Source organism: Zootoca vivipara, chromosome 6 (assembly GCF_965207765.1).
Source record: "Zootoca vivipara chromosome 6, rZooViv2.hap1.1, whole genome shotgun sequence".
Taxonomy (NCBI): domain Eukaryota; kingdom Metazoa; phylum Chordata; class Lepidosauria; order Squamata; family Lacertidae; genus Zootoca; species Zootoca vivipara.
The window spans coordinates 52,637,179-52,698,624 of record NC_142589.1 but is presented as its reverse complement, the minus strand read 5'-3'; the positions used below and the strand labels follow the sequence as shown (position 1 = coordinate 52,698,624).

Below are 61,446 nucleotides of genomic sequence, written 5' to 3'. Positions count from 1 at the left end.
ACGACACAATGCTCTGTGTTCCTTTGCTTGGCTTCAACCCTCTTAGAACCTCAAGGAAGCGCTGCAAATTCAGGGGCGTCCTCAAGAACCAAAGCATGCGAGTTCTAATCCAGAAAAATGTATAGTCCACAGACCATCCTTCCAGCTAAGGAGCTGGAGCTTGGTAGGGTTTTGGGAATGTCTATTCTTTCAGAGGGCCTCCACGCCACCTGGTCGCTGCTCGTTCAGGATCCTATCATACGTTAAGGATGCAGGTTGAGGAGCCAACTCTGCTTCGTCCAGGAATGGATTGTCTCACTCAGAAGCCCAACTCGATACATTTAGAGGACCAGTCCCCTCTGTAGCAGGCAGGTGTCTCATACACACACACTCTCAAGCATACACCCCCCCTCCCGCCTTCCTTAGCTAGTCCCCCAAAGGAACCCACCAGCTGCGCTCACTTACCTCGCCCTAGAAGCCTGTCTGAGTAATGTCTTCCTTCTGTGCTGGCAGAAGAGGTGCCCCTTGGGGAGCCCTCCTCCCCGCCCAGGTGGAGATGGCACCAACCAGCAGGTAGAGTGGAGTGGTGGGAAAAAGGAGGGGTTTGCTTCCATGATGCTCTGGGCAACCGAGGGCTGCTCTCCCCACATGGGGCCCAGAACACATGGAGGGATGAGGCACAGTCACAAAGGCTGGCTTCAGGGAGTCTTTGAGTAAAGGCATCAGAGCACTTAAGTTAATCCTCATAAAAGATGGGGAAAGGAGATCCATCCTCCCCCCACCCAACAAAGACTGTATGCTGTTTACAATAAGGATCTGACAATTCAAGCTTTCCAGGCAGACCTCTGGTAACAGAAAGACCTGCCTGTGCCGCTCAACAGATGGAAGTTCCTCTCCACTACGAAATATCTTGGAATGGGACAAAAGGGTAGGCTGCTGTGGAGAGGGGCACTACTTGGGGGGCAGGCCCAGCATACTGATTGGCATAGACTGGTGTAGGTGTACAGAGATAAATTAAGGTGGTGGGTGATTGGGGTGGGGGGTCTCACCAGCAATGCAACAAAATGAAAAGGATGGGGCAGAGTGAAGGGGCAGGAGACCTGGGGTACTTGGGACCACCCCCCTCAAACTACACCTGGGGAGAGGGGGCTACGCTTTCTTTTAATTTAGAGTTGTCTAAGCTTGGAAGTCAATAGGATTCTATATTGTTCTGAGAGAAATGGCCAGGGAAGGCGTCTTTGGGATGGGAGAGGGGAGAAACTGCCAGCTTTCAGGATGGAGCAGCTGCCTTGCTGAAAGCCACAGCTAGGAGGAGGCAAAACCTACATCCCAGCCTTTCCTAGAGACCTCCTCACCTGGGCGATGCATTGCAGAAACAAAGTCCTTGCCAGCCAAAGTGCAGTGGCCACTTTGGGGATGATCGAGAGGGAGTTTCTCAAGGAAGAGAGTCTGGGTGTGTGTCTAAATGCTGCCAATACAGTTTATCAAGAAATGGAGTCTGTGTGACTGTATATAAATGCTGCTGTTCCATTACAAGTCGGTAACACAAGGCCTAGGGATGTTCCTCAAGTGAGATGGAATAGGTTCTGAATTTAGCCCCCCTCCCCTCCCCATGGCAGAACACCCCAAATTTCCCCCAACCAGGGTACCCAAGAACACAGCTCAGCTAAACTGCCCTTCTACCACTTCCATACTGCAGCCACCCCCAGGTGCTCATCAGGGCCTCGCCTTCCTGAGGCAATTACAGCGACAAATCCATCCCAATTAGGGTAATTAGCCACGCTCTCTGTTCCCGGCGGGTCTCTGGGGTCCTTGGGTAGCAGCAGAGAAATAACAAGAAAAAGAGGAACTAAACCCAGGGAGAAGAGAAACACGGAAAGCTGCCTTATACTGAATCAAGACCATTAATCCATCTAGCTCAGTACTGTCTGCACTGGCTGGCAGCAGCTCTTCAGGATTTCAGGTGGGAGTCTCTCCCAACACATCCGGTAGATGCTGCAGGAGACTGAACCTGGGATCATCTGCTTGCAAGGGAGATTCTCTAGCACTGAGGTATGGTCCTTCCCCAAACAGAGACTTCACAAGACACAGATGTTACATGTGGTGGGCCATGTTATGGTCTTCCCTCGTGGCTTGCCAGAGCAGCTGCCGCCACCACCACCACTGCAGCCACCTTGGATGGTTTTACTTCCTTTTCCAACTAGATTTCAACCCCCTTGTCCTATACACATGTGGGACCTGCAAGGGCATGCCTGTCCTTTCCACCCAGCAGCTCCCTGCCTCAAAGCCACAATAGCTGTTTTCCAAAGCAAATGGCCCTTAAGACAAGCGTTCTGCTCAGAGGGAAATGTGCCTGTAGGCATTAGGACCCAGGAGCTGGAAGCAGTAGCAGGATATTTACCAGCAGCTGCTGCAGTAGCAGGTGGGTTTGAGGAAACCCAGTGAACACAATTGCCTGTCACAACCAGGCCTTGAGTAGCTGCAAACAAAGGCACTTTCTTCTTTTCTTCCCCCCTCAACTGAAACAGAAGTGGGCCTAATGAACTACAAGGAGGGATAAAGGAACAACCCTAAAATCATAGACCAGTGGAGTTGGAAGGGACCCCAAAGGCTTGAGTTCAACCCCCACAATGCAGAAATTGCAGCTAAATAACCCCTGGCAGATAGCCATCCAATCTCTGCTTAAATATATCCAATGAAAGAGTCCACCAGCTTCTGAGGGAGTATTTTCTGCATCTTTAGGAAGGGAAAGTTCAACTCTGGCTCAAATCTGTGAGGGACTGAATCTCTGCCTTGTGTTCTACTTCTAGTGAACAAGGATGCATTATGTGTGAAAGAAGCTGGGAGGAAGCCTGAATGTGTCTTTCAAATAAAGCTGCAGACCACACCAGGTGCCCATTCTTTTTGCCTTTAAAACTAAGATTTATTTTTTTATGAAAAAATTGTTACAGGAATCATCACCCTGTGAGCTGTAAGTGTCCTTGAAGCACCTGCTCCCATGGAGGGGGGAAGAACAGGCACACAAGCAACATGGGAGGTCTGGGGTGGGGTGAGTCGGGCCAACATCTCCTCTGATCACAGCAGGCCTTGGCGCTTCAGATCTTCGTAGGTCTTCTTGTTGACCACGTTCCCACTGGAATCCTCGTATTCCTCCTAGGTTGACAGAGAAGCCTAAGTGTGGGGAAAACCAGGAAAGCAGTACCTGGGCCCCAATGCAAAGGTCTCCCCCACCATGGAGACAGCAAAGCGCTGAAAGCCAGAAGCTGCTGCCACAGGTGACAGAAGCCTCTGCAGGCACCCTGCCAGCCCTGCCACTGGGGGAGAAGTGGAGCGGCATATGCCTCAAGCGTCAAAATGGGATGCACTGCCTCTGCTGAGACTCTCTGAGGAGCCAATCTAGTCCAGCCTCCTTTGGCCAATCAGGTGCTTCTGGGAAGCCCTGAAGCAAGGCAGGAGAACAACAGAGAGCATTCCAGCACCCCTCTATGGTGTATCTGAATATAGAGGCTCCACTGAGCTATCATGGCCTGTTTCTGACATTCAGCCCTGAGTGCTGTTGCTTATGTGGCTGAAACAGCTTCACCCAAGCACAAAAGGGAGGAATCAGTAGCCCAGGGAGAAGCCAATGCACAGAAACATGTTTAGACCAATGAACCCCCCCCCCCAGGCAGTTAACTACATGCTGGGAGTGGAGCAGGGACACACAAGAGACGCCTGTGTAGGTGGGGAAATAGGGTGGACAGTTATGGAGGAAACAGCCAATCTGGACATGGGAGGAGCTCCTCTCCACCCTGGGACATTTCAGGGCAGGCTCCCCTGGTCACATGACCAGTAACAACCGATAGTTCTTATCCCCCATGACTTCAGTGGGCTTTGCTATCCAGTGCCAGCCTTTGCATTCCCTTTGCTAAACATTGGGGATCTCGGTAGAATTTGGCACGGGGACCGGAGCTGAAGGCACACACACCACTAACCCCTGGCCTGGTCCTCCCAGTCCCATTCCCAACTGACAACTGCAAGGGATGTCCCAACCCAGCTTACTTCTGTGTCCGGCTGCCACCTCTCCGAAGCCTTCTGTTGCTTCAGCTTTGCCCACACTGTAAACACACAGGCGCAAACTGTCAGAGGTGACTGTCAACTGCTAGCTCCCAGTCACAACCCAAGATGCCCAGGTGGAGGGATAGCTGCTACTCTGCTTGGGGAAGCAACAGAAGCTCTGCACCCCTGCCCAACCAGGGGTAAAGGATCAGGCTCCTGCCACACCACGAGTTGCCCCCCTGAGAAGCTCCACCCACCCAGTTACTCTGCTGATCCTGGCACATCGGCAAAGAGGTAAATAAATCACACAACAAGCCAGCAGCTGACAGAGCAGGTCCACCACTCTGACAGGATGCCCCCCCCACCCCCACAATGTGAAACTGGCAGCCACAGGCAAGCCCAGGGCCAGGAAGGCAACTTGTGGCCACTTACACGAAACAGCATCTTCAATCTGTGTGACGTTGGCAAAGTGAGCTGTGTTGGGGATGCCCAGGCATCGCATTCCATGGGCGTGGCGCCATTCCTATGGAACATAGAGGAACATCAAGGCATGGCCATGACAGAGAAGAGGCTGGCCTGTGCCACTGCCCTCCATACAGAACTGCCACACAATATGGGTCTCGGATAGAAGGCTAAGCTAAAAAGCAGCCAGTTGGGGTGTCCCCACACTGCACAGGGGGGCGTTCTGCAAGTGTTAAGATTCGAGGGCTGCTGCCTAGCAAGAGCCCTGAACCTCATGCAAGCTGATAATATGTTCCGAGGCCCAATCAAACACACACACTCCCCAAATAAATATTTTGGCACTTTCCAGTGTCCTACCGCAAAGTGTCGTTGGAAAGCTTTGGGCCCACGGTAGGTGTAGTTCCCACAGATCTCACAATTGTAGTTGATGTTCAGGCCGTGGAGCTTATATAGCCAATAAGGGATGGGCTGGAAGGCAAGGGGGGGGAGGAAGAGAGAGAGAATGAGCACACAAAGCAGTCGCTTTCTCCCATCCCCTGGGGTGTGCTGCGAGCCCCACAATGAGCCGGGCTTACTTTGCCATCCCACCCAAGGGGCAAGTTCTTGGGGTTGTAGATGATTTCATTGTCTTCATCCTCACTCTCGCTCTCACTGATCTGTTCCTCTTCCTCCTCCTCACGTTCCTCACCGGTCCGTGCCTGCTTGCGCTGCACATTTTCATGAGTCAGCTGCCGCTGCTCCTACAAGAAGTGGGGAAAAGAGCCAGTGAGTACAGTAGGAGGCCTACTGAACCACAACAGAACCCCAAAGGCTAGGGAGGAGGATAGGAGACAGAGCTTACCCCAAGAATCTCCACATGCTCATAGATCTGAGCCTCCAGGAAAGCCAAGTCCTTGTTCCTCTCAGTGTCCCTGTCAAGGAAACAGCTCGATGAAGGGATAAGGATACACACACCCCACAACACTTGCAGCGCCAGGAAGACCCACATGGGCCCCACAGCTCAGGTTGCTAGTCAACGCTAAGGCCAAGGACAGCATCTCTCCCACCCAGCCACTGGCAGAGAAGGAAGGAAGGAAGGAGCTGCCCCTCTGCCGGAAGGTGATTTGAGCAGGACATGATCAACTTCACCCCAGCCATACCCCCATGTGCCTCACCGCTTGCTCCCCTTTGTCTTTGGGTTCTTGGCAAAGAGAGAAGGGTCAAGGGCCTCCAGAGACTTGCCCTTGGTGCTGAACAGCCTCTGAGCACGTTCCTCTAGAGTCCTGGAGAGGAGGAAGAGAAGAAACGCATTACATGCTTACATCTCCAGATCTGGATAAACCCAGAGCTCATCCAAACAACCAGACCTCTCATGTAAGAACGTAAGAGCCTGCTGGATCAGGCCTGTGGCCCATCAAGTTCAACATCCTGTTCTCACAGTGGTCAACCAGATGCCCCAGTATGATGATCACAGGCAGGAATCAAGTACAAGAGCACTCTCCTTTCCTGTGGTTTCCAGCAAAGGGTACTCAGAAGCATCACTGCCTCCAACTGTGGAAATAGCCATCAACAGTCCTCTCCTCCGTGAATTTGTCTAACCCAATTTTAAAGCCACCTATGTTGGTGGCCATGACTGCCTCCTATGGGAGCAAGTTCCTTAGTTTAACTCTGTGCTGCATGAAGTAGTATTTTCTTTTATCTGCATTCAGCTTCTTTGGGTGTCATACACAGGGTCCAGCAGCAGCAGCAGCAACAACAACAACCCACCCCCCACAGCCAGCTCCAAACAAATGCTTTACTTACCCACCACATTTCAGTCCCAAAGCTAACAGTGCAGATTTCAGCCTGTCCAGTCCAAGGGAGGCCAATTCCTGTGGGAGAAGCACAAATGCACAGAGTTGACATGACTTGGCTATAAGTCAACCATCTCCTTTCCCTTGTATGGCCGGGCAATCGGTAGCAGGAAGCTGGCCAAAGTCCCTGCACAGCACAGAGAGCAAAGGCGGTGGCGGCAGCAGCAGCAGCAGCAGCAGCAGCAGCAGCAGCAGCAGCAGCAGCAACTGTTCTGGAAAGTTCGGAAGCTGCCCCAGGGTTTCAGGCATAGAGTCTTTCCCAGCCCTAAACAGAGATGTCACTGGGGATCCAACCTGGCACCTTCTGCATGCAAAGTAGGTGTTCTGCCTCTGAGCCGCAGCCCTTCCCCTCTTGCTCCCTTCCCAGCATCAACAAGACAGGCTCAAAAAGGCAAACAAACCTCCCAGGAAGAAAAGGCTGACAGGTCCAGGTGGGCCCCAGCATGGGTGAGGGCGCTGCTGGTCTCTTTCTGCCAAGAGACAATGAGGGTTAGTGGCTCAAGAAGAGAAGAGGAGTTTGGATTTGATATCCTGCTTTATCACTACCCGAAGGAGTCTCAAAGCGGCTAACAATCTCCTTTCCCCTCCTCCCCCACAACAGATACCCTGTGAGGTGGGTGGGGCTGAGAGACTTCAAAGAAGTGTGACTAGCCCAAGGTCACCCAGCAGCTGCATGTGGAGGAGCGGAGACACAAACCCGGTTCCCCAGATTACGAGCCTACCGCTCTTAACCACTACACCACACTGGCTCAAGATCCCCCCAAAACACAGTCCAGAGCTTCGGTGGCCAAATACTTGGAGCTCCTAAGGTGGTTCAAGGAGCCTGTCAGCAGAGACCTGCTCCAAGGGACTATGATCTTGCCAAACCTCCAGCTCCCACTCCATCCTGGGCACTGCTCACCGGCCAACCAGGGAAAGTGCCGTTCTCCCATTTCTTCTCAAATTCTGCCTGGATTTTGCCAAACAGCTCGTTCTGGTCCAGCAATGGCTTCACTCGGTCTGTATAATCCTGCAGGTATTCCAGGAGCATCTCCAGGTACCTATAACAATCATCAAGGGAAGAGAGGGAGGAGGTGACGGCCAACAGAGATCCTACACAGAAAGATGCCAAACAAGGTTTATGGTTCTTTCGGCTTGTTACTAAGCCCATGTGGGTGACAGAGAAAATCTGGTCACAATGGATTTTGGGGGGCATAAAACAACTTCACTTGAATGGCTTTAATAACTTTAGGAGCAGAACACAAAAAATAGGCCATACTGATAAAGATACACTAGAGGCTTTGGAAGAGTTTAATGACTGTTCTCTTCCACCCCAAAAAAAGTTCTGAGCTCCCACCTCCTGTATTCAGCATTTTTCCTCTCCTTAGGAATGTCAAAAAGCTGGTCAAAAGTGGACAGGTATGTGATATAATCCAATTTCTGCAGAGGAGAGGGAAAAAAGAGATAATTAACTGTGACTTCATGCAAGATCCCAATGCAGGCACTGAATAGTTTCCTGGATAATCCCTACTCCCTGCCGCTAACCCCCTTAGCTGCATTCCATTAGGCGGAAGAGGGAGACAGAAAGGCCAACTCTATTGGTTCAGCTGGGACCACCTGCCTCCATTTTGCTCTTCCCAGAACTGTCTCCCTGGTTATTAAATATTTGTGAAGCTATTAAGAATTAGTGCTTGAATGCCTGTTGCTTGTTCCTTCTCCATTCCTTTTTCCTTCTGTTTGCAATGTTATGGATGCTATACTTGTGGGTGGGCAGGACCATTTGGGTATAGAACAGAGGACAAGAAATACTTCCAAATCCTAAACAGCCTGGTTGGTAATCTCACCTCTGAGGACTTGAGGTTAATGTACTTGAGATAACAGTCATGCAGGTCCAAGTAGCGGCCATATCCTTCTTCATCAGTGAACTCCACAAGGTCTGAAGAAAACAGAGACAGACAACTTAGAACTAGCATAATGAAGAAGAGAGCTGAATCCCCAAGCCAAGAACCAATATAATTTCCTCTAGATTGGCTACACTGTAAATGAAGACAAGCAAGAAGCAACCTTGCAGCAATAGGTGCTCTGCCCATTTGTTCCAACTATCTGGAAAGTGTAATGGGCATCAGAATAGGAGGCCAAGCAAGGGGTTATGCCAAACAGGTTAGATTTAAAACTTACTCTGAGCCTCTTCACTGGGATTCTCCCGGGCCTTCAAGAGCTCCTCAAACTCCACCGACATCGGCACACAAATCTACAAGGGACAGATTACTACAGGTGCTTAGGATTAACAGGCCACATAAAGAACAGATAATAAATGCAGTGGGACCGGATCCAAAATACATTAGACTTTACACTAGTTGTTAGACAAGACATGAAGGAAGGAAATAAGAAGTTTGCAGGAGACAACAGAAGACTAAGGGAATCAAAAGTGGGTGGTATCGCCTCCTGGGGTGGGGTGGGGTTACTTAGGGGCTGCTGCAGATGTGCTTCCATAAGCATGTTTTTCGCTTATTTATGATTGACCAGGATAGAACCTAGAATGAAACACTTTCTTTGCTTCCCACTGCTTATCTCTTTTACTCTTATCACTTTTGAAGCAATTTCCTGCACTATTAACAATGGTTAAAAAGCTCCTTGTTGCATTTCCAACATCATATTTGATGGAATGTGATTTTGGTGTAGTCATCCAACTTCTCTCCAAGCAAAGAAATCAACTCCAGATTACGAAACATGGAGATTTAAGGCTCCTGCAAAGTGACTTTAAACCAGACATTGGGAAACAGATTTCATTTTACCAAGTCTGTCCATCACATTAAGAATTTACTGAATAGTAAAGTAGTTACTAAATGTGGTAATTAATAACCTTGCTAAATAACTATCAGACTTTGAAAAGCAAGTATTACTGGATCAAGTTAATAAATTCTGTTGAATTAAGATAAATAGTTTTAATTGGATTCTGAATAAGCATACAATTAATTGTTACTGTTTTGTATTTTATTGTGTTATTATCTTCTATACTGTAGTGAGTTGTGCAAACCACTATTCTGAATAATGTTTTTTTTGTAGGGTAAGGAGGCACTGGAGATGAATTTATGGAAACAAGGCGGAATTAGCTTGAAAAAGTTTGGGAACCACTGCACTACCAAATTTGGGAGGCAGACAAGGAAAGAAGTCGAACAACTGCCAAAAGGTTTTGGGAAGAAAAGCAGTGTGTATTTGGTGCATAAAGGGACAGCATGAAAAGAGGTAGTGGAGATTGCTTTCTGTATGCATCTTTCCATACTAGAAGCAAAGTTCAAACTAGAAAATATAGCATATAAGCTACAGCACAGAGTCAAGTCACTTTCACAATACCAGAAGCAACCATGAAATCCCAGGGTCTTCAGGCCTAGCAGGGCAACCAGTCAGTGGTGCTACTCCTTGAGGATTCATTACACACACACACACACACACACACACACACACACACACACACACACACAACCTCACCTCATTTGGGTGTTTCCTATGGAACTCTTTAATCTGCTTCAAACGATTGTAGAACTCAGCAAATTCATTGGGCCCTGAAATGGCACTGAGTTCTTCCTTCCGCAACCTGTAGAAAACAGGAGGAGGAAGCCTTTTCAGATTGGCTAGCAGGACTGCTTGCAGGAGAAAGAAATGAGGGCTCTGGCAACCCCAGGAAGCACAATCTGTTTCCACCTGATTGGTACTCCACATGGAACAAGGACAACAGCAGTCCGTGCTTTCTGGATTTTAAGTGCTCCCCTTCCCTTCCAGCACCCATTCAACCGGAGGCCTGTACCAGGTCCTGCCAGCTCAAAGTCTGCTGCCCCCTCCCCAAAGAAACTGCCAGGGAGGAAGACCCTTCTTACCCGTCTTTGTCGTCATACAAGTCTCTCAAGTTGCCGCTCACCTCCATGTACCTCTGGAAGGAAAAGAAGGGCAGCCATAACAACTCTGGTGGCGGTAGCAGCCTCCCCAAGCAAGAAGGGGCTGGGCTCCATGGTAAAACGGCAGCAGAGCTCCCCACCCGCTTTACCACATCAGCTGTCCCTTCTGCCTCTCTGGTTGTCTTGAGGCACTTGCTGCTTCTGCATCTTGTGTCACTGAATTATGCCTCCTACTTGCTTTCCAAGCTTTCTTAGTGCCACCTATGCCAATGTAACATCATTTGCTACAGGGGAGAGTCTGCTGGGACCATCAAGAAGCACCAGCTTTCCCACCTGCCTTGTCCCCTCCCAGCCCCACCTGGAACCCTTATAAGGCAAAGATGATGACTTAAGCATTCTTATCTCCTCTTAACATTTGTTTTAGGGAATACTCTTTTCCTTTTTGGCAGGAGCGTGGATATGTTCAGTTTTCAACCTTGCTGGAATCCTTTAGATTTGTTATCATTTGCATTCGCGTTGTTTTGGACTTGCTTTCTTGCATTTGTATGTACCTGTTTGTTCTTGGCAGCTGCCTTGGGAGCCTTCTTAGTTGAAAGGCGGCATATGAATAAACAGTAAGGTAACGCCCCCCTCCCCACAAGACAAGGCCCGGCCTACTCACATCCTGCATGGCCCGCGTGCGGTGGTCCGAGTTGATCTGGTCCCGAAGCTGCTCAGAGGGGGAGAGAGAGAGACAAAGAGGGATGAGGGGATGCGGGTCAATCGCGGGTGTGGGGCGATGCAGAACCGGCGCCCCCAGCCTCCCCTTTCCCTTCCCCCTCCTCACCGTGGTCTTCCGCGTGAGCATCTCCTTGACCATGACGTCCATCAGCCGCTCGCGCTCCTCGTGGTAGCGGCGCTGCTGCTCCAGGATGGTCTCCATGGCGGCAGCGGCGGCGGCGGCAGCAGAAGAGAAGGTCGGTCCTACGACTTCTGCTCGGCGGGACCGGAAGTGGCTAATCCTCAAAACCGGAAGCCGCCCTTCCAGCCGTCCCTCGCGGTTCTTTCCCCGGCGCAGTAGAGTTCCGGCGGAAACACTATGGCTATGGTTATGGGGCCGGCGCAGGATGCGCAGAGGCGGATGGAGCTGCTCGGGGTTGGCGGCGGCGGGGGACGAACCGTCGCACCGCCCCTTCATCCGCGAGTGACATTAACCCTTGCAGAGCCGGGGGTGAGGGGACGGGGATCGTGCCCAGTTTTGTGACCATTCCGACACGCGAATGTCCCGTGAGAATGGAGCAAACTGTATCCCCGTGGGCGTGGAGGCTGAGAGAGTCGCCCATTGTTTTTATTTTTAAAGAGCTGGCTGTTTCGGCTTCTTCTGGTCCCGGAAGAAGCCCTCGTCGGGCCAGACGAGATAGAGGAGAGTGTGTTTTGGGGGCGCCTGACTAAGTGATGAGACAGGAAGCTCGTTGTGGGGGTACCCCACTCCCCTACCTGCTGCGTGGCGATTGCTGGCGCCCAACGGGCCATGAGCCCTTCAGGGCCACCCTGCCGGAGGACCTTCCCTTGCAGGCAGCAGGTGGGATGAGGTGGGGATGGGGTGCCTCAAATCAAGCTGTGCCCCGTGCTGGGCTTGGTGGAACACGGAGGGAAGTAGCGTCTTGGATTCGGCTATTGCCTTCAGTGGGAGGTCCATGACTTTCCCCGTCCCCAGCAGTGGGGCGCGAAGCTGCCCTGTCCCACCGGTTTAGCAACCCCCGGCCGCGGCGGAGGACGGGGGCGCGCGCGACCAATACAGAACCCATGATCGCCCAAAGTTGTCCTCCAACTTTGTGCCACAGTAGCGGTGCCTTTCCCCCCCTAATAACTTGTAAATGTCAGATATTTGCCTTATAGCAAGGAACATTTTTATTTATTTTTTAGTCTGAGAGCTGCATATAAGTGCCCCATTCCTGGGCACTTGTTGCTCACCCATATTTCTTCAATGAGTGTGAAAGTAGCAGGGGGCATTTTGACTGTGAAGCTGAACTGGCTCATTCTCTGCCGCCACCCCCGTACCCCACAAAATGGCAAATCGGTCCCTTCCCCCACCTGGTAATGTTCTGAATAGGTTGCTTTTCTGACAAAAAGGGGCTGCAGGGGTGTTTATAGAGAGGGGGCTCAAGGGGACCAAGGCACATTCCCACACTTGTTTGTCCTGGAAGTAATAAATAGGGTCGACACATAAATCATGTCCCATAAATAGGGACACAAAAGCTTTTTTTGGGGGGGGGAGACAAAGTTGTTGAGTGAGGGCAGGATGTAAATTCGTACAATATTAATGATTAAATTCAAAAGGGATCCAAACCCTACAAAAAACACACCACCTGAACATTTCATTAATATGGTGGGGGAATAACTGGAAGGTCACTTTTGAGGGCTTAGAAGCTCCTGGACTTTCCACTGGAACTCTCTTTGCATAAGCTCTCTTCTCTCAGCAGTGGAGGCCAAACCACCCATCACTATGATGATAAAAAAGCACAGTCACTCCCAGTCAGAACTCTCACCAACTTCCTGCTGAATGAAACAAGGTGCTGTCTGCAGCAAACCAACAACCTAGGCTCTTGTCCCCTCCCTTTGCTACATATGAGTAACAATGTTAGAAACTGAGATAAGAAAACTAGGAGCTAAACGGAACCTTAAACCTACCAGTAGGTTATGGGCGCAACAACAGAATGTCTAGGCACACGTTTTTTATAAAGAATAATACAAAGCTGAAAATGAATGAACTGCAGTTAAAATATTTTTTTTCATTTTTCACATGGTGTAGTCCTTCCCCTGCCCACCCCCCTAATATTCTTAAGAGGGTCTCTTCTCTAGTCTTCAGGATGCTGCCGCCCAGCCATGAGAGTGACTGGCCAAACACACCTTTCAAGGATCACTCCCCCACCCCTGTAAGTTGCAAGAGGGCAGGGTGTGTGGGTACACACACAGTCACTGTCATCTCCGCTCCCCTCCTAACTTGGGGTGGGAGTGGCTAAGTCATGAGCACAGCATTGTACCCAGGTGGCAAAATCTCCCTTCCCTCCCACTTCACACACATTTAACAGTATGCTGGCTCGGGAACTGTGTGCTCCAGTTGCAATTCCTCCCTTCTGCGCTGTCCAGCAGAGAGGTTCACCCCATTACCCGCAGAAGTGGCTGAGATGCGCCTGCATGGGGTTTACCTCTTTGCTTTGTCTTTGGCAAGCGACATGACAGTTAAGGCAACATGTTAATGCATTCCTAGTATTGTTTGTAGTGGGAACACATTAATCCACTGCCCCAGGCTCAGATGCTCTCCTGGGATTCCTGACTGGGGCTCAGCAACTTCATTCCTGTGTCTTTGCTGCTCAGAAACGCCTCCATCCTGGATGCTACTCAGTAAAGGCTGTGAACTTCCATACTGTATTTGTTGATAGGGCATGATAGAGAGGGATTGGAGTCTGAAGGGCTCAGGCACTGTTAGGGGGCAGACCAATGCCCCACCCCCATGGCCCCATCTCTCGACCTATTCCCCTCCCTTTTAAAAACTTCATTTAAAAAACCCAAGTTTTCTTCCAGGGTGGCTGGGTGAATTGCAAAACACAATGCAGGTGAAACCACAACCATCCTCCTTAATTTGCCCAGAGGCTGTGGCTGTAGAGACTGGTGTAGGATAGACATGTTTTGTTGCAGCTGGGGTAGATGAAGGCGTCCAGTTGTGCTGCTGCAGATGCACCATGGTGATATTAAAATGTGTGGGTGTAATGGGTCTGTACCCCAGTCTTTTAAATACTTAGGGTTACTTCCTGCTCTCCCCTCTCAGGTTCCCTGCAGGCTTCTCAAATCACTTGTGGAAAGCAATGAAGAGTCATGCTGAGATACTGCCCAGCAGGGCTGGCCAATAGGGCAGAAGAGGAATTGGTCATGGGGTGGGGGGAGAGTGGTGGGCCAAATACAGGAGCCAGAAGATTGGTCTATGCCAGGCATCCCCAAACTTCAGCCCTCCAGATGTTTTGGACTACAATTCCCATCTTTCCCGACCCAGGAGGGCTGTGGAATCCCTGTCCCCTGTTCCCCCTCTCTGTGTGGAGACAAACAGTAGCAAAGTATCAGCTGCCAGGCAGGTCTCTCTGGCATGGGTGTGTGTTCCCTATTGTGGCAAGTTCATGTTTGTGTGTTGGCGTCATCATCAGGACCATCCCAAGTTGCCATGTTTTATTTCTAGGGATGCTGGGAACATTCTTGTCTTTTTGTATTGAAAAGAGGAGGACCCCTTTTTGGAAAAATGGAAGCGGAGTTGCAGCGATTCTAGTTCTATCTTGAATCGGAGCAAAGAGGATTGGGGGTCGCTAAATCTTTCGCGGTTTTTGTTTGTTTGTTTGTTTGTTTTGTAAAGCAGGAAAGCCTGGCTCGAGGGAATTCAACCCAGAGCAACAAAGAGGAGGGAGGCAGCAGAGGTCTGATGCGACCTATCAGGCTGAGCACGGGAAGAGCCCGCATTCAGGGTTGACCCAGCAGCATCAGAGCGGGGAGGGCTTCTATTTATGTTGGAGTCCACTGGAGTCGTCCCAGTGGATCGCGCTGCCTTAAACAGGACACAGCTGGAACTTTGGAACTTTACTTTTAGTATAATTTAAGCACGAGCAGTATAAGTTCAAAGCCGCAATCCTGTGCACACTTATTTGGACGTGAGCTCCATTTAAATTCGGGGTATAGGGAGGCTCATTTCCAAGGAAACCCGCAGCGGAAGCCTCTTGCGTCTTGATCTGAATTAGCGCACCGTGGCAATGGAACTGCGGGTTCCGGGACCAGCGATGCCGCGCCACCCGCCACCGCCTTGGGGCTGCTGTAAGCTTTGGTGCGTTTGCAGCTGTTCCAGGACAGGGCTGGCACCGTCGGGCCAGCGGAGCAGCCTTGATCCAGGATCAAGGGGGCGCCCGGCGAAGACTGCTGTTGCCCCTCCGGCCGGCCGGGGCCAGCCTGCCCCGCTCCAAGGAAGAAGCCGGCCAAGCCACGGCGAGGAGGCCTCTAGGTCGGCGGCAGGGGGCTTCTGCTGGGCGGGCCCTTTGGCGGCGGCCCCCTCCCCTCCCTAGTGGGCAGCGGCGGCGGCTCCGGCTCCGCCCCGCGAGGGCAGGCCAGGGAGGCAGGCGCGGCCGCCGCCACTTCGACTCGGGCAGGCGGAGAGAGGGACAAGCCCGAACGCCTCTGGCGGAGCCGCGGCTGGACAGGGCGCAGCAGGTGGGCGCGGCGGCGGCTGGAGGGAGCGAGGCGGGGGGCGAGGGGGTGGTGGCACTGCCCCGGCTTTGTTTCCCGGCGCTCGCACCCTGGCCGGCTCCGCGTGGCGCGCGCCTGCCAGCGGGAACAGCAGTAGTAGGACGCGGCGAACCGGCGCGACTCCTCGGCTGCCTGCGCGACGGAAGGAGGCGTCCTTTTTTTTTCGGGGGTGCGCGCGCAAAAAGTGCTCAGACCCGTTTCTACCTCCCCCACGCCGGGCGCGGGCTGAGACCCTTTTTGACCCTCGGGCAAGCGGGTCCCCTCACCGGTCCCGGGAGGCAGCGAAAGTTTCCCCGTAGGGGAGCGCGCCCTGGAACTTCACCCCCGACGGCAAAGGCGGAGCTGCCGCTGCGTCCGGACGCGGTTGCCGGGGGGCTTGAAAACCGAGCTTGGCCGGCTTCGCGGTTAGAAGCGCGCTGTGCAGCCTCGCCCAGGTAGGGCAGAGGGGGTGGGGAGGACCTCCCCGTCCTGTGCAGCTTCCGACGCGCGGAGACAAAGCGCGCCGGCCCAGCAACGCCGGGGAGGGGGGGCAACAAAACAGGCCCAGGGGTCTCCACGTCTCCGGAAGGCCTTTTCCCACCTGCACTTTTCACGTCGGAAGCAAATGTGTGAATGAGCGCCGGTGTGGGTCAGAGGATGCGGGAGAAATCTCGTGGCAGGAGAATTTGCGGAAAGTTGGAATAATACCTGGGGATTCCATGGCGCTTTGGTAGGGGGTGCCCCCCCCCGTTTAGTACCTGAGGCAGGAAGCCCAAATGGCGCTGACTGTCCCTGCCGATGGTTACCACAGGAAACTCCGACGACCACTAAGAGTTTTGTGCTAAACAGCTGGTCTGGGGGGTACCCTGCAAAGGTTCCCCAAAATCTGCCGCTTGGGGCAGCTTGACCCTGTTTAACGGTAGGGTATGCCTGCCCTCAACATTCTCCAAGGTTTTGAGAGTAACACCAAGTTATAAAGACATGAAATCCCTTGCTTTCCCCCAAGACCCCTTCCATTCTGACCTCCTGTTTTCCACTCCGTGTCTTGTGAGTGGCAAAGACCAGTTGAGAGCTGAGCTTGGGGGTCCGGGTTACACCCCCCCCTGCCAGCTGCTGCATGTGGCTGTGTCCATCTTCAACACCAGCCCCATGTCGTTTGGATGTGTTACAGGATTTGCAGGGTGGGGGGAGCTCATACCCGCAGGTTCAGGTTGCTGCTTCTCCTGTTATGAGTGTTATGAATCTCCTCCCCCAAGAAAGGATTCTCTTTATGTGACTGCTGAACCCTTAACTGAGAGTTCTGGACACTCAAATAAATTTTTGGAGAGGGGGTTATATGTGGGAAATGAGCACAGCCAGATGTCCCTTCAGTTTTGGACAGAATGACGGTTTTGGTCAATGAGACAGAATGATTCAGTCCGGTTCTCTTCCATCCCAATGCAGACCCTGTCCCAAATGGGTGTGCCCTAAATATGACCATGCTCTAATTGACAATCTTGGGAATGTAGGTGCTCCAATTACAGGGTTCGGAGGAGACAGCATGGCGAATATGACAAATAAGTTTTGTGCAGGCAGGGGAGCCAGCGGTGGCCACAAGGATCCCACGGTTGACTTGGCATAAGATATTGAGTTGAAGCATCAGGCTTCTTGATTGTTAATGTCTAAATAGCATTCCCACCCACCCACAACATTTGTAAACGGATTCATTCCAGCTCCTTTGTTTTTATGGCTACTGGCTTAAATGAACTCCCTGTGAACAGATGCTTTGTGCGTTGTTGTTTTTTTTTTGAAAAAGTGTGCTGGGTTTCAAGTTTCCAGGATTTCCAGATTCATTCCACTGCCACCATGCAGTGTGGTGTAGTGGTTAAGAGCGGAGGACTCGTAATCTGGTGAACTGGGTTTGGGTCCCCACTCCTCCACATGCAGCCTCACTCACCTCACAGAGTGTTTGTTGTGGGGGAGGAAGGGAAAGGAGATTGTTAGCCACTTTGAGACTCTTTAGGGTAGTGATAAAGCGGGATATCAAATCCATACTCCTCCTCCTCCTTCTCTTCTTTTTCTTTTCTTTTACCCTGCCTTCCATGTTTGCTTTTCCTGCGGAAAGGGGAAGCCTGCCCTCTCTTCCTGCTGCTGCTGTGGGTGTCTCTGGGCTGTCCAGCTGTGGACAGTTCAGGGCTGGAGGAAAGGAAGGATGTGTTGTTGTCTGTCGTTGACAAGGAAATCCACTTTTCTGAGTTTGGGTTATGCCCCAAGGTGACTGGGCTCATCTCTGCAGCACATGGGGACACCTTTTCATCTTGAGTCAGCAGGGTGGCTGAGTAATATATTTCCTACATAGTTTTCTAAAATTAAAATATTTCATCCAAATGGCTTCCAATGTAGTTTAGTGTGTGTGTGTGTTCATACCAAATGCAATGCAGCAAAAACGACTGCCTTTGTACAAACAAGAAACTGATAGGAAATATGAAGCCTTGAGCCCCCGGGCTGCCTCCTATTTGGAGATTCAGACAAAAGGAAGTCCTTCCTTGCTCAGTGCATAGTTATATTATGGCATTCACTACCACAAGCTCTAGTGATGGTCACCAACTTGGATGGCTTTATAAGGTAATTAGATTAGTTCAGGGAGGATAAAGCTATGTTCTCCCTTCGCTGTCGGAATCTGTATGCCTCTGAAGTTGTTGGGAATCGTAGGTGGGGCGAGTAGATGTTACGCTCCAGTCCTGCTTGTGGGCTTCCTACAGGCATTTGGTTAGTTTGCAGTGTTTCTCAAACTTGGGTTTCCAGCTGTTGTTGGACTACAACTCCCATCATCCCAAGCTAGCAGGACCAGTGATCAGGGATGATGGGAGTTGTAGTCCTACAACAGCTGGAGACCCAAGTTTGAGGAACACTTTGAACCCCACCGTTCCTCCAATGAGCTCAAGGTGTTGTAGTTCATGCTACTCCTCCACATTTTGTCCTCACAACAATCTTGCAAGGTAGGTTAGGCTGTGAGACCGTGACTGGCTGGCCCAAGGTCAACTTGTGAGCTTCATGACCCAGTAGGGATTTGAACCCCAGTCTCCCATGTCCTAGTCCAACATTTTGCACCACACTGGCTGCTATGAGAACAAGATGCTGGACTAGTTGGGCCTTCAGCCTGATCCAGATTCAGGGCCTTTCTCATGAGAAGCCACTGCTTTTAGCTTCACACTTGCAAATGCTCCTTGGCGGATTATGGCCTCCTTCCATCAAGGGATGCTTTCCATGCCTTCCAAAATCCACTTGAGGATCTCATTCTTGCTCTGCAGCAAAACATGGCAGGAAGTTCTCATTTGGGCAGCTTGGCCAAACTCCTCTTGTAGGACTTCTGGTAAGCTTCCAAGGAGCCCAATGTGATTTCACTCTGGTTCAATGCTTGGGTGGAAGGGGATCTTCCTATGATGTGTGAATCCTCTTGTCTCTTGTTTGCTTAAAAGCAGCTGAAGCAAACTGTTAAAATGGGTGTACATGCCACCTAAGTTGCCCTCCTCTTGGTCTAGAACTGGAGACCTTGCTCTGGACTCATCTTTTGTTATGGCAGCACTGAGCAAAAGGGACAGGTCTGTTTAGCTAAATGGGTGGCGTTTTAAGGAGCTGACAAACATGGGTGTTGCTGGCTCAAACCTGGCCAGCCCCCACAGGCTTGTGCAACCTGCTGGGTGCTGGGCCTTGCAGCTGGAAGTCAACGTGGTCTCTTTGCATAGATGCCTCATCATAGCTAGATTTTGATTCTCTTTCAGTTAGGGGAGGCCGGCTGGGGCTGAACACTTGGTTATACCCAGCCAGCCTGCGCTTTCTGTGCTGGAGGGCTCCTTGTCATTTTGGGCTAGGCTGGAGGCCGGGCTCCAAGGCTGCTGTTGCATCAGTGTTCTGGGGCAGCCTTGCCTTATCACGCCAAGAGATCCTCAGACAAAGGAATCCACTGCAGACGATAAACTGACTAATCTATTTGAGACGGTGCCAGCATCATATTGGAGATGCCAATCTGGCACCTCATCTGGTGACTCTTCCTCTGCTGCCAAGGCTGTGGGTGCCTTTCCTGGAAGAAGCATCTTTGAGCTTTGGGGCACTCAGAGCCTGCCTTGACCACAGGAGACCCAGCTTGTGGTGGTGGCAGTGGCATTTCATGCTCTCTCTCTCTCTTTAGTAGTATCACTTATCCAAAGACATATAACTGTGAGATAGATATTTGCACTCTGAAAGGAGAGGCATTGGAAAAAGATGAAGCTGCAGATACTGCTATCACCCTGATGCTTAGGGAAATGAGAGATAGGAAAATATGAAGCTACCTTTTACCAAGTCAGATCATTGGTCCAGCTAGTTCAGTATTGTCTACACTGACTGGCAGCAGTGGCTCTCCAAGCTTTCAGGCAGGAGTCTCTCCCAACCCTCCCTGGAGATGCCATTGGGGATTGAACCAGAGACCTTCTGCATGCAAAGCAGCTGATCAACCCTAAGCTCTTGAAACTGCTGGCTCTCCAAGGCTGGGAGGCAAGAACTGCTGAGTTTAGGCACCTGGCTCCCAAAGGAGAACCTGATACACAGTTTCTGTGCTGAGATGCCTCTTCCCCAGCAGGGTTTGGATTTTGGCAAGGATGGGCTCCTTCAGTGCTCAACCCTTCTTCATAGGGGGTTGAGTACCAGAACTCATGGGGGCTTCACGGTTGTGCTTATGCCTCATAGGGACCTCGGGGGCAGGATCCTGGGCCTTTCACACATGCTTGTGGGGCAGTCTGGTTGCTGGACAACTACTGAAAGCACAGAAAGAGTACAGTGGAACCTCTACTTACAACCATAATCTGTTCCTGAGGTCTGGTCATAACTAGAAATGTGCATAAGTAGAGGCTTACTTTTCTGTAGTAAGAAATGGAAAAGTGAATCGATCCGTTCTAGACTATGAAAAACACCCCCTAAAAGAGCAATTTAACACGGATTTTACTGTCTAACGAGACCATAGAGCCATAAAACGAAGGCAATAATCAATGTACTGTACTATAAAATAAATAAGACAGTATTGTAGATTTTAAAAAACATTTTTTTCCCTTACGTGCACTGAGGGTGGGTGGGCTTACCTGGCTACAAGCTGGGGGTGGGGCATGGGTCAGTAAAGAGCTGATTCACTTTGGCCAGGGTCACCTTTTTTTCTTGCCAGGCCAGGTTCTTCTCTGGACTTCCTCAGGTTTGTTCTTTGGCGGGGTTTGGAGCTGCAGTGCGCCCTGTTGTGCCTCTTGCAGGCGGCACCTCTTCCACAGCTTCAGGGGTGGGATGGGGGCCCTCTCCCCGGCAGCAGAGGCCTCTGCGCTGCCTCGCAGCCGGCTGGGTGAGCTCTGCGCTGCTGGCAAGGCCTCTGTTCGTATCTGGAGAAAGTTCATAAGTCGAAGCACCTACTGAAGGTCGTAACTGGAATTGTACGTAAGTAGAGCCGTACGTAAGTCGAGGTTCTACTGTATGTGTAAAAAGGAGGTGCTGTGTAGTATGGAGCACAGCTTAAATGGGGTGTCCCCAGAATGCAGTATAGGCTTGGTGGTGGCATTGGCACACATTTCGATGTTTAGCTTTGGAGTGTCAAAATCTGGTGCCTCCGAATCCTATTGTAAACCATTTCTTAGCTGTGTGCTTCATTATTATCGCAATTATGTCCCACCTTTGCTGCAAGGGTCCCAAGGTGGTGCACAAGGTTCTCCCCCTCATGTTATCCCCACAACAACCCTGTGAAGTAGGCGAGGCTGAGAGGCAGTGACTGGCCCAAGGTCACCCAGTGACCTTCATGGCCAAGTGGAGATTTGAACTCTAGTCTCCCAGGGCCTAGTCTGACATTCTGACCACAACACCTTGTTTCACGGCGTTGCTTGCACCCGAAACGAGGGGGACACAGCGATTCTGCGCAAGACGTGGAGAGGGCTGTCCGGTTGAGGGGCAAGGACAGGCTGCAGGTGGTTTTGGGGTTCTGCATCCTGCTTCTCCCCACATGGGAAGCCCTCCACAAGGCGGCTGGAATAAGGCAGCGGATGTGGGGCTTCCTGTTGTGGGAAATGTGTGAGGCGGAAGAAGCAGAGTGCAGACCCAGCCTCTGTTGGCTTCCTCATTTTTACTAATATTTATTTGTTCAGCTCTAAAGGGACTCGTGCTCAGTGACTCATTACAGAGTCAGGCTGGAGGTGACTGGGAGGAAGGTCCATACTTTGCTGGGCTGGCTGGCTGCTGCTTGCAGGCATTCAAAGAGCAGCAAAGACCTCTTCACGTAGTGCACCAAGTTAAAGGATGCAATCCACTCCTACTTGTTGTGATGGACACCATTATGGATGACTTTGGAAGAGGATTAGACGAAGGCTATTGATTCCCAGTTGCCACAATGGCCGTGCTCTGCCTCTGAATGCCAGTTGCTGGGAATCACAAGTCTCAGGTCTTGCTTGTGGGCTTCCGATTGGCTGCTGCGAGAACCTGCTGATCTGTTAGAGGGGCCTTTGTTATGATGCAGCTGAAGGGCTTTTCTTAGGTTCTCATGTTAAAGACAAACAAATGACTTGTTTTATTTATTCCTTTATTATTATATTATTGCATTAATATCCCACCTTTCCCCCACTGAGATCATAGAATCATAGAGCTGGAAGAGACCACAAGGGCCATCCAGTCCAACCCCCTGCCAAGCAGGAAACACCATCAAAGCATTCTTGACATATGGCTGTCAAGCCTCTGCTTAAAGACCTCCAAAGAAGGAGACTCCACCACACTCCTTGGCAGCAAATTCCACTGCAAATTACCTGCTTCCCCTCCCCGTTCTTATTTAATCTCCACAACAGCCCTGTGAGGTAGGTTAGGCTGAGAGCCTGTGACTGGTCCCCAAGGTCACTCAGAGACTTTCATGGCCAAGTGGGGATTCGAACCCTGGTCTCACCCAAGGCATAGGGCAACACCCTCACCACTGCACCACAGACTTGAATTGGCTGTAGGAACATCTCTGAGCTGTCTATCATCTTTGCAGGCACACTCCTTTTCTAAAATACCATATTTGATTCCCTGCAGCAGGAGACACTGGACTCTTCCAGTCCAGAACTCAAAAAATTCCAGTCAATGGTGTTTCTGCCCAGCAGCACTTGGGCAGGCCAGACAGACTTGCTTCCTCTCGGTGCACAGTGTGTTCTGAAAACCAGAACTAAGCCTGTGCTCAGTGTGCCACAAACAAGCTCTCCCGCCTGCCTGCCACCTTTCTATGGCAAGAGGGGAAATGGCTTGCTGAATCAGCCCCCCAGCAAGAGGATGTGGCACAGGAAATATCATGTCCAGTTGCAGCAAAGAGGAACCAGTGAAGGTGGAGTGAGTGTTGATGCCTCATAGCTGGAAAGGATGGTAGTTGTCCCATTGCTAACCATCACCCTGCCTGTCATTACAAGGCCAGCTGGCAGTGTGTCCCACCCCAGGAGCTTGGGATGACCATATTGCCCACTCTTTCCATGGGGCTCAGTCTGAGTGCCATCTGTGTTCAGTGCCAGGGCCCAGCCTGCAAATGGGTGCTCCTGTGGGCATGCAGGACATCCTTTGTCTGGATTGCTGCTCTGTAACTTGTAGCATGGACAGTCCCCACATACGGTAATCCAGATTTCCAATAGAAGGTGGAATTCCCAGTCATAGGCAGGCTGGCTTGAGCCAACAGCACTCCCCACCCCCTTTAAAACTTAAGCAGGACCTCTGGGAGGTGGGCACACGTCAGGCTTGTCAGATCTCCTTGTTCTTTTTACTAGAACTCCAAGATCTGCCAACCAGAGCCAGGTGCAAAGACACCGAATTAACACACTGGATTCCTCTGAGAACATTCTGAGCTCATTTTCCTTTCTCGGGTCTGTCTCTCTCACATACATCCAGCCCTGCCTACTCTAGGTAGGCAAAGTTGCTGTTGCTGCTGTCGTTTTCACACAGTTGTGAGTTAGAACCCTGTACCTAAGGAAGGAGAGTCCATCATCTTCCAAGAGATAGTAGTCTGTTCCAGTTCTTCCTAAAGTTTCACCGGAATCTCCTTGTCATTTAAATTCATTGCTGCATCATCCATGTAGCAGCCTTTCAGGTGTTTGAAGATGGCTCTCATATCACCTCTCAGTCTTCTCTTCACTAGGCTAAACAGTCCCAACTCCCTCATCTGTTCGTCTTTATTTCCAAAGCCTTGATTATCTTGGTCGCCCTCCACTGCAAATGCTCCACCTTGTCAATATCCTTGTGGTGCCCAGTTCAGAACTGAACACAGGCCTCCAGGGGGGTAGTCTGACCATGGCAGAAAAGCAGCTCTTTCCTTCTTTATTGGCTGCTCCTGCCTTGGTGGGAAGAAGCTGCCTTCCTTCTGTAGCTGGCTGGGGAGACATCCGAAAGGGTTAAACGTCTCTGAGCACTAGGAAATCATTAATGAAGGTGGATCCAGGGGAGGGGGGAGTTTCCTCTCTGGAGCTAGTGCCTGGCTGGCCTCACATTGCCTGCACCTGAGTGATGATGGGGCCATAGGAGTCTTGCTGAGGGCAGGCTCTGTCGCTGCTTCTGTTGTGTTTGGGTGGAAGCTCTTCTGCTGCTGAGAGCACCTCCCTCTGGAGGAAAAAGGGCGTGTTGGGGCAGCTCAGGACTGTCTGGGTCTGCTGTGCTGCCCCAGCATACGTCTGTCTTTGGGGAACGAGGCTCCGTAAACTGGCTGGGGCTGGATCTCCCCTTTGCTCGCCTTTCAAGGTGATGGGCGGCTCTGCTGCAATCTGGAGGTCCTGTAAGGGGCCATGCTGGCTGGTTTTTCTCTGCACCTGGGAAGGTCAAAGGTGCCTCTTGAAGGGCTGCCTGAATTTATGCTCAGGGTTGAAACAGCCACTTTGGGAAATGACTTCAGTGTTGAAATTCATATGGAGGGTTCACAGAGTCCCTAAGAGGAATAGTGGCCAGGATTTCTTGCAGGGCCTGAAGAGCCTGGAGCGTCTGTGACCCTGGACAGCTCCTCAAGCTGGCCCCAGCCTCGGGCCCATGGCCCTTGGGGAGGTCCTCCTGGCTTCGCCCAGTGCATGCCCACTCTGAGACCCCTAGGTTACCTTTGGCTGGCAATTATTCAGGCTGGTGAGGCAGCCACAACATCCACCCCCCCTCCCGCAGTTTGACTCAGCAGCCTGGAATGTTCCTTCTCCAGCTCTCCTCCAGGGAACCATCACTCCTCCTTCCTCCCGGGAGACATCCTGGGTTCACAGGGATGGGGCATCTTTCATCAGAAGAAAGTTCCTCGTTGGGAGGTCCCCATCTGGACCCAGAGGGTTTCCTGGTACAGCAAGGCTGTTGCCGTTCTGTTTTTCTCCCGGAAACTGGGGCTGCTTTGGGGTTTTTCCAGCCAAGCCAGGAGCTGCAAGCATTGCCCTCTGCCCTGTTTCTATAGGCCATTCCAGCCATCCATCTGTTTTGAAAGCTCCTAAGCCCCCGAGAGAGCCCCTTCATAAGAGATCTGGCAGTGGAAGTCCAAATAGCCCTCTGGGCTCCTCCCAGCCTGGTCCCCTGGTGGCAATTGGGGCTCGGCCCTGCCTGGGATTTGGGCTTGTTCCAGGCATTTTCCACGCTGCGCAACAGAGGGGCCTGCTGGATGCCCTGGATGAGGCGTGCTCTTTCTCTCTGCGTGTGACATTGGACACATCCTTTAGTGTTTGTGCACACATGTCTGCAGAACAGAGCTGAACCACATGAAAACCCTTTTTGACTGTCACCGCAGCCCCTGGGAATCGTAGCTGTGTGAGGGTGCTGGGAATGTTTTTACTCAATCCCCAGCCTCTCTGCAGAACTGGGTATCCCCAGAAGGAAAGTTTTAAGAGGCTTCAAACCGATCCAAATCTGTACTTTATACATACTTCTGAAAAAGAGAGAAAAACCTCAGTATAGCCTGGAAAACCTTCATGCTGCTCTTGACAAAGTGTTTCTGGATGTTTGGACTGAGAGGTTCAAGGGACCTTTTTCATTGCATTGGTCCCTTGGGCTCCTTCACCCAACCCAGCACCCCTGCCCAGATACCCCCCTGGACCTGTGTCTTCTGCACCCATTTCTCAGCATGTAATGGGAAGGTTTGTGGTGGGAAATGGAGGCTTCTCCACTGCACAGAGGGTGCCTCTATGCAGCTTAAGTGTAATGTGGTAGCAGTTGCTTTTGGGGGACTCCGTCCTTCCAAAGCTGCCCAGGAAAGGAAGTTTTTGGGCCTTCCAACTGGGGTGGCTTTACCTTCTGGGGCTGCAGCACCTCCTGCAAGCTCCGCATTTCTCTGGGGCGACTGATCCATCTCAGCACCTTCACAGCCTGGCGGGCGGGTGGTAGTGGCATTAGCCCTCCCAGGACACCCTCCCTGCCGCTCTGCTTTCTAGCTACAGCCTTGAGCCAAGAGCAGTTGCTGCCTCCAGGTCTCTAATCTCTCCCCACCCTGCCACACACACTCTTTCATTGAATGTTTGGCATCTCCCAGACTAAAAATACAACTCCAGAATAGAGGCAGCTCTTGAAGAGGGGTCCCCCTTGTGCCCCGTCACGTGGTCACACAAAATGTCAGAGGCAGCTGCCCCCCTCTGTCTTGGTGTGTTCCCAATTTAAGAGCCTGCCCTTTCCCACCTGCTGCTTTCACCATCCTCGGGAGATGCCTCCCTATTCTTTTTTGAGCCTGGATCGTGCAGGGGCAAAAAATAGACTGGAGGATTTTCACATCTGCCTTCCTTGTCAACCTTCAGACCCCTCCTGCCAGCCCCGAGGGCTCTGCATGGTGTCTGGAGAGATGAGGGACCAAACTCCAGGAGAAATGTGTGTGTGTGGGGGGGGGGCGGGTAGACCATCTCTGTTTGGTCTGATGGAGGGCTCAGGCACAGTTAGAGAGGCAAGGAGCCCCATTCTGGAGTGTGTGTATGGGGCATCAATGGTTTTCCTTTCCTGTCACTGCTTTCTTTTGCCCCCAGGTTTGTTTGTGATGTGTCACCTGCACCTCTCAGGCACTGCTTGCTCACCTGCTGAGCTGCTGACATTGTCCACCTGGATGACCATTCTCTGGCACAGCCACCTCCCCCTTGACAAACCCACCAGGACCCTTTTTCATGGGTTTCTTATAGTGCCTCTTGTTCTCAGATAGGAGGCCTGAATCTCATCACTTACTGGATATGAAGGCCGTCTGCAGCAAAGGGCACTTGGGTATATTTTTCAGCACTTGGAAAGATACACGAGTGGGACTTGATGCTTCCGCAGTTGCCTGCTGCATCTAACTTAAAAGCGACAAACCTTGGGAAACAAACATGTTCACACTTGGGACTGTGCGCACACGCAGACATGCACACACACATCCTAGCTTGGCTTCCAGGACACTTGGAAGGAAGTCCTTCTTCAAGCAGGGCGTAGTTAAAATTATGGAACTTGCTCCTGCAGGAGGCAATGATGGTCACCAACTTGCATGGCTTTAAAAGAGGATTAGACAGATTCATGGAGGAGAAAGCCATCCATGGCTACTAGCCCCAATGGCTGTGCTCTCCCTCCACAGTTGGAGGAAGCCATGCTTTCGAATACCAGTTGCTGGGAACCAAAGGAGCCCTGTGGGTTATTGTGCTCAAATCCTGCTTGCAGGCTTTCCAGTAGGGCATCTAGTTGGCTACTGTGAGAAGAGGATGCTGGACTAGATGGGCCATTGGCCTGATCCAGCAGGCTCTTCTTACGTTTCGGTGAGAATGCATTCAGAACGTGCATTTGGAGAAGGAGGGCCATGTTCCTTGTCTCTCCTTGCGTCTCCCTACCCACAAAACAATGGGCTTTGCCTTATTTGTGTGCCAAAGGGGAAATCCAGGCCCCAGGGAGTCCTCCTGCCCAGCTGCATGGAGAGGAGAGCTTCTGCTTCTTCGGCTTCTGCTTTGGGCTGCTGCCTGCCGCCTCTTGCCTGCTCTCTCTCTCTCTCTCTCTCTCTCTCTCTCTCTCTCTCTCTCTCTCTCTCTCTCTCTCTCTCTCTCTCTCCCCCCCCCCCCCACCCAAACCTCCTGCAGCAATGCTCTTAAGCAATCCTAGCAGAGAAGAGCAGGACCTGGCAGCCGGAGGATGCTTACCTCACCCAACAAAAATGCTCTGTTACTCAGAAAATGAAAACTGTCTGAACTTTCTGGGCTGGGTGGAATTGCTGGTGGTATCTGTTTGAACCGCACCACGGCAGAGGTTAGAGAGCCTCCGCAAAGGGGTAATTTCATAGCTTCTCGAGCGCCACAGAGACTGTGAGCCAGCGACTCCCTGGCTGGGAGTCCAAAGGGACCTCGGCTCATGCTTCAGCCTCCTGCTTGGAGAGGTGCTTGAGGAAACCCAGAAAATGACTCATCAACTGTCAGGAGTCTGTTCTTGACTCGGGTTGCCTCCCAAATACGGGAGCCCCTTTCCAGTTGCTTCTGATAGCTGCGTGGGCCAGAGGAACAGCGAAGGTCAAGGCCTTCTAGTGGAAAGCAGACACCGCTATTATGAGCTTGATTGCCATTTGGACGTTGCCTGTGTCTGGGGTGTCATTGAGTGCTCTTGAGAAAAGGAGGGTTGAGCTGCCCGGGGGAAATGCCATCCCCACTGGCAATGGGCCCCAACAGGGCAGGGCCTCCTTCCACGTTGCCCTTGTGACAAGGGCATGTCGAGGGGCTTGCGTGTGCTGTGAAAAGCACTGGTGCCAGTGCTGCGTCCTCTTAACACCTGGCGCAAAAAGTAGGGCATCTGCTGGGGAGGAAGCAAGGGCTCCCTCTTCGAAGCCAGCGGGCGACATGTCCTTTTCAGTTATTTCCATTTTATGGTGCCTTCTGAATCGCCTAACCTTGGCAGGCCAGAAAAAGTGCTTGTGTGCTCAGCGAATGGAAATTGTGACCAAACAGCTTAGCATATAGGGAGACAAACGTCTTCCTTCCAGTGTTGCAAGCTGTGCCTGTGTGGGTGGGTTGGAGATGCCACTGCTCTGAGTGTGTGTTTCCTTTCAGTTGAGCAAACAGTCGCTGGCTTGTCTCTCTGCAGGTGGGTGAGGCAAAGCGACTCACCTCCAGCCTCTTTGACCCACCTGGCATGTGAGGCCCCTGTGCAGAATGTAGGCCCTTTGGTCCATGGCACTGCAGGGTGGGGGGCCCTCGTGGGCTCTTGGATCATGCCCACCCCCACCCCCGAGTCTGTAGCTCTTCCCGTGGGGGTGTGGTGGCATTTTTACCTTGCCTGCCTGTTGCTAGCAATTGTTTCCCTCAGCCCTTTCACAGTATCTGTCTCCATCAATTGCACACCCTACCCAAAATGTCACACATGGAGCTTGGGTGGAAGATTCTGTATTGCACGTGTCAGCCAGCCTTCCTTTTCCACCAAGATTCGCCTGCCTGTAAGCAAACATTCCCTTTTCCAGTGGCAGAAGGCCTCCAAGAGGTAGTGATGGCTACCTGCTGTTGACTTGGATGGCTTTAAAAGAGAATTGGACAAGTTCATGGAGGGTGATCTGGGTCATGATGGCTGGGGTCAGGGCCTGCCCGCCATCACCACCGCCAGAGAAGTGAGGAGAAGGGGTGGCGGCTTTCTGCAAGATCTCACAGAGCTCATGTGGGATCTCGCCAGAAGCTGCCACTACGCGATCCCAGTAAGCAGGGCTTTGGTGGGAAGGTTGCACCTTCTAGTTTCCCCTCTTGTGGGAAGACGGGACAGGGTGCCCCAGGCCATGGTCTTGCCTGCCCTGCCAGAGGTACAGTAGGAGGCCTTTGAGTACCATGGGCTACTTGGAATCGCAAGTGGGGATAGCCCTGCAAATTGCCCTGCTGGTGGCTTTCCAGAAGAGAGGCATCAGTCTGGCCCCTGTGAGAACAGAGTGCTGGACTAGACAGGCCCCCTTTGGCCTGATCCAGCAGCCAGGCTCTTCCCGTGTTCAGTGGTCCTCAGTTCAAGAAACCCTCGCCCATTTTAGCAGCACAAGATCCCATCCGGCTCTGTAACTTGGTAGAAATCCTTGCCGGGTTTTGAAAAGGCCAGGGAGGAAGCCAGGCCTGTTTGACTAATGCAGACGAGAAACCCCAAAGGGGGCCAGGTGTGTAAAGGTAGCTTTTCCCCTCTTGTGCCTCGGCTGGGAAAGGCATCCTCTGGATTGTCCCTTTAAGACAGTGAGGTCCAGCCACTGGGTGGCTTGTCTTCTCTGGAGGCCTTCTTCAAGGAGGGTTTTCTAGGCTATTTCCACCAGTTTCTGGACTTTCTGATCTCCCCTCCTAAGAAAGCAGAGGGAATTCCCTGCAGCCTCGACCCTTCAGGCTGGGAGAAGCCAGACTTTTGCTCTCTGCAGTCTTGTCCAGTTGGTTTTGTGGGCAAGAGCCTGCTGTTTTCCACAGGTCATGTGGGCAGCGCCCTTTAGCCTGCTCCTAAGTGGATGGACTCAAGGCGGCCAGGTGTCCCGTAGCACCTCCAGATGTCTCCCAAGAGGATGGAATGTTTTGCTTCAAGCAATGGTTTGCTGTGGCACCAAAAAGTCAAAGTGCCTGTTGTTGAAAGAACACTCTGCTCCCAGCTCTGAGATCCCTTAATACCACCTGGTGCCCTGGCCAGCAGAGCCTGGAGCTGTGAGCCGCTTTCCTTCTGCAGGCTGCTCAGAGGAAGGAGTTGGCAAGGAAGGAGCCCTGGTCCCCATGGGGAGATTTTGCAATGGCAGAGACGGATTTGCAGTTAGCTCCGGCTTGTGCTGGGGCTGTAATTGATACCAGATGATGTGCGTGCGCGCCCACTCTCACCAGGTCTGGAAAATCTCAGCTGTGCAGATGGAAATTCAATCCACCTCTGCTCTGATGGGGGAAGAGGAAAAGGTGCTCCATGTTCCCCTCCTGCCTGCAGCATCACCTGCCCCCCCCCCTAAGTCCACACTCTTGGAGACCCCTTTCCCATCCCCAAAGAGCTGCCATTTGCATGCCTGCCCACGGCAGATGGCCTGGATTCCTATGCCTCCACGAGGAATGGTAAACTGAGTGACTTCCTGCTCATTAGGGTCTGGTGCTATTCCAGATTTTGAAGGGCTTGCCTGGTAGGGGGCAGGGGGAAGACTATGATTGTCTAATAGCCTGGAAAACGGATCAGGATTGGTCTCAGCTGCACTCTCTCTCCCCCTCCCTGCCATGGCTTCCCTGGAACTCTCACTGCGGCGATATCGGGCGCAACAGGACCCACGTAGGAAAGCTGGCTATGCTGCAGCCCAAGATCTGCCACTGTGCCTTCACTTTTGGATACCTGATTTATGTCCCTCCCGCTGGAAATAACTCCCTCCTAAGCTGCAGCTCTCCAAACAAAGAGCCACAGCGAGAGGGACTGTTTTGACCAAATTTGGATAAAACTTTCCTTGAGTTGTTGAGCAATATCAGCCTGTTGCCTCTGCCGGCCCCCTTCTTCTGCCACCAAGGAAACTCGGCTGCTCCTGCAGTAGCAGCAGGACACCGCCCTGTCCTGGGGGAGATCCCCAAAGATGGAGGCTCAGCGAGGGACAGTTGTGGCACTCGATTCCCCTTTGGGTGCTTAGTAAATGCAGCAGAGCCCTTGCCAGAGAGACCTGCCTACTGGGGGAGCAACCAACCCCTGGTGTGTGCCCCTTTGTGCAAGGCTGAGACAGGGTGCCTCTGTTTCCATGGGAAGGCTCTGTTGCTTTGTGGGCAGCAGGCTTCAGGACCCTGAGAAGCCCCAGTTTCTGTGTTGTGCCTTCCGTGTAAAGCCTTGCAGCCTGTCCTGTTCTTTCCCCTTGTCCTGAAAAGCCACTTCCCACAATGCATCTTGCTTCTTGGGTGGCCATACGCAAGTCCTGCAGGAATTCTGAACCCTGGAGCTCAGCTGACCTTCAGGGCTTTCCGAAGCAAAGTTGTCCAGCTGGTACAAGCCTGGCGTGTGGGCCTGGGTTCCACAAATTGCCTTGCGGTAGCACTAGCAACCCTCTTAGGTGAGCAAGAGGAGGCAGACGGGGCTCTTCGAAATTCAGAAAGGAAGGTTGATCGGTGGTGTTGCCTAGGCTGGGCTTAAAGCTGCCTTGGCAGTTGCAGAGAGAGAGAGTTTCAGCTGGCAAAGGGACTGGCCTTCTCTGGCACAGAGTTGCCCCTCCTGTATCTCGTATCCAGGAAGTCAATTCTCCTCCTCCTCCCCATTCTTTGAAAATTGCTGCTGGCTTTGGGGCAAGGCCCCATGGCAAGAAGCTTCCTAAAGCAGCATGCCAGAGTTTCTGCTCTTTTTATGTATGGCCAGGAGTGCATTTGCTTGAAAAAGAAAAGTTATTATTTTTCGTTTTTCATTTCCAGACAGATACCACAAAGACAGAAAGGTAACCAATAACAGAAAAGCATACAAATCTCCCTACAAAGGGGGTGGGGCTTGGATAAAGAGATACAAATGCATAGGTCTGATAATTTCTCTAATGGGAAATTAATGCAAAATCATATGATATAAAAAAGCTATTTTGCATTAATTAATACATCTAATAAAACACTTTAGTAAGCTTGTCTGATTTTTAGAGGCCTTTTAGTACCCCGAGCTTTTGCATTAATTAATTTCTCAATCATTGCTGCTAGAGGCCCTTAATTACAATACCAATAATACTCCAGTGATAATAATACTCCCCTTTCGGTCTTTCCTGAGCTTTGCCAGAGCCAGGCGGCCGCATCAGCAGATAGTTCATAAAGCTTTGCTCAGATTTTGGTTTGTGAAGAGTTTCACATGAGTCAATGGCAGGGTCCTGTTTGTGGGGAGGTGTGTAATTTTTCTCCAAAAATCAGGTTCCAAGATGGCCAGGCTGTGGGCAGAACCACAACCTAGAGCCGTAATTGCCAGGTTCTGTGCAGAGTTTCCGACATAAAGGCGTTAGGGCAAATTTGAGACAACCTCCCAGGAGTCGTGTCCCATCCCATTTATGCACACAAGCTTCAGCACGGCTTCTCTGACCTGGGTTGATACATGCCAGGTATTATTGCAGGAAGTCTCCCAGCTTGCCGTGATCAAAGCCTTTCATTGTTCTCTTGCCCTGTTCTGGGCTGTCTCCACTCTAAGAAGGGAAGTTTATATATATGTGCAGAATATATATATACATGTGCAGAATCTGTGGCTGGAACCTGCTTTTCCCACCACTGGTCTAGCCATGTCATGAAGAGTTTCACCTGGTGAAGTTCTGCATGTCAGACAGCTGTTAAGAGGCACAGCTAATAGAACCATTTTAATTTTTTTTTTGTAAACAACTTTGAGGTTTTTCTACAATCAAGCAACAGAGGTGGTTTTGAGAGATTTGAGAGCCCAAATTTCTCCACTGCAAGCAGTATATAATTTTTATTTTTTTTACAAAACAAATACTGTAGAATAAAACTGAAAGAAGTTGAGGATCCACGATTGCAGTCCTAGTCTACTTTTACTGGAGAGCAAGCCCTGCTGCATTCATGAGTCTGCAGCATTGGATTGGGCCAGATGTGGTCAAGTAACCCTTTTCCAGAAGATAATACTTGCTGGCTTCTCTACAGGAATGATAGACTGTATAGAATCATCTGTTGCGAGTACTAATACAACCATGCGTATTTTTCTCAAAAAAGTAAACACCGCTGTGTTGGTGAGGCTTACTCTCACACAGGATTGCAGTGTCCCCCCCCCACTCCACCAACCATTGTGTGCCCTGCTCTCTACCCTGTCCCATGGCCCGAATGGAGCTCAGGCAGGGGCTCCCATTTCAAAGCAACAAAGTGCATTGCAGGGGGGCGGCGAGATTTGCCTCCTCCTCCTCCTTGTCTTTGGTTTGTTTCGAAAGGATTGAAATGTTGGAATTTCCTGGAGGCCAGGACTATGGCTCACCCTCCTCTGGTTCCAGGCCAGCTAGTCCAGGCACGCTGCAGGAGCTCCAATCTGGAGAGCAGCACATGCCTGCCTTCCAAAGGTTCCTTGACCTCTGTGCTAGCACAGGAAACAAGCAAGAAGGGGCTGCAGGTTGCGGGGGCTGGGGGAATGCAGTGATTCCTTGGAAGGGGACTTTGCTCCTCCTCTGCAGGAGGGTTAGCAGAGCCTCCCCTCACTGCAAAAAGCTGGAGAGGCAACCTCGGTCCTCCTAAGCGCACTGGATCTGTGAAACTTGTCACTCTCCTTTGCTACAGGGTTGAGTGGCTTCTCCGTCCCTCCCCAGCAGCTGAACACATGCTCAGGAACAGCCTTGGCCCAGCTTTCTGTCACTGCCAACTGGGACTTTAACCCTTGTCAGGGTGAGGAGCTGCTGAGGGAGGTGTGTGGAGCTGTACTGGAAATTCGGGTGCATGCAATCCAGTACTTTTGGAATTGTCCTTTCTACCAGCAACAAGGGGTTGAAAGAAACAAGAGTTGAGTCTCTCTCGGTCCTGCTTGCAAGCATTTGGGTGACCTTGCCAGTCTGCCAGCCAGCAAGGCGGCAGTCCTCTCCTACTTCTCTGCCTGGGCAAGGAGACTAACAGCCACTCTCTTCCCTCTTCCCCCAGGACCCTTGTGCAGAGTCCCGGCCCGCAGCAGGATGACTGAAGGCTTTGACTGTGCCAGCTGCAAGGAATCCCTCTATGGGCGCAAATACATCCAGGTGGACGAGGGGCCCTTCTGCATCCCCTGCTATGATACCCACTTTGCCAACACCTGTGACGAGTGCAAGGAGCCCATCGGGCACGACTGCAGGGTGAGGGGGCAAGGCGGGGGGAGGCCTTTGCTCAACTGACCCCGGGGGGCGGTGGCTGCTCCTTGTCTTCTTGGTGCCTTTGGCTCATGCATGACCTGGGAGCCTCCAAGCACAGGTTTTTTTTTTGCAGCGCCCCTCCTGCATGTCAGGCACCTTTAGAAGTAACAACTAGTCCCATTGATGAAGCTGATCTTCCTCCCATTCCCCTCCCTTCCCAAGCATGTGCTAAAGGGGGGTGGAGGATCCTAAGAGGGGTGGGGGGGTCCCCTCTTGGTAGGTCCTTCTGGCAACTAAAGCCAGTTCTCTAGCTTGTGAGTAGGGTGTGTGTGTGTCTATGCAGCCTCCTGAAAGGGACCAGCTGTGATACAGGCTAGAAAGGAGGACCTTTTTCCTCAGTGGATAATGAGATGAATCCCCCCCCCGGGAAAGGGGGGCCACCGCCTCTGCCCTGCTTGGGGGCTTCCCATTGGGGCATCTTGAGAAGAGGCTGCTGGGGCAGGTAGACCCACTTTGGCCTGACTGCACCCCCAAAACGGGTGCCGCTTAGGGCTGCTTCTGTATTTGCTCACTGGTGACCTTTGGGGAATCATAGAATTGCGAGGGACCCCAGGGCCCATCTAGTCCAGCCCCCTATGATGCAGCAGCGCTTTGCTTCTTGGCTTCCCAGAGCCTCTTCCACAGAAAGATAGGTAAGAGAGAGCTACAAATTCCTCCTCCTCAAAGGTGTGTGTTTGCCTCTTCCCTCCACCCCAGGCATAGGCAACCTTTGGCCCTCCAGATGTTTTAGACTACAATTCCTATCATCCCTGACTACTGGTCCTGTTAGCTAAGATGTAGTCTAAAACATCTGGAGGGCCAAAGGTTGCCTATGTCTGCTCCACCCCATGAGCATAGCGCAAGGGTGTTGTTTTCTCCAACAAGCCCCCTCCCACTGCCTGTCTCAGTTAGGCAGGGGGCCTCCACTGCAATTGCCCCCTGACCTCTCCTCTCCTGCGTTCCAACTCCAGGAGCTCTACTACGAGGACCGGCATTACCACGAGGGCTGCTTCCGATGCTTCCGGTGTGACCGCTCCCTAGCCGACGAGCCCTTCACCTGCCAGGGCCAGGAGCTGCTCTGCAACGACTGCTATTGCCGGGAGTTCTCCTCCCAGTGTGTGGCCTGCCAGCAGGTGGTCATGCCAGGTGGGCTGCTTTGCCCCTTCCCCCCACGGCCACGAGGGAGGGGGGCAAGGGGAGACACCTCTGCAGCCGGGGTCACCACGGCCAGCATGGGTTCGCTAGAATCATAGTGGCGTCAAGTTGGGAGGGACCCCCAAAGGTCATCCAGTCCAACCCCCTGCAATGCCCCACTACAGGCTCCCGGAAGCTGGAGTACAACGGCCAGACGTGGCACGAGCACTGCTTCCTCTGCAGCGGCTGCCAGCAGCCCATCGGGGCTCGCTCCTTCATCCCCGAGCAGAAGGACTACTACTGCGTCCCGTGCTACGAGAGCAAGTTTGCCCCCCGCTGCACCCACTGCAAGAAGGTGGGGCCCTGTCTGCTTTTTTTAAACTAGTGTGCAGGGGGAGGGGGGCAGCTGGGCAGGGTGCATCTCAGGCCCTGCAGGCTTGGGTTGGGTGGGTGGATAGGGGGCTCTGTGCATATTGCTCCTGTTCTTCCGGTTGTGCAATCAGAGGCAGCAATGCTGCTGGATATCAGTAGCTGGAAGGGAAAGTGCTGCTCTCATGCTGGAATTCCGCTTGCGGGTTTCCCACTGGAGCAGGGGCAGATCTACTATGAAACTAATTAAGCTGAAGCTTCACGGCCCCTAATCCCAGAGGGACCCTAGAAGCAATTTAGTCCACAATGCTGAACAATTTTGAGTCTAGTAGACCCAATAGGAATGGCACAACGCAAATTGATTATATTTTTGTTGTATAAAAGGTAAAGGGACCCCTGACCATTAGGTCCAGTCGTGACCGACTCTGGGGTTGCGGCGCTCATCTCACGTTATTGGCCGAGGGAGCCGGCGTACAGCTTCCAGGTCATGACATACAGGCATGTCAAAACCGCTTCTGGCAAACCGGAGCAGCACATCGAAACGCCGTTTACCTTCCCGCTTGGAGCAGTACCTATTTATCTACTTGCACGTTGACGTGCTTTCGAACTGCTAGGTTGGCAGGAGCTGGGACCGAGCAACGGGAGCTCACCCCGTCGCAGGGATTCGAACCGCCGACCTTCTGATCAGCAAGCCCTAGGCTCAGTGGTTTAACCCACAGTTTCAACAATCTCAAAGTTTGACAGTCAGCAGCACAGACAATGTAAAGGTGTCGGGACAACCCTATTGAAGAAGCTAACAGTTGTGACCCAAACTTCATTGCTGGTTGCATAGGAGCCCCCATGACAGTTCCAGCTTCAGGGCCCCCAGAATGTACTTGTTGTTTTCCTGCCATTGCACTGGAGGCATCCGATTGGCCAGTGCGAGGGCAAGATGCTGGACTGGAGGGGCAACCCTTGGCCCGATCCAGCAACCAGACTCTTCTTCTGTTCTCCCTCTCAGTCGCTGACCAAGGGAGGCGTGACCTACCGGGATGAGCCCTGGCACAAGGAGTGCTTCGTCTGCACGAGCTGCCAGACCCCCCTGGCTGGGCAGCAGTTCACCTCTCAGGAAGACCAGCCCTACTGTGTCAAGTGCTTTGGGAGCCTCTACGCCAAGAAGTGCAGTGCCTGCACCAAGCCAATCACAGGTGAGATCGGGAGGAGGGCGGAGCCATGGAGACCTCCTGAGGCTTCTGAGGGAGGAGTGCCCTGTTGCAAGTCCCAGCCGTGCCCACATCCCATTCTCCATCCTCCTCTCTTTCTCCCCCCCCCAGGCTTCGGAGGGGGCAAATACGTCTCCTTTGAGGACCGCCACTGGCACCACAACTGCTTCACCTGCTCCCGCTGTGCCGCCTCCCTCGTGGGCAAGGGCTTCATCCCGGAGAACGAGGAGATCCTCTGCCGCGACTGCGCTAGCGACCTCTGAGGCCGGGCCTGGTGCCGGTTGTCCTCCAGGCTTCCTGCATCCTGAAGCAGCAGCAGCGGGGCAGAGAGGGTGCTCCCTCCTTGCTTCCCTTTCCCTGCCTCTCTGTGGCTGGGCCTCGGGGGCTGGATCCACCCTCCCCCATAACTTTGTCCCCAGAGGTTCTGCTGCGAGGTGGGAGGCCACTCCCTCTCTCCAGCTACTGCAGTCCAGCAAAGCCTGTCTATGCAAGGTCATCCCAGGATGGGATGCAGGGGGAATGTATGTCTGAAGCAGTTGCAGCCCCTCCAACCTCCCACCAACCCCTGCCCTCTCTAGGGAAGCGTCTCCAGTTTCTGGGGCTAGCAGCTCCAAGCTCTCCGCCCTTGCCAAGAGTCCCCCCCTTCTCAATTGCTTTTGAAGTGTGGGAGGTGGAAGCAGAGGCTGGAGGGAGGGCACCGCCCCACCCAACTCTTAGGAGCCTCTGAGGGAGGGTGCTGCTCCTCCCTGCCCCTCAGGGGTCCTGTAGCCACCCATCTTTCTTCCCCCAAGTGTTGTCTGCAGTGGTAGGAGGGGAGGATGAGTGGACCCAGGAGCAAACCTCTCAAAACAGGCAAGGCTCCAGAAGTTGGTCTCCCTTGCAGGGTGGGCGCTGAGGGTGCTCAGGACCCTTTGGGTGGGCCTTGGCACTCTCTCCACCCACAGTGACTTTGTGGCCTGCTCAGCACCAGCTGCTCTGCCTAGCAGGATCTTCAGAACGATACCAAAGTGACCCCCCCCATCTTCTCCAGCTGCAGGAAGCCACTTTCGGCTCCTATTCTCTATATTCTAAACTTTCTTCCTGGCTCCTTCTTTCTCCCCTCTTCCAAGGAATATTTTAACCCCATCCTGTTCATGTACTGTGTAGCCAGTTCCTTGGATATTTTGCAGTGGGGGAGTCAGTGTGTGTGTGTGTGTGTGGTTTTTTTTCTCTCTCTCTCTGCCTGTCGGAGGTGGTGGTGGGGGACTCCTCTTAGCCTTGCCCATACCTGGCCAGTGTCCACCCCCCTGCCTGCCCCCCCCCGCTTTCTGGCTTTATATAATAAACCATGTTACTGGACCATGGATGTCGTTCTTAGCAACTTATGGGAGGGAGGGGGAAAATATTGCATTTGCCCCGTAAGGAATTTGCGCTCGATTTTCTCAATGAGCTCTACCCACATTCTGGGGGCAGCAATCAGTGCCTGTCTCTCCTCCACCCACCTCATCTCCCATTTGTGGCTTTCCGAGCAGGCTGAGAATATGCAAAACTTTGCCCCGTTGCTGCTTGGAAGGAAAATTGGATAATTCCACCCCTTCTGTGTTTGTCATAAGGACGGACACACACGCATTCTGGGATCCAAATCCGTCTGCATACAGCCTTCCTTGCAGCAGGGTGGGGGCTCCTTGGACTCTTGTAAACAGAAGACAAAATTTTCTTGAAATTGCAACCCTGTCCTGCTCCCTGGACTTGCTGGGACATGGACCCAGGGCAGCTGATCTCTGGGCTGATGCAGTGGAACTGCTCCCGCTCTTGCAAACTTGGGCAATGAACTGTTGTGCATCTCTGGAAGAGCCCTTTTTCTTCTGAAAGCAGCTTCCCCCATCCAGCTCTGAGCCCTCCCCCCTCCCCCACAGATCCAGCTACCAGGCTTTTGTTACCTCTGGGCCCCTGGGATCCCCCTCGGCCTGGCGTTCCTCTCCAAAAAAGGAAATGGCCCAGCTGCTTGTGGCCGGCAACATCTGGATCCCATCCCAACATGAATGGGTCACGACTTGCTTTGCCTGCCTGATTTATTTGTGGGGAGGGAGTGGGAGGGTGGTGAGGTAATGGGGCAAGGCTGGAAGGCGACGGTGGGGGTGGAAATGGCCTTGGATACAGGAGGCTCCTCTGGCTGGGGAACCACAGGGAGGGAAACTGCTGGGTTGGGTGACATGGCGGGGGGGGGGGGAGAGCGTTGTGGCTCAGGCAGGGAAGGAGGCTTTGCAGGGCGGTCTGTGAGGCCCCAGACCTTTGCTTAGCTCTTGGGACAGTGCTAGATGTGTCTCTCCCCCACCCCACCCATTCATTTTTAGGAGTTGCAGCGCACTCCTCCATGCTGACTTCGACATTTCCTTCCCTGGAACCCCAGCGTGGGCCACTGAATGGTTTAAGTTGCAAAGCAAAAGTGCACACTCAGCAGTTCTTAAGGCCTTGGAAAAAGTGCCTTGCTGGATCAGGGAAAGGCCTGTGCTGCGAAGCAGAAGCTGCCCCCTGTGGGCCATGCTGGGCCTGCTTCACAGGGCTGGTTAGTTCTAGATGCCCACCACCTGTTCTGTCCAGGGAAGTCTCTCCAGGAGAGATGAGCTGGTCACTTGCTGGCTTGTTTGGACCTGTTTTCACCTGTGTGTGCTGGGACGGGACTCCTTGGGCCCCTTCCTTTTGCCAGCTTCATAGTCTTGGAGTGAGAAAAGGCTTTTGAACACTGAAAGGAGAAGAATCGTACACATACCCACGTGCCGTTATCAGCCATGCAATTGCCTGCTCCCTCCCTCCCTCCCTCGGCACCTGGCCCTGTTTATCTAAGCCTGCATGCCTTTCCTTTCCAAAAACGCCCCTTTAGTGCTGTCCAGGGCAGAGACACAAATCAGTTTCCACTGGCACTCTCCCATGTCCCAACAGGAAGAGCACTTTTTCTATGCTCCTGCCGCTGGTTCAGCCACTTGCACCCTGGACAGGACTATGGCTTAAGGTCCTCAGTCCCCACCAGCAGCAGCCTGGTCTTCCCTGGGGCAGTACTGTATCTAGTTTCAGAGGCAGGAGGGCTAGGACTCCCCCCAAGGGCTACTTGCAAAACCCACCACTACTGCCTTCTCCATGGGGGGGAAAACTGGCATACTTCCTCCAAGGAACTCAACAGGGCCCTGGGACTTAAAATTTCTGCAGTGTTGGGAAAAGAGTTTCCTGGATCAGGCCAGAGGGGGCCCATCTGGTCCAGCATTCTCACCATGGCTGGCTAACCATGTTCCTCTATCACATGATCCCTAGCTAAGAGGACCAGTGGTCAGGGATGATGGGAATTGTAATCCAAAACATCTGGAGGGCCAAAGTTTGGGGATGCCTGCTCTATCAGAAGTCCACAAGCAGGACTCGAGTGCAAATAGCAACTGCCTCCACCCAGGGGTGCCAGCCATGGTCCTGAGTGCCTCTGCAATTGCCTCCCGCCTCCCACTGTGAGGAGGCTACTTTGATGATGGGAACGGGAAACATGGAAAGCTTAAGGCTTGTGCCCCACAGGTGGCTCTGCTGAGACAGGAAGCATGACAAGATTGTAGGGAGATGTGCAAATCAAAGTGTGCTGAGTTATAGAGACACGCACCACATTCTACCTGTCCGCGGGGACCCCCAGCAAGAGGAACAAGGGCTTTGTTTCTTACCAAAAGGGGCTCAATTAGCCTGCCCAACTTCAAGGTGAGTGCTGGCCTAAGGTATGTTCCTAGGCACTGATGAGCTTATGGGCTGACCTGACCCAAGGCTGCGAGTTGAATTCTCTATCCTCTGACATGTCACCTGGTGGACTCAGCCATCCCCTCCCAACCACAACATGGCCTCAGCTCAAAGCCTCCAGGGAAAGGCTCTCTAGAACAGAGCCAGCCTCCCATCACCTTGCTCAAGGGGCTGCAGGCAGGCACTTGGGATATGGGCATGCAGGTGTTCAGCAACAGCAAGTCTGCACAAAGGAAGAGCCAGGGAATGTGGAGCCTAAGTGGCAACTGTGGGGCTGTTGCTGAGACCATGGTGGTTTAGTTCACTAGTTCCAAGAGCAAATGTCTCGATCCTCAGGCCCACGTTATTGTTAATTTTATTTAGAGCATTTGGAAAGAAAGGCTCTCAGGGCAGCCTAGGTACAATCAAGACAAGACAGGCTGACAATATAAAGAAAACTCAAAACATGACACAAGGGGAAAGAGACAGGCAGGGAAGAGGAAAACCAAATTCCAAATCCAGGCACCAATTTCTGAACAGCTCCTATATTGGCAAGCTGGCTCAGTTCAGGGGGCAGGAGGTGCCTGATGGAGCTGGGCTTAAAGCTGATGAACCTTCTGCTTCCCATCTCTGCCATTGATGCAGTCTGATGCAATGGCTGTCCCCAGGATGACATGGAAGGGAGAAGAGACCTGATGGGGCTGGCCTGTCCCAGCAGAACTGATAATGGAGTGAGCTCTGCTTCCCAGCTCTCCCACTAGCAGCTAGCCTTGCCTTTCCCATAGACACAGCCTCCCTGTCACACACATTTCTGTCCCACAGCAGCAGTACAGGCCTCTCTGCTGTCCCAGCACAAGTCGGGGTGGTGGCGGTGGAGGGCATTTCCTAAACGGTGGACTCGATTCCCTGTCCCCACATCCCTGGTCCTCTTCTAGGCAGCTTCCTCATCCAGTCAGTGCCAGAAGCAGCTGTTTCAGGTCACTGGGAGATGGGATAGATGGGTGAGGAGGGGGATCCCCAGCTGCAGTGAGTTCTTCCTTGGCTGAGCGGAGGTTCTGCTCCATTGGGGGGCTGCCTCTCCACTGCCATCTTTCTCGCTGACACCACCCAGAGACAGAAAGCTGACCTACACCTCAAAAGCAAAGTGAAGGTGGCAGAATTCTGGGTTCTGTATCACTGAGAGGCAGTGACTGGCCCAAGGTGAACTTCAAGGCCAAGTAGTGGCCTGACACACTAGCTACTATAATACACTGGCATTCTACAAAGTGCAACTGCTGTAAGACGCTCCCCCCCCCCACGGCAGGGAGCGGCCTAACCCAACCCTAACACTGCCCCCCCCCCCAATCCAAGGAAAGCATTCAGCACAAACATGGAGTTAAGCTTTCTATTTGCAAAGGCCTGGAATCATTTTGGGAATCACAACCTGGATGTAGGGAGCAGGGGAAAGGGTAAGCATGGCCTTAGTCATAGAATATAATGGTAGAGCTGGAAGGAACTCCAGGGTCATCTAGTCCAACGCCCTGCAATGCAGGAATCACTGCTCAATAATCCCTTGACAGACGGCCATCCAATCTCTTCTTAAAAACCTCCAGGGAAGGAGAGTGCACTACGGTCCTCCCAGGCTGAGGTACAAGTACTCAGGGGACACCACCCATCCCCTCTCCTCCCTCTGCCCCTCACAAACCGCTCCAGTGCCTTCTCTGCTACCGGTAGGCGCTCCAGGCACTGACCATTGCTTCTACTGTGTGCCTGTTTCCTAGAGCGCTTCTCTCCTGAGCCCCTGCATCTACGTTCGGAACATTTAGGTTAAGATCTTGCATTTGAGGGTATTTCAATAACGTGAATACAACACAACGGAATGTAATTGTTATAAAAATGTCCTTTATAGCCAAAATAGAAAATAAAGAATAAGAAACTAGGGCAGGGGAGCAACACCCTAAAAATAAGCTTTGTTCCACCACAAATGAGAAGAGAATGAGGAACTGGGGGTGGGGGCTCCTCTCACACCCTCCTCCCTCCACTCTGAACTCAAGGGCAGCAGGACTCGTGCCACATTTAAACCTCACAGGATCTGAAAAAGTTGGAGATTCCTGATCTAGGGCATGGGGTGAATGGGAGTAGGCAGCTGTATTTCCTCGTCTGGTACCAGGGCGAGCTCGAGTGAGGAATTCCGGCAAAGTCTCCTGAGCTGGCCCCGCGGCTGACGCTTCTCCCTCGTTCCGTCCCAAAGGAAGGAGTCGCTTCTCCTTGTATCCGTGCACGCGCTTTCCTCTGCCCGTTCCTAGTTCTTCGGTCACCGCCGAGCGGAAGTGGGTGAGATGGGGACCGGAAGTCGCCGGCGCGGAAGTGCCCGGTTCGCGAAAGCATGGCGGCGGCGTTCAAGAAGGCGGGCAAGTCCCGCCAGCGGGAGCACCGCGAGCGGAGCCAGGTGGGCGGACCAGGCAGAGGCGCTGCGGGGAGCGGGGCGGGCGGGCGGTCTCCGGTGGCGGCTTCTCCCTCTCTTCCCTCCCCGCCCGTCTCGGGTGTCGCTTCCAGGTTTGGGCTCTGCCTTCAGCAGGAGGGCCAGTGATCCCCGCAGGGGCCTCGTCTGGCTTAGAGGTCGCTTCCCTGCGCCCTGGCTGGGTGGGGAAGAGGTTAAAGGTCGTGACCAGGGTGCCCCTCAGGAGCCGAGGCCGCGGCGTCTCTGGAGCTCCTCTCTCCGGCTTCGGGGGGTGTCGCTTCCGAGTTCCGACGCCTCCCTGTTGTATGAGGAGGAGCTGCATTAGGAGGGAACCCGAAGGTTTCCTCCCTCTTCCCCTACGGACGGACCTCTGGTTCGTTGCGAACGTTCCAGAAGTTCAATAGAAATGCCCGGTTGGAAGGGACCCTACCCCAAGGGTTCATTCTAGTCCAACCCCCTGCAATGCAGGGATCACAGCAAAAGCGTCGCTGAGAGATGGCCTTCCGTCCTCTGCTTAAAAACCTCCAGTGGAGGAGAGAGCACCACCTTCCGAGGTAGCTGGGTGTCAGACAACCAAGGCCCACCTCGCTCAATATGGTCTGCACTGACTGGCAGTAGTGGTCAGTCTCCAGGGTCCTTCCCCAGGCCTAATTGGAGATGTTGGCAAGGATTGGACCTGGATGGAAAACAGGCACCCTGCCACTGAGCTTACAGGCCTTTACTGTATGAATAAATGTGCTATAAAACAAGCATAAGCTTCAGTTTAAGTAGTCTACTTGTTTGTTTGTTTGTTTTAAATAAGACACCTTGCACATATATCCACCTACTATGTTTATTGAGCACTTCTCCCCATGTGTGTTTGTTTCTCTCTCCCTGCTCCCCATCTCCCAGCCAGCTTCCCGAAAGAAACTTGGAATCCTTGAAAAGAAGAAGGACTACAAGCTCCGTGCCAAGTGAGTAATGTCTCTCACTCTCACAATATGCCTCCTGCAGCTGCTCACTAGGACCTGCCAGTATCTTGCACAGCAGCAATGTGATTATCATCATCATCATTTATTGCATTTATATCTCATCTCCTCCAAGGAGCTCCAAGTGGTGTACATGGTTCTCATTACTCTTCATTTAATACTCATCCATCCTCATTTCATCCCCACAACAATCCTGTGAGGTAGATTAGGCTTAGAGGCAGTGACTGGCCCAAGGTCACCCAGTGAGTGTCATGGCCAAGTAGGGATTCAACCCCTGGTCTCCCAGGCCCCTAGTCCAGCACTCTAGCCACTGCACCACACTAATTTGGCTGTGTCAAGTTTGACCCTTAAATGTGCTGACCCCAAAATGGTGTGCAGGAGCTCTCCGCCACTGCACTTCTCTGCTCAACAGTTGATGAACAGGAAGGCTTTTCTTGCAGCAGGCAAGGAAATGGGGTCTCCGCCATGGACGTAGGCAGGTTTTTTGTTGGGGGCGCGCGCAGAACCTCAGTTAAGTATTTTTATTGATTATTATTGATCAATAAATATTGGGCCCAATTTTTGTGAGCAGCTAAAATTGGGGCGAAGAATAAATTGGCAACCAATGTAGTTGTTTTAAAATATGGGTTGTGTGCCATCTAAATGGAGCCCCAGGCTGCAATGTGGCTGCTGCATATTGAACGAATTGAGGTTTGAGTTGTCTTCATGAGCAGCACCATGTGGAGTGTGTTACAGTAAACTAATCTGGAACATTTGGAAGGTAAAGCATTCCCCTAATCATCTGTAGTACTTTGCGTGTTCATGGCAGAGGCTTGCATTAGTTCCCAGTGAAATAGAAAAGCCCTGCCACTGGATCAAACCAAAGGCCTCTTTAGTCCAGCATCCTAGTCTGACAGTGGAGAACCAAATCCCTGTGGGAAGCCTCCAAGCAGGAACTGAGTGCACTTTCCTTATTTGTGATGCCTGGCAGCTGATATTCAGAAGCGTAAAGGAAGGAGCAACTCTTCCCTTTCCCCCTTTTCTAGCCCACTCGTAGCCTCTCTGTGGAGGAAACACTGTGTGGAAAGGCTGTGCTAATGTGGATGTTTTGTTGCCTTTCAGTGACTACCATAAGAAGCAGAAAGCACTCCAGGCGCTTCGCAGGAAGGCCGAGGAGAAGAACCCGGATGAATTCTATTACAAAATGACCCGTGTGCAGCTCCAGGTGAGAGTCTGCCTTGGGAAGCAGCCCTGCATAAGGGGGGGGGCATGGCTTCCTGATTGTTTGTCCAAGAAGCTGATAGCAGATCAAATAGCCTTATTAGCCTGAGTAGAGAATAGGATGGGACTATTTTTGAAGGGTGTGTGTGTTCTGTGACCAACTTGAATAGCTTTAAAAGAGATTAGACAAAAGCATAGAGCAGGCATCCCCAAACTTGGCCCTCCAGATATTTTGGAACTACAATTCTCATCATCCCTGACCACTGGTCTTGTTAGCTAGGGATGATGGGAGTTGTAGTCCCAAAACATCTGGAGGGCCGAGTTTGGGGATGCCTAGCATAGAGGAAGGCTCTATTTTACCTCGCACTGTCAGAAACAGTCTGATTCTGAATACCAGTTACTGCAAATTGGAAGTGGGGAGAGTGCTGTTGCATTAAAGTTTTCCTTATTGGCTTGCTGTTTGGCATTTGGTTGGCCACTGTAAGAAGTGAATTAGATAGGCCTTTGGACTCATCCAGATGGATGGACTCTTCTTATGTGGGGCTGCATTGGGGGAGAGACAGTTGCAGTGTAGATTCTACTGTTGACCTTCATGGCTTGATTGACTGGGTGGTGGTAGGGATAAATGCCCTTGTTTGCACCTGTATATTTGCTCCATCTTTCCTACACCTTGTGGAGCATAAGAAATCCCATCTTTGCTATTTTTGTCTTTGGAGTATTCCTGTTTAATTTTCCTGTTCTGTTTGTTTGCTTGTTTGTTTGCCAAAGGGAAAAGGGGGGTTACTAGCTTGTTCCACAGTGTAACCAGTCAGATCTGTTGCAGAGATTGTTGTCATTTTAGGTTTCTGTTGCCCCAGCCCAATCTAAACCCTTATGGCGCCACTGACTCTGTCTGACCAGAAAGTATGTACGTTTTCTTACTGGCAGGATGGAGTTCACATAATTAAACAGCAGGAAGAAGAAACCACGCTGGAGCAGCAGAAGCTGATGAAGACACAGGACCTGAAATACATTGAGATGAAGCGGGTAGCTGAAGTCAAGGTCAGAGCACATTCCCTTCACCCTCTGGGATTCCCACTGGACTTCAAGGGAGTTTACTTCCTGGCACTTATTGTGGGTGTGTGAAGGGTTAACAGTAACCCCTGTAAATGCTGCTCCCTGGTCTACCATGTGTGGAGTTGTGTTTGGCTGTCCTATATGTGGCTTGGCTTGCTTGCAAGAGCTATGTGCCAAGCTTTCCACCGTGCTTCTGTTTTGTGTGAGGCACCCTGGTCTGGTTTTTGTGGATGAATGATCGTGGAGAGCTGCCTGGCAGCTGGATGGCCATGCCTTGTGCTAGGAGGCCGCCCTAGACAGATGGCCTCAGGGAGCCTGGGGACCCTCCTTTCTAGCAGGCCAGCCTATTGGTCCCACTGGTTCTCTGTTGCCTACTCTGACTGGGGTAACTCAGGCCGCTGCTTGTCAGGCAGAGGTGTTGGGGACTTTGCTTTTCACAGTCTGCGTGCAAAGCCTGTGCCCTTCCTTGAGTTCTGGTCCTGCCCCACCACTTCCAGCTCGCCTGGTTCTGTGGCTCCCAGCAAAGATGAAGACTGAGTCACTTTTCTCTCTCAGAAAATTGAAAGGCTGAAGTCGGAGCTCCACCTGCTGGAAGCTGAGGGCAAGCAGCCGAACAAGCACACATTCTTTTTTGACACAAAGAAGGAAGGTAAGAGGGGCATGTACGGTGGGTGGGGGCACTTGGCTGCTCTCTCCTCACCTCCTCTTTCTTGTTTACTTTTCCTTCAGAGGAGCCTTCCTTCTCATCCTTCTCCTTTGACTCTAATGCACTTGAGCTGAATAATGTTGTGAGGGTTGTGGGATGAAAGTTGGAAGAAGGGAAGGGAGGGAGCTGGCAAGCGGAAGAAGAGCCTGCTGGATCAGGCCAAAGGGGGCCCATCTAGTCCAGCATTTTGCTCTCACAATGGCCAACAAGATGCCCATTGGGGGAAACCTATGAGTGCAGGATTTGAGCACAAGAGGCCTCCCTCCTGTGCCCTCCAGCACCTGGTATTCAGAAGCCCCCAGGCTGCTTCCTGTTCTGCATGACCCTTCCTTAGGGCTCTTGAGTGTCTGGTGAGTGGTGTTTCTTGGCTGACTTTGCCAACCCCAGGGCCTTTCCTTTTTTCCAGTGCAAAGATTTGACATTGCCACCCATCTGAACACTGCGCCGGAGCTGGTGGGCAGAGTGTACAACCGGCCGACCCTTGAAACTCTGCGGAAGGAAACCGTTCGGGGGGCCACCACCCAGGCCCAGTTGAAGGTCTGTGCAGCTGTTGCTTATCAGCCCCCCAGAGGCTTCTGCTTGGGAGCTAAACTGAGGGTGTCAAAGCGGGAGGACCCATGTTCTTGTCCTGAGCCGTGGTTGCATACATTGGCTTGTAGTCAGCTGAGTTCTGCTCTGTGTGGACCCACTTAAATGAATGGATCTCGGCTATTAATTTCAAGGGGTTTACTCTGGGTACTTTGTGTAATGCTAAATATTGCCCCAAGTGCCATGAGGACTAGTGGAGAGGTGCTGGAGTTCTCTCGGCTCCCTGCAGATACAGGGGTGACGTGTTAATCTAGGTAGGCGGATAAGAAGGGAAATATTTCTCAGCCCAGGGTTGGCGGCTGCTGATTTTATTTATAGTCTTCAGGCTTGCAGGATTTGGGAAATGGGCCAGAGGGAGCCAGACGTCTGCTCAGCGTGTTTGAGAGTGGGGGAAGGGGATTCCCCCCTTTCTTCCTCCCCTTTCAGTTTGATAGGCTCCAGCCTATCAGGAAGCTCTGCAGAAGGTCACATGACTCCTGCCTGGGATATGGAGGAGGAGGAAGCCTTGAGGAGCAGAAACATTGGGCAATACCCGGCAGCCTGAGAGGAATGCAGAGGCCATCCAGAACTGCTGAGGCAGAGACTGCTGTGGCGGGAGATGGGAGATAAGGTCCCACCCTCCTGTTGGCATATTGCTGAAGTCACTGTGCTAGTTCAGACTGGTGGGTTCTCTCCTCTTCCAGGAGATCTGAGTCACCTTCTGAAGGTGCGACAAGTCTGGATCTGTGCTCCTCAGTGGTGCTAATTAGCTCACACCTGCCGTGAGATGGCCTTGCTCGGGAAAGCTGGGTCTGGCAGCCTGGGGCCTGGGTGCCGTGGGGATCAGCAACATGCTCCCCGGAAATGGCATTGAGCCAGGCCCACAGGAGAGGCCCAAGCTCCCTCTGCGCCTGCTTTGGTGAGATGCGAGACCTCCAGGGTTCCCAGAACAGCCTGCCTGCTTTTGTCAACCCACACCTTCCCACTGGCCCGGTATGTTTATGTCCTTCCATGGCCTACTGCTGTGAATAGTTAGGAAGGGTTGGAGTGAAAGGAAGATGCTCCTTTGGGAAGGTCCCTTTGAGAATCCAGGGGAGAAGTTTGACTGCAGGGTGTCTGTGGCTTCTCTTGAGAATCTGGCTGCAGGAGGCCACTTATTATCCTGCTTTTTCACATGTTGAATATTTAGCTGTGTGATGGGCTCTGGTGAAGGTGCCCTTGCTCAGCTACAACTCCCAGCAGCTTGCATGACTTCTTGTCAAGGATGATGATGGGAATTGTATTCCTTCAGTAGCACCTTAAAGACCAACTAAGTTTTTATTTTGGTATGAGCTTTCGTGTGCATGCACACTTCTTCAGATACAGTGAAATGGAAGTTTCCAGGCTTCCATTTCACTGTATCTGAAGAAGTGTGCATGCACACGAAAGCTCATACCAAAATAAAAACTTAGTTGGTCTTTAAGGTGCTACTGAAGGAATTTTTTTATTTTACTTCGATCCAGACCAACACGGCTACCTACCTGTAACCAGATGGGAATTGTAGTCCAACAACATCTGGAGGGCATCGGAGTGGGGAAGGTTTGCCTGCAGGGTTGAAAGTGGGGTATGCTGGGAACTTTCACTTAACCCACCAAGAAAGAATTGGAGGCAGCCTTGAGCACAGTGTCTTCTCCTTAAGATCGGTTGGAGACACCTGGCGTTTCAGGGAGGACTTGTTTTTGTCCATTGCCAAAAAAATAAGTGTTTATCTCTCTCTCTTTTGTCTTAAGAAATTAGCCCGCCAGAGGAAGAGTCAGTACAACCTCTTGAAGCAGCGCATTGAGAGGGAGCGGAAGATGTTTGTCATCGCTCAAAAGCTTCAGACCCGGAAGGACCTTTTGGTGAGGGAGCAAACTGTGTCTCTGCCTTCCACCTAGTATTGCTCCCCTTTGCTCTTGGTTCCCTCTTTTCCAGGGAACATGGGAGGGGGTCAATGTGTGTCTCCAGAGAGGATCAGTCAGCCCTTCCTGCTTCCCAAGGGTGACGTGGGCAGCTCCACAACCAATTTGAGAGACTGAGAGATCTAAGATGGGTTGCTTGACTCCTTGCTGCTTCCCAGCCCTCCAATGTCTGGCTTTTCTCTCTTGAGCCTTATGAGAAGGGTATGTTGCTTTAAGAAGCCTCACTTTCTTCTCCCCTAATTGCAGGACAAAGCCCACAAAGTGAAGCTGAAGAAAGAGACTGTAAACCAGCCAGCTATTTACAAATTCCAGTTCAGGCGGAAGCGCTGACTGCTGTGTGCTGTGGTGGGTATGATGAAGGACATCTTATTCCACGATAACTTAGAAGAGGTCCCCCCCAGTGGCCTTTCTTGGTGGAGCCGTCTCATTGCACAAATTCATTTTCTCGTTTTCAGAATAAATGTTGTCTTGTATACCTTCTTTTCAAACATATCCAGTGGGAGCAATTCTGATTTATATTGCTTGTGTGAAGGTGCTCATTGAACATGCAGAGATGGGGCCCTAAGGTGGACTTGTCAACCCATAAGAACTGGCAAGAAAATGTCCCTTCTCCTCCAGATTTTGAACTTCTGCACTGGAACACCTGGGTATGAAATGCAAGTGGGTGGATAATAATAAATTCAAACCAAAACAAGCAGTGAGACTTGCATAAAGAAGGTACTTCTTTTCTTCACTCCATATATTAAGTTATTTGGCAGTTGAGATTACAAGAATATTGACTTTCCCTATCTGGGATGGGGCTTACTTTGGTTTCCTCTTGCAGAGAGCTAAGGGGGAGGATTGGGTGGGAGTCATGGCAGCCCCAGATTCCCCCACTCAGTGAGCTGTGCTGATTGACTGGCTTGCCGTAGGCTGCTTTGCTTCTGAAGGATGTTGCAAGGGGTTTGGCTGAGCCCCTCCTGGGATGTGGAGAGGGTAAAGTTCTGCCCACCTTCTGCTCTTTGCAGCTACAATATATTGTGCCACTCAGATAGGGCAGCAGGGAGAGCCTTCCAGAGGAGCAGCCAGCTGGCATTGCCCATCTGAGCTTCTTGGACTTTGTCTAGCAGTGGAGGCTTAGTGTGGAATGCCCAGCAGGTGGCAGTGCTGCTCTGTGGCTGCAGAGGACTCTGCCGGTTGGGGAAAAGCCAGCCAGAGCAGAAAGGGAGCTGCTGGAGTGCTCCTAACCACTCAGCAAGAGGTTGCTTGCCTTGACTCCCATCTGAGATACCAAAGAACTGAGCCAATGTTGTTTGATGAAGTTGATGCTGATGCTGCTTTCAGCATGCAGACCCCTGTGGCGTGGCTCAGGTCTTTGTCTCCAGGAAGATCAATTGGGGTTTCTGTTTACTTTTGTTCTTAATGTGTGTGGCTGAACTGCATTCTTGAGGTGGACCTTTGCAAATGGGTTTCTGCTGCCAGGAGAGGAAGCCCAGCTGGGACACCCTCACCACAGGCTGCAGGCTCTCACCTTGATGAGTGCCCCTCTGGTTTCCGCCCTGTGTTCTCCAACCATATGAGAAGGCAAGAGACTGAGGGACATCCTGTATTCTCTCAAAGTGGGCCATTGCTGGTTTCCTCTGGGCTCCTGATGGTTCTATGTTAGGCGGTGGGCTTTGGTGATCCAGTCTGATGATCCTGCAGAGCCCTGTTTACTTGGTATGATGGCACACCATCAGAATCTCCTGCATTCTCCACATCAGTATTATATGAGGCAGAAGGGGAAAGGAAGGATCTGAAATGCATTTTGGGGCAGACATCCCAGCTGCCTCTGCCCTGGAAGTGTGCCTGCCCACTTGTGGCAGGTGTTCAATCCCACCTGCAGAAAGAACGCTGTGGCTCAGCAACCCAGGATTAGGTGCAAGGAGGTTTGCTTCCTAGACAAGGCATGCAAAATCTTTGTTAAGGGCAGCCCCTCCTTTCCTCTTTCGGCCCTCAATCTTGCAGAGAGTCGTCCTACTCATCTCACACCTGGGGCAGTATTGTTTTCTGCAACCTCCTCCAATCACTACAGGGTTTTGTGAGGGTGAAAGGCTGCAGAGGAGCATGAGAAGAGCCTGGCGGCTGGATCTAACTGAAGGCTGCCCATCTAGTCTTGCACTCTTATTTCACAAGCCCCAAATGAGCCCACAAGCAGGACCTGAGTGCAAGAGCACTTCCCTGCCTCTTCTGATCCACCCACCAATAATTGGCATTCAGAAACATGCTCCCATCTCTGAGCTTGGAGATGATACAGCCAGTGTGAGTAGTAGCATTTGATAACGTCCTCCTCCCTGAGTAGGCATTCTAAGAGCCATTTGTAGGAAGGTGATTCTCTTACGTCTATCTCTAGCAGGTCAGCATGGCGCTTCCTGAGCCAAGGGGTTGCTGGAGGCTTGTTGCCAGGTTCTCCTTACCTCGTCAAAAGAGGTGCTCAGCCCCACCACCACCAACCCAATTTATTTGGACCTGGGGTCATCTTGGCCAGCTCTGGCATCATTCATGCTTGAAATGTGGAAAAGGATTCCATAAGGTCCTCCAGGCCCTTCCTGCTGCAGATAGAAGCCCAGAAAAGTGCCTAGATTGGCAACCAGGGCTGCTGTACAGATCTCTCTTCTCTTGCTGTGTCCCTGGGACAATGCTCAGCCCCACTGAGTGCTGAGGCACCCATACAGCGCTTTTGCTGCAGGACTTTCCTGTATTTCTCAACCCTCGTGAAGTCTGGAGTGGGAAGCATGGGGTGGGGTCTCTGAGCCCCCAGCACCTGCCTGGAGGGATCTGTGGGGGAGAGAAGCAGCTGGGGATAATTATAGTAACAGGAACTGAACAGGCAAGTTTCTGGGAGCTGGGAGCTCCTCCCTCCCTCCTCCCCGTCTCCCTGCTGGGTTATGGTGCATCTGGGCTCCAGGTGACTCAGTGTGTGGCAAAGGGTGGTGGAGCCCTCTTGGGAAATAACCTCCTTGCTTGTGCCAGCTGCCCGCTTGCTGCCCTGAGCCCAGGCTGCTTGGGGGCCACTTGCCTGGGCTTCTGGGTGGCTGATCGAGGGAAGCCAAGAGTGTTTGCCTATCCCTGCTCTCTGAACTTGGCCTCCCTTAGAGGTGTGTGAGGATAGGTGTGTTTGTGGAGAAGAGAGCCCTGCAGGCTTCTTTTTAAATCCTCTTTGCAAGACTGCAGATTGATCAAGAGTTTGTCCCAGAGCAGCAGCTGCCGACGCCACCTTCTCTCTGTTAGATAGGAGGTAACTGAGCACTTTGGCCACAGTCCCGCTGAAGCTTCCCTCCATGCCTGCACCCCGCATAGAGTAGGGAGCTGTCCTAGACCACCATGCCAGCCCATCTCACTCAGCCTTTCTTTCACTGGGACTGGCTGCGAATCTCCATGGTTTCAGGCAGTGTTTTTGCCAAAAGGAAGGGGAGAGGTTGAGGTTTGAACTTGGGACTTTTTGCATGCAAAGCATGTAGTTTTATATACTCCAGAGTGGCTTCTGACAAAGAGCAACCCAATTGCACTTTCGTATCCATTGCCATTGCTAGGAGCAGCTAGCCTGCGTCTTGGGCACAGCTGTCAACATGAGGCTTCCCATGCCTTGAACATGGGCTGTCACTCCCTAACAGGAAGTCATGGCATTGGCATGGCTGGAGCCCCACACTGGGTCCTTGGTGAGGGGCCTTTGGTAGCTTGTTGAGTCCTCAGAGAAGGAGGTGGTTCAAGGTGGCCTTTGCTTCTATCCCAGGCAGGTCAGGGCAGTTAATAACAGCTGCCACAGTGTGCCAGGAACATATTGACAAGGCTTTCCTTGAACCATTGCTGCAGCCCCTTCCAGCCACAGCTGGTTTGAAAGCCAGTCCCTGGCATGGAGCAGGAGGAGAACATAAGAGCCTGCTGAATCAGGCCAGTGGCCCATCTAGGCCAGCATCCTGTTCTCACGGTTCTTAACCAGATGCCCCAAAGGGAAACCAGCAAACAGGACTCTGAGCACAAGGGCAGTTTCTCCCCTCCTGAGGTTTCCAGCCGCTGGTATTCAGAAGCATTGCTGCCTCTCCTATCTGTGGAGGCAGAGCATAGCCATTGCAGATAGTAGTCATTGATAACCTCTTCTGTGGATTTGTCTATAATCTTTTAAAGCCATTCAGGTTGGTGGTCACTGCCTCCTGTGGGAGTGAGTTCCATAGTTTAACTTGTGTGCTGCGAGAAGAAGCACAGGTCAGCCAAATCCAGCCTGGGGGCTTCTGTGGAATTTCAGGGCAGAATTAATGAGCAGCCCAAATAAGTGGCATGGGGTCCCCTCTGGGGAAATAACTTTGCTGGTGGAAAGGACCAAGCATTCAAACCACTCTCACACACACCTGCACTTGAAAGCCCCATGGGTGGGCTGCCCTGGACACCCTCCCTGGAGCCCCCAGCCAACCCTCCACTGCTCTTCTGGGAGGGGTGAGCAGTTTCCTCATGCATTGTCATGAGCTGAGGGCAGGGGGACAGGCAGGCTTTCTTCTTAGTCAGAGCTGGAGCCGAGGTCTGTTTTGGCTGCTCATCAGCATCAGGGAACTGTGTCCCTGCGAGGTTTGATACAATTTAATTAACCTAATTAAAAGCTCTGATTGCAGAGATGATTGGGGTAGAGCCAGCAGCAACTGCATATTTATAATGAGCTGGAAGGTGTGGGACCTCCGCCAAGCGATATGCATCTCTAATGAGCTGCTGCTGGTGCGATCTGAGCGCGCCTTTGGAACGTGAACATTTATTTTTGGCAACGGCGGGCAGTTTATCACCAAGACGCGGAGGGAGGGAGGGAGCCTCCTTCCTTCCCAGCTCCAGGCGTGGCTCTCCCACTCCCAGCCCCCTTGACAGACACAGACGCAGCCTTGCCAAGGTGCAAAGGCAGGCAAGCAAACAAACACCCGTCCTGCATGCAAACCTGAGCCCAGAGAGAGAATTGGAGAGATGCACCCAGGCTCCTTCCACCTCAGTCATTCATAAAACCCAGCACACACCCCATGCTCCTGGCCTCATGCAGCCCACCCTCTGAGCCCTGCTGGTACATGCAAGGTCTACACCCACTCCAGCTGCCCAAACATCTCCCTACTGTCTAGGACCCCCTCCATGCCCTTTTGGGGGAGCTCCCCCAAGGCCTGGCTCTTTCTCCAGGCTCTGACTAAAAGAGACCCTCAGTCCACCGAGATCAGGATAGGCTGTGGAGAGCCACTGTGGTGTAGTGCTTAGAGTGTTAGACTAGGATCTGGGAGACCAGGGTTCAAATCCCCACTTGAGTCATGAAACTCACTTGGATGACCTTGGCAGCCAGTCAGTGCCTCTCAGCCTAACCCACCTCACAGGGTTGTTGTAATTAGGTGAGAAGGAGGACAAAGGGAATCTTGCCTGCCCCTCTACCTGAGTGAGCTTTAACCTCCTTCATGCATAGCTGGAGCACCTTCCCACCAGTTTGGACCCAGAGCGGTGGCTGATCCATGCCAGGCTGCTGCAGGGAGGCAAGAGGACAAGTTGGTCAGTGAAGGAACGCCTACATTCCCCTCCTTCCAAACTGCATTGGTTCCTCTGCAGAACAAGGAAGCTTCCTCGGAGACCCCACTGTGAGATCTAGTTCATCTGCAGTGGACAGGACAGGCCTGGCCTGGTCACAGGGGAGCGGGTCAGAAGATAAAATGAGACAGAGGTGTGTAAAGGGTGAGAGTCCTGCAGGGAGGTGGGGAGCTGTTTTGATGTTGACCACTATTTGTTGGCAGCTCCACTTCCAGGGATTCATCCTTCTGCAAGCACAACACCATCTCCAGGCACAGCCTCCAGGGGTTTTCTTTCCCTTTCAGTCCAAATGGGCCCTATGGTGGCTTGCAATCTTTAAAAATGTATCAATAAAAAATAAAATGCAGAACTTGTTACACATTTTTTTAATGTTAAATTGGAGCTACCAGTAACTAAATGCAGTGGAGGGGAGAAAACACTCAAGGCTTGGTGAAATAAACAGGTTTTTACAGTTTGCCCAAAGGGTCTTAAATGAATGGGCTCCTTTGGTTTCCTTGGTACTGCAGCTGCAAAACCTCCTCTTGCCTCCTGCATCCCAGCTGAGTGCACCTCTAATGGAAACATGACCTAGAGCAAGGCAAACACAGTGTGATATCAGCAGGTTCATGTTATGTCAGTAAGTTCTTGTAATATGGCCCTTCGCAATTCTTGGCCCCAAACTGTTAGGGCATTGAATCAGGCCCAGAAGTGAAATTGCAGTCTCTGCAGATTGTACAACTCTGGAAACAGCCTGGGTGAAGTTCTGGCAACAGCCTCTTGATTTCCAGACCTGTTTCAAAGGCAGCCCCACAGAGGGCATCTTTCAGGCATTAATCTTGATAGGATGGTAGCATATTGTGACAGTGGCCACCTCTTTCCAGGGAAAGGTGGAATTGATGCACTTTGGAAATTGGGCAAAACCACCTGGAGCTACAGCTGCCCCCTGAGCATCCAAGAGTGCTCCTAAACTGTGGCCCTCAACCTTCCAGGGTATGGAACCTCATTTAGGACAGGGAGGTCAACAAAGGCGCCAGGCGGACCTCTCTGGGAGAGTATTCCATAGATGGGAAACTAACCCCAAAGCCCCTTGTGGTCATAGTGTTACCTATGCTCTACTTCCAAGGAGTTCAAGGTACCGGTAGCACCAATGCCCATAGGCAATACCCATAGGGTAGCAATCCTCCTCCCACCTCCTGAATAAGGCCCCTTGCATCAGAAATAAGGCCCCTTGCATCATTTCTCTGGGGGATTGGGGGTTTCAATTGTAAAAGGCCTGGTGGGACAGGAGTGGTGACTGAGCTACCAGCTTCAGAAGAGGAGGAGGAGGTTATCACCCAGCCCACCACCTCATCTAAGAGTATGAATTAGAGCCCCTTGTCTGTCTGCCTGTGAGAGACAGCATCTGGTTTTACTGGCCATACAGGGGAAATCAGAAGGTTGCCTTGGCTCAAAGAGGACCACCACCACCAACAGCTGGTCACCAGCTCCAGCTGGCCATCCCACCACAGCAGAACAGAGAGGCAGGAGTCAGCACAGCTGCACAGGGTGGGTGGGTGGGTGGCTGGCAGAGGTTCAGTGCATTGAAGAAGCCCAGATTGAGCCCTGCTTGTGTTTATGCCCCCAAGTCTTTCCTAATCCCTCAACAAACAGGGTAGAGTCCCAAGGAATGTGTTGGGGGTGGGTGGGAGGCATGTGCGTGTCCTCAAGTGACCGGCCCTCTCCTCTAAGGTGGCTCTAGCCTCCCACTGCACGGGGGTGGGAAACACTGTGGTTCCAGGAGTCACATTTTTGGAGTGGTCTCTCTACTGCCTGAGCAAATAAATGTCCCAGCAGGCGGACAATTGTGTGCTTATGAGGGGCTCTGTCGGAGGCTCAAGTGCCCTTTGTAGGGGACTTGTCAGCAGTGTGTCCTTTTGCTGAGCGTATGCTGAGACCCCTCCTCTCCTCCCCCCAGAAGAAAAGGCTTTGCTGAATGCCCACACTGGGGACTTTGTTCCCCGGGGGCTTGAGGGCTCTGTGGCCTGTGCCAGCCTTGCGAAATGGGCCTTGCAGACCTGCGTGGTGAGAGATAATGTTTCCTTCTTATCTACTGCTGCCCACCTACATGAGGGCCAGGGGGCTGACCTTCCAAAACAAGCCTTGATTCTTCCGAGGATTGTTGGCACCCTCCCAGGCCCGCTCTGCTCACAGGGTGGCCCTTGTGCTTGCTGCATGGAGGGACCCCGATCCATGGCTCAGCCCACGCAGGCTGAGGCTGCACAAAGGGAGCTCAGGCGGCCACTCGGCCGCTCCCCTGGCATCTTCTGGGCAAGAATGTTCCCTTTGCTGCATATAATAATATAAAAGCACACAAAGGGAGGTGGCTGCCTGTGTCAGGCCTTTCGCTTGCTTTCTTGGGAGCACAGTGTCAGCCCCCCAAAGGTGAAATCTCCCATCGCAACTGCCCATGAATCTTGGGCTGCCTCCATTCAGTTCCTATGGAGATCTGCAGACTTGATTTTAAAGGGGCCCAAATACCACAAACTCGGGGTACAATCCCATAGAGTAGGTATATTCAGCCTTTTCAGATTCAGGATCCACTTTTAACCCAAACATGCATTTGGGGGACTCATTTCTTAATCTTTATCCTGTTGCAACTGCCCTTGGATCAGGCTGCAACCCACCAGTTTAAGGCTAAGGAGGAGTCACACAGGCTCAGTGGTAGGGCATTTGCCCTGCATGCAGAAGGTCCCAGGTTCAATCCCCAGCATCACCAGGTAGGCTTGGGAGAGACTTTTGCCTGAGATCACTGAGAGCCACTCAATGTAGACAATACTGAGCAAGGTGGACTGACTCTGGATAAGGCAGCTTCTGATGTCCCTATGAGTGGATGAGCTGCTTGGCTGGTGGAGCTCCCCTGGGATGGCTGGCAGAAGCTCCATGAGGGCAGAAGCTCTTACAGCAGAGCAGGCAACAATAGGGGAGGGCTGTGGGCCTGGCACTGTTTGGGCACATCCTCTGCCCCTTGGTTTGAAGGGCAACAAGGACATCTGGAGTTGGTGGAAGAGAAGTCAATGGGAAAGGGAAGATCAAAATAAGAAAGCCCACCCCCACCCCCGGAAATGACAGAGGGCAGGATGCAGTGCAGCTCAGCAGCCAGGCACAGCAGCACCCCTCAAGCAGTCAATAAGCCCCACTGCACAAAGTGTCCAGATCAAAGGATGCAGCTCTCCTCTGAAAAGGAAACACCTGCTTCCAAAAAGAAGCTTCTGAGCATGTGCCAAGTACCCTTTCAAAAGGGCTTCAAGGTGTGCCTGAACCCCAACACTCCCATCTCTTGGAAAAGTCACATCCCCACCCCTTTTTCTGCCTAGGTCAGGGGCAGAGTGTTCTGCTTTGGGACCATGGAGCGCCTTGTTAACAGTGCTGCCTGGCCTAGATCCCATCAGGGTGACAGGTGTGGGAATGTTGAGGATAGTAGGAGAGGATATATTGATTAAATATTATCCTTCATCATTCATGCTAGTGAGGTGGTAGCAGAGCACATTCCCCTGTATATCGCAAGAAGCTAGTTGGTAGATTCGTTGGTAGATCTCTTCGTTGGTAGATCTCTTGAGTTAAGCAATCCAGTCTGGCTTGTCCAGATTGGATTTGTTCCTGGTAAATTCCCCTCTGATTCCCTCTTAAAAAGAATAAAGACACAACGGTGTTCTCTTAAAAGTAATAAGAAGTTTACTTACATTCAGTTCACAGTGTGATCCTGAAGGCAGGCTTTAGCTTGCAGTTACAGAAAAGAGTGTGGGTTCATCCCATATGGGGACTGAGCCCATGTGCTGCTGGCTGAGAGCCAGCAGACAGCAAAAGAACAACAAGATGGAACAAGGTGAAACAGCAAAATGAGAAGGGAAGATGGCTGTGTGACCAACCCTTTTATGGGGTCTCCCAGGGTCATGCCCATTTACCTAGTCACATGCAGGGGGAGGATGCTCCAGACAGGTGTGACAGGAAGTCCTCCTGGTTGGAGTAACATCCCCCTGTGTGTCCATTCTGGGCAAACAGGAAATGGTGTATTTGACTGCTACAGTGATGTCACATCCCACAACAGGTGAAGGACCAGGCAAGAGGGGTCCCTTCAGTCCAGGCCACCACATGGCTGTCAAAAGGTTCTCTGGCACTTTGGAACTCCCTGTCTATTGATATCAGGTGGGTGCCTTCACTGTACTCTTTTCAACGCCTGCTAAAAGGATCCTTGCTTAGACAAGCCTACCCACGGATTCAGTAAGCGGATGCGAGTTTTAATCAATTTTTACTCTATTGTTATTTTAACTTTTTGAAAGTCTTAAATTTTTATTAATTCTTCTTAGTGGTAATTGTGTAGTTTTATCCTTTTTGTAAACCGCTTTGAGATTGTTGGTTTGTTTGGTTTTTTTTTTAAAAAAACCCAATCAAGTGGCATATAAATTTTATGTAATAAATAAATAATAGTTAAAGTGGGCTGCTGGAATGTGCCCACTGCCCTTGGCACAGGGACAGCTGTGTTTGCTGGATGCAGAGAGGCAAATGCCATGCATCTGGCTAGCCCTGTGTGTGGGACTGTTTTGGGAGCCTCTCTCCTTGCTGGAACAGTCAGGGGGGCATCGCCTGCCTGCTGCACATCTGGGTGAAGTGCAGCGCCCTGCCCAGCCCCTGCTGAATGCACTCCGTGTTCCAGCTGCATTCCAGAATGGGAGAGCTGAACTCTGGCCAGGGAGGCCTTGGGTGGACGGAAGCAGCAAGCATCCCATCTATGCAGCTGCTTGCCAACTGTCGTCAGAAGGAAGGGATGCCCTGAGCCAGTGACGCGCTCTGGGCTGGCATGGGGGAGAGGAGCTGCTGTTGCGGCCACTGGATCCTGAACCTTCCTCCAGGGTCAGGCTTTAGTCAGGAGAATCGGAAACAGAGCCTACTGCCGGGTCATTCCTGACCTCTCTGCCTATTTTAGCTGGCACAGAGCTGCCCGATTAATTTGGGAATGGAATGGAATGTCTTTGCTAATAGGATCTGGGCATTCTGAACACCATTGTTCAGAATGAACTGAGAATCACAGAACTGTAGGGTTGGAAAGGACCTCAAGGGCCATCTAGTCTAACTCCCTGTGATGCAAGAATCACAGATGACTATCCAATCTCTGCTTAAGGAAGGAGATTCCACCACCTTACAACTTACACACTTAGGTCCAGGCTTGTGCAAAGGTGGTGGCGGCGGGGTGTGGGGGCTGTCCCTGGCTAAGCTGGCCAGTTTGGGGTGGGGAGCTGTCAGGGACCAGCTACTCTCTCTCTCTCTCTCTCTCTCTCTCTCTCTCTCTCTCTCTCTCTCTCTCTCTCTCTCTCTCTGTGTGTGTGTGTGTGTGTGTGAGAGAGAGAGAGAGAGAGAGAACATAGCTGCCAAGTTTTCCCTTTTCTCGTGAGGAAGCCTATTCAGCATAAGGGAATTTCCCTTAATAAAAGGGAGAACTTGGCAGCTATGGTGTGTGTGTGTGTGTGTGTGTGTGTGTGTGTGTGTGTGTGTGTGAGAGAGAGAGAGAGAGAGAGAGAGAGAGAGAGAGAGAGAGAGAGAGAAATATTTGTGGTGTTCCTCTGACTCTGTCCTCTCCAGTTCTTTAAGGCATTGGCCAGAACTGGGCAGAGCACCTACCACCAGGGCAAACACAGGCACTACCCCCTGCTTGCAATGTTGGAATCAATGGTGCAACCCCAAATGACATTCCTTGCAAATGATGCTTTTGCAAGATCCTTGTTGTCATGCTTCTTTACTTCACTTGGGTCAGAGATCCCTGCAGCCTCTCTGCCATTTTGGCCGAGAAGTGTTCCCTTTACTTTTATCTTTCTTGAACTTGTTCCTTATAGCAGGAGATTTTCAACTGAGGATCATTCCAGATGGGGGCTTAGTGCTATCAATGGGTCTTCCAGACATTGCAGGTGGCTCGCCTACCATTTTGTTTGTTTTGACTCAAGATTTCTCCCAGAAAGGATAAACCCAGTTTAAGTGTGTGTGTGTGTGTGTGTGTGTGTGTACGTGCAAGATGGCATTTTGATGCAATGATGCCATGTGAACCCTGTGAGAAATTTGCACAGATGAGAAGCATCTCCCACCCCCACAATAAACACTCACCTGGAAGCAGCCTGAGGGCATTTTGAATCTAAGCCCCAACCTTTGGTCCCCTCATCACACCCCCTCCCCATGAGTCTTATGCTCATTGCTGTGAGCAGCTCTTGTGGTTGCTGTGGGGAGGACGGAGGCAAACCTCCACTTTCCCTCTTCTTGCATCAGCAACAAATGTGAAGGGCAACGTTCCATCTGCCTCTTTACCCAGCACACTGGTGGAGACATCACACACACACAACAGAACCCGGGAGAAAATCCTGCTGCTCTGGAATGGGGTAATGTTGGTGGCACCTCGGCATGCAAATCCCCTCCTTAAGGCTGCCTTGCTGCTGCATGCCTCCAAGAGCCCCTTACCTTTAGCCCTGTTTGTGAGCCAC

The 61,446-nt window shown here is 52.0% G+C and overlaps 3 protein-coding genes across 8 annotated transcripts; 2 read left to right on the top strand and 1 right to left on the bottom strand.

The window, feature by feature from the left end:
- Positions 1–2,877: 2,877 nt before the first annotated feature.
- SF3A3 (splicing factor 3a subunit 3) lies at positions 2,878–11,194 on the bottom strand. Of its 2 annotated transcripts, XM_035120575.3 has the most exons (17): positions 11,010–11,194; positions 10,845–10,892; positions 10,166–10,218; positions 9,780–9,885; positions 8,469–8,541; positions 8,135–8,226; positions 7,648–7,730; positions 7,213–7,351; positions 6,713–6,781; positions 6,262–6,329; positions 5,634–5,741; positions 5,321–5,390; positions 5,055–5,219; positions 4,837–4,947; positions 4,450–4,540; positions 4,021–4,076; positions 2,878–3,132 (listed from the first exon to the last, which is right to left on the bottom strand). In XM_035120575.3, the coding sequence occupies exons 1-17, from the start codon at positions 11,103–11,105 to the stop codon at positions 3,055–3,057; spliced, it is 1,506 nt and encodes a 501-aa protein (XP_034976466.1). In that variant the 5' UTR covers positions 11,106–11,194; the 3' UTR covers positions 2,878–3,054. The 2 variants fall into 2 exon arrangements, with proteins under 2 accessions (XP_034976466.1, XP_088528286.1); XM_088672160.1 differs by lacking the exon at positions 6,713–6,781.
- A 3,496-nt stretch (positions 11,195–14,690) lies between these two features.
- On the top strand, positions 14,691–38,149 carry FHL3 (four and a half LIM domains 3). 5 transcript variants are annotated; one of them, XM_088672161.1, is made up of 6 exons: positions 14,691–15,026; positions 33,883–34,070; positions 35,078–35,252; positions 35,426–35,595; positions 36,610–36,796; positions 36,923–38,149. In XM_088672161.1, exons 2-6 carry the CDS (start codon positions 33,915–33,917, stop codon positions 37,072–37,074), a joined length of 840 nt encoding a protein of 279 aa, XP_088528287.1. In that variant the 5' UTR covers positions 14,691–15,026; positions 33,883–33,914; the 3' UTR covers positions 37,075–38,149. The 5 variants fall into 5 exon arrangements, with proteins under 5 accessions (XP_088528287.1, XP_034975757.1, XP_060131866.1 ...); XM_035119866.3 differs by lacking the exon at positions 14,691–15,026 and adding an exon at positions 15,345–15,406; XM_060275883.2 differs by lacking the exon at positions 14,691–15,026 and adding an exon at positions 15,345–15,876.
- Positions 38,150–42,871: 4,722 nt separating this feature from the next.
- On the top strand, positions 42,872–49,903 carry UTP11 (UTP11 small subunit processome component). The gene is made up of 8 exons (XM_035120432.3): positions 42,872–42,962; positions 43,866–43,927; positions 45,044–45,146; positions 46,070–46,183; positions 46,754–46,847; positions 47,311–47,441; positions 49,241–49,351; positions 49,658–49,903. The coding sequence occupies exons 1-8, from the start codon at positions 42,900–42,902 to the stop codon at positions 49,739–49,741; spliced, it is 762 nt and encodes a 253-aa protein (XP_034976323.1). The 5' UTR covers positions 42,872–42,899; the 3' UTR covers positions 49,742–49,903.
- Positions 49,904–61,446: the final 11,543 nt, after the last annotated feature.

Bases quoted from the DNA above. Each gene is read 5' to 3' on its own strand.
- FHL3 (XM_088672161.1), top strand. From the start codon at position 33,915: ATGACTGAAGGCTTTGACTGTGCCAGCTGCAAGGAATCCCTCTATGGG. The intron at 35,253-35,425 runs GTGGGCTGCTTT...GCCCCACTACAG, and splicing joins CCAGCAGGTGGTCATGCCAG to GCTCCCGGAAGCTGGAGTAC. The intron at 35,596-36,609 runs GTGGGGCCCTGT...TCTCCCTCTCAG, and splicing joins GCTGCACCCACTGCAAGAAG to TCGCTGACCAAGGGAGGCGT.
- UTP11 (XM_035120432.3), top strand. From the start codon at position 42,900: ATGGCGGCGGCGTTCAAGAAGGCGGGCAAGTCCCGCCAGCGGGAGCAC. The intron at 43,928-45,043 runs GTGAGTAATGTC...GTTGCCTTTCAG, and splicing joins GACTACAAGCTCCGTGCCAA to TGACTACCATAAGAAGCAGA. The intron at 46,184-46,753 runs GTCAGAGCACAT...TTTCTCTCTCAG, and splicing joins AGCGGGTAGCTGAAGTCAAG to AAAATTGAAAGGCTGAAGTC.
- SF3A3 (XM_035120575.3), bottom strand. From the start codon at position 11,105: ATGGAGACCATCCTGGAGCAGCAGCGCCGCTACCACGAGGAGCGCGAG. The intron at 8,542-9,779 runs GTGAGGTTGTGT...TGTCCCTTGTAG, and splicing joins ATAGGAAACACCCAAATGAG to ATTTGTGTGCCGATGTCGGT. The intron at 4,948-5,054 runs GTAAGCCCGGCT...CTTGCCTTCCAG, and splicing joins CCCTTGGGTGGGATGGCAAA to CCCATCCCTTATTGGCTATA.